Source organism: Diabrotica undecimpunctata, chromosome 4 (assembly GCF_040954645.1).
Source record: "Diabrotica undecimpunctata isolate CICGRU chromosome 4, icDiaUnde3, whole genome shotgun sequence".
In the NCBI taxonomy this organism is placed as follows: domain Eukaryota; kingdom Metazoa; phylum Arthropoda; class Insecta; order Coleoptera; family Chrysomelidae; genus Diabrotica; species Diabrotica undecimpunctata.
In genome coordinates, this window is record NC_092806.1 from 142,349,219 (window position 1) to 142,421,307 (window position 72,089).

Consider the following 72,089-nt stretch of genomic DNA (forward strand, 5'->3'; position numbering starts at 1 on the left):
ATATCGATGATACGTGATTTATGTTTTTAAATATCATACATATAAAATCAGAGTTTGGTGTTTATTGAGGGTGAACTAAATGTAAGACCAAATAGTTACCATGTCGGCATATTATTATCAGGTTTTTTCCTGCTTTTTTCCTTACTAGGAAATTACTTACAGGAGAATTTTACTGTCATCATTGCATGTAGTTGTCTATTTAAAGACGAATCGCATGCTATTCTCAAGTTAAGTTGATTTCATGTAATCGAATGGACTATCTTGCAATAAATTCGTTCCAGGAACGCAACTCAACAATATTGGCAATATCCTTTTAAAGTCGTCTTTATAAATGTATATTATTTTTCTGAATTTTCAATATGAATGAGTCAGATAAAATTATAGTATTATAAAAATTTTTTACCAAGTAACAAAAAAAAAATTTGTTTAATTTATTATTGTTTGATATTTTCAGAACGATTTCCGAAGAGGAAATCTCAACGTCAAAAATACACTTCTTTTAAAACTTTAATTGTGGCTTATTCTCAATAAAAATTGTAGTTTCTTTAATATGAGTATTTTTATTAAACTTTCACAATACTCCTTCCAGTTTTTTGACGTTGTGTAGTTTTTGGATGTAGAAAAAGTATTGAATGTGCGACAGATTTTTGTGACCGTCACCGCTACTCAAATTGGTCGTAGAATAGCACAGCTCGAAAGCGGCTCGACAAATCGTAAAGTGTAAGTTCTAGTTAGAAAGGGGAGAGGGTAACTAGGAAAATGACAGCAAAAAAACATCGTCAGATTGGAGCGTGTAATACGTTAAACGAAAGGGGAGGGGATAACGATGATATTAAGATAGAAAAAACTAACTAGGCGGCTATCAAAAGGGCACTACACGGCATCGTCGTTATTAATGCATGTATAGTTACATGCGAGATATCAAATGTCACTATGAAGAAAAATAGATTTACTATAAGACAAATTTTGATTTATTAACTTTGGCTGAATACAAAAAAAAACAACTGATCGAATTCTAACATGCGACATAAAAAATAAAAGGACAGGATGTAGTGAATTTATTAAGATAGAAAAAACAGAAAAGGTGACTACTAAAAAGGCACTACATAGTATTTTTGTTATTAATGAACAGTTATATACGAGATATCATAGTGCACTATGGATGAAAATAGATTTACTATAAGACAAATTTCGATTTATTGGTTAAAAAGAGGCCTCTGACTGAGTACAAAATAAACAACTGATTAAACCCTCGCATGAGACATAGCAAATGAAAGTAGAAGATATAACGAATATTCTAAGACAGAAAAAAAACAAGGCGTCCACCAAAAGGGTACTACACAGCATCTTCGTTATTAATGAATGTGGAGTTACAGATTAGGTATCATAGGGCACTATAGATGAAAATACATTAACTTTAAGACAAATTTTGATTTATTGACCTGAAAAGGCCCCTAGCTCAGTAAAAAATAAATAACTAATCAAATCCTCACATGTGACATAGCAAACGAAAGGGGAGGATATAACGATTATATTAAGAACGAAAAAATAATTTTATACAATTTAATTAAGTAGAATAAATATTTATATTAATTAATATTTACAAAAAATTATTAATTTTATTTCTTCTAAATTAATTTTTATTAGTTTATTAAGTATTAGTTTCATTAATTAGTTTTCACTTCACCCGAGTGCAATGGCTTCTTTTTTTCTGTATAGGGCTATTTTCTGTCAGATTTTATACGTTTTGGAATGTGGCGTTGGTTACTAGTATTCATGTATTGTGGTATTGCTCCATTGGCTGAGAAATAAAGGTTTTCAATTAGATCGCCATAATTCCTGGGTAATTCCGGAGATATAACGAGCGAGTACAAATTCCAATATACTTTGTTAAAGTTTCAGATTTTATGTTTTTTCTTGATTTATTGATTATACCGGAGGAGATCTTGTAAAACATTTTATTTTTTTTATTTACATTTACGTGCTCGACAACTATAGCACGGGGACAGTTACAAACAAGATTACAATATATGTATAAATATATTTTAGAGTTTATGTAGCTTAGCTGCGGTTTGAGATTTAGCTGTCGTCTTACTTTACTCTATTGATGACATTCAGTAAGAATGTGTTCCACTGTTAGTTGGCACTGGCGTGTTTGACAGATAGGCCGGACATCTGATGTCATCAGGAAGCTGTGTGTTAGTTTGGTGTGTCCTATACGGATTTTTAGTATATTTGTGAGGTTTTGTTTAGATAGTCCCTTTATTGCACGTAGGGATATATTTAAGAAACTCAAGTTGGTTTGCTATAATCTCCTGGTGAATCTGTATGCTTCTGTTTTTAAATCTTTACAAATTTGAAAGTGGGTTCTTGATGTGGTATTTGTTCAAGCCATTTAGCATGCTCATCTAGGACTTCGTTGCCAGGTATACCAATGTGAGACGAAATCCATATAAAGGTAATTTTGGCGTTCAATGTGTCGTCTCCGGTGTAATTAATAAACGTATGAAAAGTTGATAGCATCTTGGTGCAAGTTCCCATGTTTATTAATTTTTCTAACTATTGCGCAATATGTTGCAATATTGCGTAGTTAGCCGGTACGCTCTTATTGTGGCATTGTCTTAAAAAAGACAATACCTTTATGGTTTATTTACTTGGTGGAAATAAAACACAGGTTTTCTAAGAAGAAAAAAACTCAGCTTCAGAGTCTTAGAAAATTTGCAGAGCCCTTCGAGCAAAGTGCTCTAGGGAGCTACCCTAGACGGGTAAAACCACACTATACACTATACTGACTTGAGATCCGAAAATGTTCCATATTTAAAGATAAATTAACTTTTATATGAAACTTTTTCATTTCTCAACCAATTAAATTTAATTATAAGTTCCAGAAGGAAGGGCGATGCACATCGAGGCGCGTGATTGATGGCACCTGATGACATCCCCCCTGCTTTGGAGACTCTGAGGCTGATAAAAAAAGCTGATTTTATTAAAAAACTTAAGAAAACAATTTTTTTACAATTCACATATAGGAAAGAAAAACTGCATAAAATATATTAAAAATGGATATGTCCATATTGTCAAATTTACTTACAGTTCTCTAACACACACTACACTCGCGTAGCACGCACTTGCACTGCACAAAACACTCACAGGCGGTGGTCGGTGTTGTTGACAGCATCTGCAGGTCCGTCCTCGGTGATGTGCTCGTTCTACGGCGGCTTCGTCCTCTAGCTATATGTTTCCCATCTGCATGTCGCCGGTGTGTCGTAGGCGAGTTTGCCTGAGCCTCCGTGGTGACTCTGGACCACATAATGGTAGGGCAGGCAGTGACTGGCTACTCCGGGGACATCCATCGCATCCGGTACTTAGCATCAAGTAGGCTGGCTCGTCGGAGATATGGCACATCGACGGTTTCAGGGCTGCAGAAGGTGGATATCGGCATGTTAGTTTGTGTACCAACATCCGATGCTTCTCCCCGCTGTTTTCTTGAGTGGTTTTGATGCAGGCGTCGTGTTGGAACTTTTGCGATTTTCGATCGCTGGAGCAAGAGAACTCTGACATCTCGGAGTCGTGGTAGAGTTCGTTAAATGGTTGGGCGCCATGTCGTCTCCGGTGTAATTAATAAACGTATGAAAAGTTGATAGCATCTTGGTGCAAGTTCCCGTGTTTATTAATTTTTCTAACTATTGCGCAATATGTTGCAATGTTGCGTAGTTAGCCGGTACGCTCTTATTGTGGCATTGTCTTGAAAAAGACAATGCCTTTATGGTTTATTTACTTGGTGGAAATAAAACACAGGTTTTCTAAGAAGAAAAAAACTCAGCTTCAGAGTCTTAGAAAATTTGCAGAGCCCTTCGAGCAAAGTGCTTTAGGGAGCTACCCTAGACGGGTAAAACCACACTATACACTATATTGACTTGAGATCCGAAAATGTCCCATATTTAAAGATAAATTAACTTTTATATGAAACTTTTTCATTTCTCAACCAATTAAATTTAATTATAAGTTCCAGAAGGAAGGGCGATGCACATCGAGGTGCGTGATTGGTGGCACCTGATGACAAATGTAGGAAGGTGGTGGTAAGAGTGATGGATATTTTGGACAAGGGAATGATCGGTAAATAATTACTGAATGAATAAAATGGAAGCTAGAGAGTCTATACAAATAGTAACATTTCTGTTTGGGAGGTTAACACGCTTAACAGCCTGTAGGATACTATACAGTTCTCCAGTATTTGCGCTGCACAAAAGAGAAATAAAGTAAGTACAGATAAGATTGTTTTTAGAGATAACTGAACAAAAAACCCTTAAATCACTTTTGCATTCTAATTTAATTTATGTTCATTGACTGTATCGAAATTAACAATGTAAATAATAAAAAATGTTTCAATTGTTATTTTTTGTTAATCAAAATATTTTAGTAAATATATACTAAAGCTCATTTCATCTACTTTTGCTAACTGAACATTATTTTCAAACATACTTTACCCAAATTAAAATGCAGAATTAAACTGAATAATTATTATAAAATAAGATACAAGTGACGAAAACAGCACAGACAAAATGGTTCTATTTATCTGAAAGAATCCAGCCGCTGAAAATTTAGGTGATAGTTTCTCAATTTCTTCGGCAAAAAATATGAGTTCATTATTTACAGGTCCCTTTTCTAACAAATTTTCGACTAGGTAACAAGACGTAACAATTTTTTTGCCCAGCTTCTCTATTTTGTCGCAAGACATTACAACAGCTATCGTGGAAATCTGAAAAAAAAACATATTTTATATTAGCTTTATAATCTAATATAATAGTTTTTATTTTTCAAATATATGAAAAAACTATATTAAAATAATGAATTCACCTATTAACGTCCATAATATTATTTTTTTAATCTTAAAATTTTAGTTATACATAATTATCAGTAATATTCTAAATAAATTTCAGTTCAATATTTTAGTCTTAAATAGTTACCGATACCGACTAATTACCGATAGATCTATCACACACTACCTAATATTCTTGGCTATCCTGTAGTAGACCTATTTAAGTAGGTAACCGATTATAATCCCGTAATAAAAGGGCCATGTTAGGATTCGATTAGTTGTTTATTTTGTATACAGAGAAAGACCTTTTTTAAGTCACTACAGCAAACTCTTATAGTAAATCTATTTTTATCTATAGTGCCCTATGATATCTCGTATGTTGCTATACACTCATTAATAAGGAAGATACTGTGTAGTGCCCTTTTGATAGTCACCTCGTTTGTTTTTAGTATCTGAATATATTCGTTATATCCTTCCCTTTCATTTGATGTGTTGCATGTTACGATTCGATTAGTTGTTTATTTTGTATAAAGCCAGAGACCTTTTTTAAGTCAAAATCCCTTCAAATTAAAATTTGTCTTATAGTAAATCTATTTTTATTTATAGTGCCCTATGATATCTCGTATGTTGCTATACACTCACTAATAATGAAGATACTGTGTAGTGCCCTTTTGATAGTCGCCTTGTTTGGTTTTTGTATTTGAATATACTGGTTATATCCTTCCCTTTCATTTGCTGTATCGCATGTTACGATTCGATTGGTTGTTGATTTTGTATTCAGCCAAAGGCCTTCTTTAAATCAATAAATAAAAATTTGTCTTATAGTAAATCTATTTTTATCTATAGTGCTCTATGATACCTCGTATGTCGCTATACGTTCAATAATAATAAAGATACTGTGTAGTGCCCTTTTGGTAGTCGCCGTGTTTATTTTTGTTATCTGAATGTATGCGTTATAGCCTACCCTTTCATTTGTTATGATGCATGTTAGGATTCGTTTAGTTGTTTATTTTGTACTCAGCCAGAGAAGTTAATAAATCAAAATTTGTCTTGTGGTTAAACTATTTTTATGCATAGTGCCCTATGATATCTCGTATGTAGCTATACGTTCATTATTAATGAAGACAATGTGTAATGCTCTTTTGGTAGTCGCTTTGTTTGTTTTTTACATCTTAATATATTCGTGATATCCTAAACTTTCATTTAACGTATCACACGCCTTAATCGGACCAAACACAACATATCATACGTCAAGATCTGATGAACTATATTATCCCCACCACAAAACCCTTAAAAAAATATTTAATTCTACATAATTCTGTTTAACTTGATTTAATTTTATTTAATTCTATTTACCTTTATAAAATTTTATTTAATCTTATTTATTGGGTTTTTATTTTATTTTGGTAAAGCGTTGATGCTTGTTAAACGTCATTTTATTTTTGTAGTAAGTATATGTTTATCTTACCCAGTGACATATAATAAATATATATTATACGTCATTGATCATACCTTACAATTACAGTAACCTATATTTTTAGCAATTTTCGAAAAAATTAATTAATTCAGATTTAAATCCGGAAACTAATTGTCGAAACCAAATTCAGATTTCTGCTTTAATCTGTGCCTTCTAAGAATTGCAAGGCAAAACAGACGTTGATAAAGATGTAATTAGAGACATTGGGAACCTAAAATTGCACTTCACAACATATCTCCTCAACTAAGCAAAAATCCTTAGCGAATTGGTTTCTAGTACTCATAAAGAGTATACCGAAATAAAAGAAAAGACAGTTAAGATTTGATTTCTTGTATAGTGCGTCTGTATATCCGCTTATACGTATTTCATCCTAAAAGGAATCTTCGTTTTCAGAACAAGACAAGAAAATTACGTAGCTATGTTTGCCTACACGTGACTTGAAGGCTCCCAGTAATATTTGGAAATATTTTGTGAATCACGCTATGTTAGAAATGATTGTGGAAAGAACGAACAAATAGATAGACTCAATAAGAAATACCCGTTCGTGATCAGGATGCTAGACACACTGATGTAATAACAATATTTTTTTTTTGTTATTTTTTTATTAGAAAAAGATGTCGCATCCACCAAAAGGTTATTAGCGACGGAACAAAATATAAATAACAAAGTTAAACACCTACAGATTATACAAAATGTTTATGGATCTAAGATAATTCACTATATTGTCACAGGAACAGTTTTGACCTAAAGCCTGTGGTAGAGCGAGTGGATCTTGTAGCGCTGTCTTTCTTGGTCATATTTACTACAAATTGTTAAAAAGTGTTCGACTGTTAATCGGACGTTACACTGATCACATACACTATTGCGCGACGATGGAAACCACTGAGACACATTATTTTTGATTTTATTTAAATTGGAATTAGTTTGAGACCACTCATTTCGCCACAAACACAACACTTTTTAAAATAAGCTTTTAAGTCACTGGAAACACACTTGTCTATCGGCTCCGACAAATCACTTAAAATTGCCTCTCGTGCAATCCTGTCAGCTTCTTCATTTCCTGTTATTCCGACGTGTGAGGAAACCTCACACCTGAGAGTTAGATGATACTGAACGATTGTCTACAGAAGAGTCACTATCTAAGTCAGAAATCTCTTTCCCTAAGTGGTTGTGTAGTTTCTTTTGAAGTTTTGTAAACTTGCTTTTTGTAGATCTATCATTTGCATATTGATAGCTGCTTTGTAAAAGATGGAGTAAACCAGCCATATCAGTTGTAAATTCTTTTACGACGCTAATAGTGTCGGAGGAGTCTTGGACATTATTAATCAGTAAGGACAATTGGTGGAAATTTAAAACGAATGGTGGGGTATGATTATCAATGAAATTTTCAAGAGTTTCCCGTGTAGATTGGACTTTAGATGAGCGTGGTTTTTTTTTGGTTTAGAGAGTTTGGGTTTTGCAAACAGATTTTCTGATGAAATTGCTGAATCTGGAGGAGGCGTGTCGATCTCACCAATACTGCGTTTTATGGAAGAACTTGCGTTTTCGCAATTGCTATTAGAGTTTTCACTTAGATGATGTGGCTTTATGACATTTGGAAGTACTGGAGCAAACTCATTGGTAGTGACAGAAGTCGAGCTTGTAGTTTTATTTGTAAGATTGGTTGAAATGGTTGTTTCAAAAAATTGTGGTGATGTATCAGTTTTATTAGAATTTTCTGCAGTTGTATCTAATGGAAAAGGAGCTGATAGATTGGAAAATATTGCTTCCGAAGTTTGTGAAAACGGTATTGCCGCTGAAGGAGGTTGATTAAAAGTGTTGCTATGAGTAGGAGTATTAGTAGTTTCTTTGTCGTGGAGATTTGTAGGTATAGGTGATATGCTCGGATTTGATAATGTATAACTTGATGACTGCTGGGTGTTTGGTACCTTGTGTAGTATACTTGTTGAAGCTGTTTGATTAGGTACTTCATTGTTTGACTTAATATGAGTTGATTCCGTTACTGAACTGGTTTTGCATTGGGATGATATGTGTCCTGCATTTTTGCAAATAAAGCAGGTGAGTGTACCTTGTGACAAAAATATGCGGTAAGGTGTTTGGTCGAAATTTATTAGAATAGAATCTGGAATTGGTGATGTTATAGGGCTTATATAAACTTGCCTCCGAAAGCTCAATATGTGACTATATTCGGGAAGAGTCGAGCTAATTTTCAGAAATGTTATTGGGGAAATAAGCTTTAAACCGATATTCTGTAATTCTTCAACTAATACTTGATGAGGAATTGACGGGCAGACTCCAGACAAGACTAGTCTTTCTGCTGGAGAGACAAGTCTTCGTGCTGTTACAACTTTGCCGAGTACTTCTATAGAGCCATGTTGTGTCATGAAGTTATCTACTACGGTTTTGTTTGCCAAATACATGCAGATTCTATTATGAGATAATCTAGATGAAAAAATAATATTTTTTGGGTTGATGATTGTACCCAAAGGAATGAGATAATCCTGCAGTTTAGCATTAACGATAGAACTAAATACAATTGCTTGGTTCTCACTCGGAAAAGAATGTGAAGCGGCTAAAGCATAACTGTTTGTGATATTCGAACGTTGATTTACTGGACTGGTTAGATCGGAAGGTGTGTTTACATTGTGTGAAGTCATTTTAAGCTGCGGTGGCGAAGGCCTTACTCCGACTCTGGTAAATGAAAAACCAATCGCATGCTACTATAAGCTACTTATAGCAGCTAACCTCACAAAATGATTGTACGGTAGTGTATATTTATTATTTGACGTTTTCTTTTCACAATAATAAAATAATAATTACGTGGTAGTATCTAGTAGATAAACACTTTAATTTTAAAAAACTATTTAATAAAACCACTTGTTTTTATTAAAAACTAAGAGTACGATATCAGTACAACTTAACTGTACCTTGCCAGGGCCGGTCTCCAATAACAGTATATTGTTATACTAGTGTTTTCCATTTTGTATCTGTTGTTTTTCAATAAAATATTTTCAAAAATATTTTTCAGTCGTTTCTATATACAATATAAAATATTTGTATGAATATTACAGCAATAACTAATTGCGACAATTTTTTTAATTGTCGGTCTCAGACACCGTAGCGACTCTTGATGCTTAGTTTTTCCTAACGACTAACGGGGGGTTAACTGTCTTTCCTTTTAATTCAGATTTCTATAAATTATATTGTAGCAAATTCTACCTTAAAAATATTATTAAAATTAATAATTAATTATATTATTATGTAATTAATACAGTATTATTAATTAAACGTATCGTTTCAAGTACAAAATGTGAATGAAATGTCAAATGTCGGTAGTTTAGATTTTTTTTCCTAGATGGCGCTAGGTGTTAAATATTAAATAACGTTAAGTTAAATTATTCTATAATAAATTTTATTTTAAAAATATTATTAAAATTAATTATTAATTATATTATTATATAATTAATACAGTATTATTAATTCCACGTATTATTTCAAGAACAAAATATAATTGAAATATGGTAGTTCACATTTCTTTCCTATATGGCACAGTTAGTTGACGGGAATTACAGTGTGACCTGTCACTGTCATTATAGCCTTTTATATCATGGGTAATTAGACAGGGACAGGGTAGATTTACTTTTCTTTTTTTTGAATAAAATCCTTTATAAAAAGGTATATAAAAAACCCAGTTGGGCTATGTTAAATTGGCAAAACGTTTTCGGAATAAGTATTCCATCATCAGTACCAAGTTAATACATGGATGTAGCCACTAAATATGGGGTTAAAAACCCTTTAAAAATTGCTAATTGAAATTTAGTTTACATTATGTCTGTTTTACAATTTAGATGGTAAAGTTACCGTTGGATTGGTAACATGGTGACATATGACTCTGCAATAAGTTGCAAGTCCTGAGACGGTATGTCTACGAGGACTTCAATAAAGCAACTGAGTTGCTTTATTGAAGTCCTCGTAGACATACCGTCTCAGGACTTGCAACTTATTGCAGAGTCATATGTCACCATGTTACCAATCCAACGGTAACTTTACCATCTAAATTGTAAAACAGACATAATGTAAACTAAATTTCAATTAGCAATTTTTAAAGGGTTTTTAACCCCATATTTAGTGGCTACATCCATGTATTAACTTGGTACTGATGATGGAATACTTATTCCGAAAACGTTTTGCCAATTTAACATAGCCCAACTGGGTTTTTTATATACCTTTTTATAAAGGATTTTATTCAAAATTTTTAATATATGGTATACAGCCAAACACAGGAACTTAGTTTCCTTGTGGATTTTCTTTTTTTAGTTTTACAGAATTTTTGTACATAAGTTAGGAGTTGAATCCCACAAAAATTACTTGTTAAGAGTACACAATTATTGCCCGTCCATTTAGCAAGAATAATTTCCTCTTAGGTATCAGGCTTATACATATATGATCCTCTGCCACGTTTCGACATTACCTTGTTGCTTTTCACTATACATTCCTTGATTCTGTTTTGCCCAATTGTTCCCAAACTTAGTATCCCATATTTTTCCTTCAGGTAAATAGAAAGCTCCAGACCTTGTTGTCGCCAAAAATTAGAGTATTTGAGGGATCAGAAACGGTCTTGCTCAAACTTATAACTACGATAGCACCTACACCAAAAGAAGTTTCTTTTTCAGTAAGCGCCTTCAGAGTATACAACTCAGAAAATGTGAAAGCTCCTTGGTATGAAATAAAATCGGCAGAGACGCTAGCTCGAACAAACATTTTGTGTTCCCATTTATGAGGCTTATTTTAAATATATTGCGCGTATCTTTATAAGGTAACGCGGACCAACATTGATACAACATTGACATTTGTTTGAATTTAGTTTTCTGTTCGTCTGCTAATAAAGATAACGCCAATGTAAAGATATCCGAGTGTGCCGAGACTCCTGCAACACTCTTGGCTTTTCAAAATGGCTGCCCATGAGTCAACGGATGGTGGTACGTGAATTTTGTGCTAAAGGAACTTTCAACAAACGGCCGTTTCAAAAACGTAATTTAGCTGAACAAGCTAAGTGGATGGTATTTAATCAATTACCACTTATGGTTTTTAATCTTAGAACACACTGTTGTTGTAAACAGCTTTTTTCTACACTTTTCGTTTATAGGTTAAAATTGACAGTGTCAAAGTTAGCCTTGATGTAAACATTGACAGTGTCAATGTTGCCAGCTCGTTTAAGAATGACAGTGTCAATCTTACCCCTGGACCAAAAGTGTCACCTACAGAATGATCTTGATAGATGATAGTGAAGAAATGAAGAAAGCAGTCGAAGAAGTGAAAAATGGCGAAAGTTGTAAAAGATCGACAGAACGTCATGGTATTAATAGAACAACGTTATTAAATCATGTGAAGGGGATAAAATGCAAGAATGTTGGTAGACCAACAGTTCTTACACATCAAGAGGAAGAGCTTTTGGTTCATTCATTGGTAAAACTCGGAGAGTGGGGTTATGGTTTCGACCGATTTCAACTACAACGTTGCGTACAAGATTACGTTAGGCGAATGGATCAGCCCAATCCATTTGCAAATGGTATGCCAGGTGCAGACTGGTGCCTGATGTTTGAAAGAAGATGGTCTCATGAAATCAGTAAAAGGCTAGCGCAAAACCTACCGAAAAACAGGGCAATGGCAGAATCACAGGAAGTGATAGAGGACTTTTATCAAAAACTAGAGTTGGTTACCGATGTGGCTTACAGACCAAACCACAAAATATATTTAACTGCGATGAGACCAGATTCCAAATCGATGCTGGTGTCCAAAAGGTTCTTTGTAGGAGAGGAAGTCGTAATCCAAATAAATTAGTTGCCAGTTCTACAAAAGCTACGTACACAGTTCTAATGTGATACAATGCCATTGGAGATTTTTTGCCGATGTTCATTAATTACAAAGGGTTGCACCTGTACCATACTTGGTGTGTTAATGGTTCCGCCAATGCTCGTAACAACTGCTCCCCATCTGGCTGGATGGAATCGGCTCAATTTTTGGTTGGTTCTTAAGCTGTTTTGTACCGGAAACTCCAAAATACGAAGGAACGAAATTACTAATTCTCGATGGTCATAACTCGCACATATCTTTAGAACTTGTAGAAGCAGCTGTTGAGAATAACGTAGAAATATTCTGCTTGCCAGCTCACACGTCACACCTTGTGCAGCCTTTGGATGTTGGTGTGTACAAAGCAGTTAAACAGTCCTGGACGGGAGTTCTACGAGAATACTATTAAGAGACTGGTTACAAGAATGTTGACAAATTGGTTTTTCCTTCGCTTATGAAAAAGCTAGAAAATTCTGGATGTCTGTCAAGAGCTAATGGGATCGGTGGGTTTAGTGGGTCTGGGATTTAACCGCTTTGCAAAGACAATATGATAAAGAAAATTGTTACGGCAGAGGCAGGCGCTAATTCCGCCCAGTAGCGTTAGAAAACCTTTCAGTTGATGATAATTACGATACTCCGTCAACATCTTCCGACCTGACTAGCACACCGTCATGTGAGAGTGTAAAACAAGGACTTGAACTAGCCATTATGTCGGTATTGAAAAAGGACAATGACCAGAAAATGACTTTTAATCAACGCAGTCGAGTAACACGAAAGTTTGCTGTAAGCTTGACAGATTTAGAAGTGAGAGAAAGACTAGCAAAAAAGAAACATGAAAAACAAAACAAAGCAGAAAAAAAGAAAGCGACTACAAAGAAGACAAGAACACAAACAAAAAGAACGAAGAGAGATGTTTCTAGCTCGTCAGAGAGTGCTATTAGCGTTCGTTTAGAAAGCGATGATGATGTTGTGGTTGGTGAGGAAGAAGAAGAAGCAGATATGGAAGAGGAAGCTGATTTGGAAAGGGGGCCAGATTTGGAAGCAGAAGTAGATTTACTCGATTGTGATCCTTCTACAGAAACAGAAGCTGTTTCAGACAATAATACTGGAAGTACAGTTCCCAGTACAAATATGGATCAGCCATTGATTTTGGCAGGAGCTTGGATTCTTGTCAAATATTATAACAAAAAGGACATTATCTGTTACGTTGGTAAACTTTTAAATGCAGAGGAAAATACATTTGAGGTGGAATTCCTAAGAAAGAAACAATTATATTTTGTGTACCCCGACGTTCAAGACAAGGCTGATGTAAAACTAAGCGACATTGAGCAAGTTCTGGAAAGCCCTGTAATCCAAAGAGGAAAGCATTATTTCCAAATATATTTTAAGCCTGAAATCATTATTTATTAGCAAGTTAGTTATCTACCTGTTTCAGTTTTCAGTTTTGCCAGCTTGTTTAAGAATAACATTGCTAATCTTATTCCCCTTTTGTGATTTCAGATGCCCTTCGCAAAGAAGCCCAGCCGCCCTGATGCACGATCTTGAGCAATGGCTAAGGCAACTTATAAGAAGTTTCGTTTGTGTATTTGTTTCTGAATACAATGTAGTTTTAATTTAAGCTATCTCAGTGCAATAACAATTATTTAAGTCAACAAATAAAAGATTATCTTCTGTTTTTTTTTGTAAACGTTTATATTCTAACTTTTTTCGTGCATTAAAATATTTTTAGGGGGTTGGCAATTTTTTTTGAATAAACTACAGTCACTTTCAATATCAATTTTACCCTGCGTGCGGGCAACATTGCTCCAGAAATGGATTTTAAAGTGAGTGTCAATGTTGTACCGAATACGGTGTAACATTGACACCTGTAACACCCTGCAAACTTATTTTTTGTACAAAAATGTGTGAAGATTTCTAGTCAATACTAACAGCAATTAGTGTCGCAGATGTAGCAGTCCTCAGCGCTCTTGTGGCTATCATTTTTCAACAAGTCATTGACTGTGTAAAACAAAAATTATGAAGATGTGTCAATGTTTGTCCCCTTTACCTTATGCAATTATAGTTTCGTCTATGGTATACTAATTTTAAAATTGATGTTTCTGGTGACTAAATCTGCCTGCATCTGAAAGTGGTCTGATTTTAAAATACCGATCTTTGGTTTCGTCTGAAACTTGGCTGTTGTCATTACAGTATATAAATTCTGAAACTTCTGAAAAGTTGAAATTATTTTAGTGGCATAATATCCACAATTTATGATATTCTAGGGAATGTCGCCCAATAGTCTTTTACTGCTGGTAAATTTATTACTCCTATCAATGATAAAATGGATAATAAATCTGTTATTTCACGGGGCGAAGTGTTGATGGATTTTCCTCTTATATGTGTACTGTACAAATTAGAATGGTACACGATATTTTCAATAACGTCAAGTGAAAACGACTTAGTAAAGTACTCCAAAGGCGTAGCGGAGAGGTACTCCACTGAAAAATCGACCTGGGTCAGAAATGGGAGGAGTTATAATATCATCTTCTGTCCAATTGAAATGGCTATGATCTCTTTTAGCTCTTTTTATTTGTACAACTTCCTCTTGTTCATTTACTCCTTTCTCATCAGCTTCTCTATCTTCATATATTTCGTGTATAACCATATTGTTTGGACCTGCTTCATCATCAGTCATTTTCGAAAATATTTTCGTGTTGTAAATGATTTTCTTCTGAATTAGATAAAACGGAAATATCTGAAATATTTGGATCTACAGGAGTTATTCCAAGCGTTTTTTCCCATAAAAACATGCATCCTTGATTGGCTTAAAAACCATAATTAAAAAATAGTTTTCCTTGTAAAATCTGCAACAAAAATCTTGCTCTAAACTGGCTATGTTGCTTTTTACCTACATAGTTTTTTAAATGCAGATTTTACCGTAGCGATTTTAAAGCCAAAATATTATACAAAAAAGTTTTTTACTTACTCTTATAATAGATCTTGCTGCCAGCCTTAACACTAATAAAAGACGTAGGCAATCTTTCTAGATAGAATATGTAAAGCACTATGCTATTGAAATTATCGTTCAAAGTTAATGTAGCCAAAAAGCTACATGACCAGACACAGGTTTAAAATCGAACTATCTTTTTGATGGTTGAAGTATTCTTTTGCATTTGAATTTGGTCTTACTATCCTTAATCTCTTTCATGATAATAAAGTTGTGCTTTAAGGTGTGTTATATATTATTATTATATAAAATAAATTTAGAATCCTTTGATTCAACAGATATATCACAAGTGTCGATACATTTTAGTAGAAATTTTAATTTAATTTAATAGTATTTTTAATATTTAAAAATAAAATAAATAAAAATATACTTACTGCTTCTGCAAATAAATTGCTGAAACTTGTAAGCAAAAGTAAGAAATTCCATTTACCATTCTGTATAAACAGCAAAAGTATGTTCAAATAATCTAAGAAATTCAGTAAGCTAGCCAGGACCTTGGAACAAATAATATATCCAAATATCGTATTAAAATGATTTATGTAACAGTTTAAGCATATGTATAGTTTCTTAATATTGTGTATTTTTCGACGAATAATTTCAATTTCTTGATGATTTATAACCACACGTAACAACCGTTGCATTAGGGTGGATATAAAATTGTATCTAGTTTTTAAAACTCCACAAACATACATGATTAAAATAGTAGCAAATAACTTGTGAAAACTGATAATTCTAAACAGTATAAAACCCAGCTCGTCGTCAATTGAGGAATCAAAAGGTATCCAAGAAATAATTTCTAAAATATGAAGTAGTAGGAGTAATAAATGGCTAACTAATATTATAATTGCATATCGATAAATAAAAAATTTGATTACGCAATTGTGCTTATTTAACTCTCTGTCTATATATTCAACAATTCTAAACATTTCTCCCCATGCTTCCGATCTGGTTATTGCTCCAACAAATACAAAAAGTAGAAAGGCAAGTTCTTCTACAGACTTGAAGCCTTCTATAATGATCTGACTGGTAGAAATTTCCTTCCAGTATTGGTTATAACGCGTACAAAGGGAAAACAAGGTCATAAGTATAGATACTATTATTAAGAACTGGACATAAGCTTTGGATAACGTTTTCGAATTAAGGAAGAAACCGTAAACACAACCTATATTTAGAAAAAGCTTCTTGTTTTTAATGTCAGACTGTATCATTTTATTGCCTGTTTTAAGAACAAGTAGTTAAACGGCATTAAAAATAAAAATCCAGTAAAAATCTTTTATTTATACAAAAATTTTTGGTAATTATAAGCAAATATCTAATTATCTCGTAAATATAAGCACAACTACACGGGTGTTATCTATCAACAAAAAATTATTTAAGAAATCATTATTTTATTGTGTACACAAGGCATTATATTCAGAAAAAATATTTAATGATGCTGTATATATATATATATATATATATATATATATATATATATATATATATATATATATACTCTTCCGAGTCTACCGCGTCGATTATTATTGCGCCGAGCTCTTGACATCCTCTTCGAGGTCTTCTTTAGCTTCCGAGCTCTCAGTTTCTTGAGCCTCCAGACACTAATACACTGATCACTAACCAATGCATTACTGGGACTGGTAATAGAGGACGGTTCATTTATACCATCCATGGTGACGTGGTTTGAATGAAAGTTAGCGTGGGAGATATCGTGGGGATTGGGGCAGAAATTGTCGCGGGGTTGGCACGATTATTTCTAAAAGTAGGATTTTGATTGACGGGTGGATCGGACAATATTTTCTTTATGAGAGGTCTCCAACTCAAAAGTAACCGTATGCCATTACCTCTTTTATTAAGGCACTTGGCCTTTTTTCAATTTTTGTGGCATCCTGGATAATTTTTGGTTTGTAGAAGCGGATGGGGTCTATGGTTGTGAAGTTTTTAAAATCAATTTTGTGTCCTGTATGAAAATACAGTTACTAAAAAGAGATAAAAGTTTTTGTTGGGGGATAAATATTGTCGTTATTTCTCTTGATTTAGCAATTTTGTCGATTTTGTCAGTAACACCTTTGATGTAAGAAAGAAAAGCTTTTGTATAATGAAGGTCTGAGTCTTTGGGTTGAGATTAGGTTTGAGATTGATGTCTGTGGATGCTTCTATTGATGATAATGTTTTATGGTTGTTGATGTATTATGATAACCGTTTTGAATGAGGGCTTGTGTTAAACTAGAGAGCGCAGCGGTGATTTTCATCACAGAGTGATGAAAACCTTGGGATTGATTTTTCTTTATGATAGCGTCTATCGTATGAAACGATAGAGATGAATCAGTTTCCACCTCCATCGTGAACTGGATACTAGTATATACACCATTCAGATGGGTTTGAAAAGACACCAAAGTATCACTGCCATGGGGTTAAATGACGAATGTATCGTCAACATATCGTAGCCAACATGTGGGTTTAAAAATTGATGTGGATAGTACTCGGGTCTCGAAGTCAACCATTAAGATATTGGCAATTACTGGATATAGTATGGAGCCTATTGGGGCACTATTTATTTGCATGTACAATTGATTTTAGAAGATGAAATAAGTGTTGGACATACAATATTTAATGAGAGATAAGTGATCTTGCTGAATACTGTATTTAGTTTTCAGAATATTTAGAGTTTCGTATATAGGAATGATTGTAAAGAGTGAAACGATATTGAAACTTACTAGAATGTCTGATGGTGAAATAAGGTATTGTTTAAGAAGTTCGATGAAACAAAAAAAGTTTTTGACGAGGGATGAAGCATTTTCGGCGAGAGGTTGTAGAGTTTTGGCCAAATACTTGGTCAACAAAGACAAAGTTACTTGTGGTTAGTAAACAAGATCTCGGCGCTATACAACTAATTATCAATATTGAACCGATAACAAAAGTTAACCATTTTAAATACCTAGGATGTTGGATAAACGAGACACTAAATCCGGATGAAGAAATTAAAACTCGTATAGAAATTGCAAGAGGAGCATTTATAAAACTTAGATCTATTCTGGGCAATTCTCAGCTGAACTTATAGCTAAGAATTAAGTTCCTAAAATATTTTGTGTATCCTGTATTACTGTACGGATGTGAAAACTGGATTATGAAGGCTAACATGATGAACAAATTAGAAGCCTGCGAGATGATGGTTATATCGTAGAATGCCCAAAATTTCATATGTTTAACACATTTCAAACAGAGAGGTCTTGAACAGGGTAGGTCAAGGTGAAAGCGACCTAATAAAGATGATAAAAAAGAGAAAACTCGAATATCTGGGGCATATAATGAGAGGAAGCCGATACAGGATAATGCAGTTGATATTCCACGGAAAGATTGACGGAAAAAGAGGAATTGGTAGGAAGAAATACTCATGGCTCAGAAACCTTCGTCAATAGACTGGCTTATTAGCAGATGAATTATTACATGCCGCTCAAGATCGAGAACGATATAGGCAAATCGTAATGGAAACTACTCACGAATAAAACTTGCCAACGGTACTCAAAGAAGAAGAAGACTTGGCCAATGGTTGTGTAGGGCAGTTGTATGCACTAACAATGAGAAGTAGAGGAATAGCAGGTTTGTGAATTTTAAGTAGGCCAAATATTAGAGATATTCTAGAAGACTTTTCACGAGGAATTAGAGATTGTTTTGTGTCATCAGGAAGAGAGGTTTTATTGATAATGGTTTTTGTTGTTTTCTCCAGATAGGTTGTTGGATTATTAGGAATTGGTCTGTAGTCTGGAGTATTATTAAGATTTGAGAGTCTATAAATATAAGAAGAAGTGTTTAGAATTACGGTGGCATTACCTTTATTGGCGAGAAGAATGGGTAGATTTTGGATTTGGCTGAAGTTCTTTCATGGCTTTTTCTTGGATTGGCTAATGTTCGGAGTAGGAGGATGAGTTTGTAAAAAGCTTAAGTGGCAATGATTGAAATAGAAGTATAATAAAAGTTATGAAATCTGTTGAAACCCATTGTAGTGGGTTTCACCGTTGTAGTTTTTGGAATTTGTTCGGCAAATAGATGCACTAATTTGCGCTTCTGAGTTTCAGTCTTAGATTCGAAAGTGTTAACGGCTGTCTGTGTATTGATACGGTCGAAACTGTCCCATAATATAGGATCTACATTGAAGGAATGATTAGATGACCAGCTATTAAAATACTGGTATTTGTGACATCTAGTTTTCGTCTAGTGGAATGAATCGCTTAACGGAGAAGCATAAATTTGGTCTTTCTAAGAAATTGGGGGATAGAAGAAGAATAAGTATGGTGTTACCAATAGTATTATGTCCATTTTATGACATTCCTTTTCAATGTTTCCGAATAATATATTTGCTAAAAGATAGGAGTGGCCTGTTACTAAAAAAGCCAGTTCTACTGTATTGCTAGAAGGATGTTCCAACAACCATTTGCAACACATTGGGATTATGACAGAATTTTTATTCTGATATTCGCAGCCATCTGAGATTAGTCTAATGGTAGTAACATTGATAAGATGCATCTTGTTTAGGTGATTATACACTGCAGATGCTATTGTATTAGAATTTATTGAGAAAGTGGCTTCTTTTAAGTTCCTTCCAGAATGGTAAAATTAAAAAACAACATAATTGCCTGCTATAATAATACGATTGGTTCTATATTTTAGGAAGGTTGATGTTTTTTTGGAAATCATAAGAAATTATTTTACACCATGTTTTTCTGTCTCGAGCAGCGAATACAAAGCTTTTTTTACTGTGAACTGTTTCTTTTTTCTTTTCATTTCCTTTCCAAAAGTTTCATTTTTGTTTAGTTTGTACAGTTTTTGGATATTTAGACTACTTGGCAAATTTTTACTAGTTGAACTTTGGCTTTGATAATTATATGGTTTTGAACACTGAATTTTGAGAATAAATGCATGTACTGACGCCTTTTTATTCTTGAATAGGTTGGCTTTATGGTCTCCTTCTTCCATTCTCCACTACTTCACTTCTAAATTCTCCACTTACGAAAGACTTTTGAACTAAATTTGAGAGACGTCCATTTTTAAAGCAAGAAAACATCTTACGGCAAACACACTGCTTACACTGCTTAGTTGCTTTTAAGGGGGTCTGATATCCAGTCGTAGGATCCAATCTCAAGGTTCTTGGTCGTTTTCTCTTAATCGGTAAGCTTGAGAGCATTTCAGTATGATTACATTCTCACTTAATTTGATTACCGGTCACTTTATTGTATTCAAAGACTTGGTTTTATGATCACAACGTGGCACTCTGTTAATCTTTAGTCCGACCTACAAGTAAGCGTGATATAATTTTTAAAACATTCTTATTGCATCATCCATACGATCCGCTATAATGACTATGTCATTTGTGAATCTTAAATGACTGAGCCTCTCCCCATTTATCTTGATACCATACTCATTCATAAATGCCTTCTTATAAGTATGTTTTAAAAACGTCGTGAGTAGCAGACGGTGTCTACTTACCATACACCTCGCTGTATATATACAATTTATTTGGTTCTTGTTCAGACATACTTTCATTAGCTGTGGCATTTCGGTAGATACATTTTACTATGTTAGTGTAGCGTAGGTCTATTTGGCATTCTGTTGATGCTTTTAACATATTCGGCTGAAAGGGTATCAAAAGATTTCTTAAAGTCCACAAATATCAATGCCAATAGTTTATTGTATTCTGTAGACCTATCGGTTACTTTATCACTAGTAAGTGACCGTTACTGCTGTATATATATAGATCGGTTTAAAACGTTCTCCTACGTCTTCCGATACACAGTTTTCACTCCTCTCGATTCATCCATAAGTCTTCTTTTATGTCTCTGTCTTTCATTTCTCTATTGATACCTTCTCTTCGACTAAGACGGGGTCTTTTTCTTTTTTTTTTCTACTGCGAGGGATCCACATTAAGACTTGTTTTGGGAGACGTTCTTTAGACATTCTCCATACATGACCGTATCATCTGAATTGTTGGGTACCAATATCGTCTACTATTGTATGTTTTACTTTCATAATTTCTCTTATTCTATTGTTCGTTACTCTTTCTACTCTAGATTTTCCAGCTAAACATCTCCAGAAATCCATTTCCTTTGCCTCAAGTTTTCTTATCGTTAGTGCTGTATTCTGATCTATATCCCGCATGTTTTTTAGGCTAATTAAAATCTAACTAAGACTCCAGTCTTTTTTGGTAATTTTTGTGAAAAGTTGTAGAGTAAGAGCAAAGTGATAGATAGTGGACGATAGTTTTTAAGATGTGTTATGTCTCCTTGGTTGCTTGCTTGGGTAATTAAACAATGACTGCATTGTTCCATTGAGAAGAGGTTTTTCCTTGGTAGATGAATTCGGTAAAAAGTTTGACTAAAGACTAAATAATTTTATTTCCACCAAGTTTGATCGCCTCGGTCACTATACCGTCATCGTCAGGGGATATTTTATTTTTAATTTATAACAATGCCGTTTTGAATTCGATTGGTTTTATTTCTGGCATTAATTCTGATCACTGATTTGTGATTTTGGCAGAGCTAATCTTGTATTTCGTCGGTGCTCTGATACATTTCGCCATAAAAGGATTCGACAACCTTAAGGATTTCGGTTCTATCCATAATAATGTTAATGTTATAGGTATTTCAATTATATTGCTTTCTCTTACATCTTTTCGAAATGGTTGGTGGATATCTTTATTTCATTTCTTTATTGTTATGTAGTTGGGAGTCGTATTTTACCATCAGCTGTATTTTTTCATCTGTTAGCTCTTTGGTATTTTGTCTTAGTCTTCTTTATCGGTAACGACGGTCAAACAACACTTGTTTGCCGTTTTTTAGTACCTTCGTTATACCATCATTTGCCTGTTGTACATATTCTATTTAATCTTGTATATATCTGGTAAGTGTATCTTTATATAGTTCGTTGTTTATTGTGGGAATCCAAAGATAAGCTTAATTTAATTTGTAAAATTAAAACTTCACTTCATCGAGTTTTCGACTTTCACTTACACTCGCACTTAGTCAACGCTGCCTAAATAAATTATAAGACTTTGAAATGTGCACATACCGAAAAATATTAAAAATATCTTGGACAGGAGGCGTTGCCTATAGTAAGGGCGAACTCAACATTGGGTCAAATTTTTTTGTTTGCATAATACCATTTTAAAATACATTTCCTACCACTCATAACGGTTAAAATGTTAAGTTTAACCTTGTTTCACCTTCAAAATAAACACACTAGGAATAAATCAATTTCAATCAGACGATAGCCGAGCAGGTAGTAAGGGCGAACTCAACATTTTCGAGCGGAGCAAGCCACAGAGGCCAGCATCCTGGTAGTGTTAGTGGACTATTCTTTATTATTTATTGTAGTTGAAGCTTCCTGCGTGTTAAGTTCGTTTATTTTACTGTGCTTCCGTTTATAATTCGTGCATTTTCATTTTTTATAGATAATTATGACAGAATCTGGATCTTCTAGTAGTAGTGAATTAAGAGCAGAACTTTCCGATAATCGCATTGTGTCGGGTTATTCGCGAAAGAGACCTGTTAGAATGAATGATTGACAGAAAAATGTGTGTAAAGTGAAGCGAAATTCGGGGAAATCTTACATTTCAAGAAATACCAAGAGAGAAGTTGTTGCCCGTAAGATTGGACCTCCTTGTAAATGTGGATGTTTTGAGAAAATAGGCGCAGACCAGGTAACCAATATTTTCGAGTCCTTTTGGCGAATTGGAAACTATGATTTACAGAACAGTTACTTGTCAAAGTTGTTAATATATAATGACGTTAAAAGGTCCTACGTAAAGGGGCGACCAAGCCGTACATTGAGACGCATTCAGTATAATCTGACTGTTGATCACGTTACTCGTGCAGTTTGTCGTACTGCTTTTTATAACATTCATGGAATCTCTGAAAAACGGGTTCGAATTGTACTTGAGAAAACTAACCAGACTGGCACTGTTACCATGGATCAAAGGGGCAAAAGTGAACCAGCGAAGAAAATACAAAATGAAGATCTTTGGAAAGTAAAGGAACACATCATGGCACTACCTACTGTCACCAGTCACTATAGTCGCGCTAAAAGTCCCCATCGAAAATATCTACCAGTTGGACTTAACATTAAAAAACTCTATTTTCTCTACAACGAATGGCTTACAGAAAATTACCCTGGTTACAGCCCGGTAACTGAGCACTATTATCGCGATTTTAATATTGGTTTTGAGCCTCCAAAAAGCGACACTTGTAATTATTGCGATAAAATAGACATAAAACTAAAAAATAACCAAGTCAACGATTCGCAAAGTGTAACTCAAATAGAGAACCTTAAACAAGAGAAGGAGATACACCTGACTCGTGCAAAAACTGTTCAGTCCCTTCTTAAGAATCTTAGAAGTAATGCAGACGACTCACTTCTGGTTATAGCGTTTGATCTACAGCAAGCCTTGCCGACCCCAAAACTAACTACTGGGATTCAGTACTACAAAAGGAAACTGTGGACCTATAACTTTTGCATCCACAATGTCAAAACTGGTTCTTCAACGATGTATCTTTGGGATGAAAGTACAGGAAGACGTGGATCATGTGAGATCTCCAGCTGCTTGTACGATTATTTGTCTAAAACTGATATTAACTTAAAGAAAGTTTTTATGTTTAGCGATAACTGTTCTGGACAAAACAAAAATTTAAATCTTGTTTTGACAAATCTACACTTTATACACAAAGACCGGTTCACAGAAATTAAACACTATTTTATGATACCTGGGCACTCGTACCTTGCTTGTGATAGGGATTTTGGGAATATTGAGCATGAAATAAGAAATAGCACTGTATATACCTTAGATCACTATAAGTTAATGATTGAAAGATGTCGCCGAAGGAACCGGTTTACCGTTGTCCAACTTACGCAGGGTATGATTTTAAATTTTTCCGATCTTCAAAAGAAAATAATTAAAGTTCAGATGGTTGGTGCTAAGTTTAAAGATGGAAGGATCTTTGAATTTACGGAGAACTTCAAGCAAGGCTTCTTCGTTCATTCTGCTTATAATTTTGAAGTGAAAACGCCAATCAAACTACAAAAAGGCAAGGGGCAAAATTATGATCCTAATTATTTTAATTTGGCCAATGAAGCATTGACGAGACTTTACAGCATCGCCATTAAAATACCAGCCTCAAAAATAAAGGATATTCTTGACTTATTGCCGTATATACCTCTACCTTGGAGTCGATACTTTACTAAAATCATAGACACACAAGAAGCGGTCACAGATAAAAATACAGAAAACCAAGACGTTGAGGATGATGATCAAATAGAATACAACCCTTGAGCTTTACTAATTATTTGTTTTTGTCTTCTAGTTTTTTATGTTAGTTTAACTCTAGGTTTCCACCGTTTTGTGATTTGTTTCAAATACCTTAGTCACTTGAATTTTTGTAAGAATAAAATGTTTAATTTCTAAAGGTGTTTCAATTCAATAAATTTTAATACAAGTTAAATTTTGAACAGTTTAAATTAATTAAAAATAAAAAAAGTTACAGAGTTCACTATCATACGTAAGTAAATAGTGTATAAGTACAAAACCATAATTTTGTCCACCTTTTGTTGAGTTCGCCCTTTGTAATTTTTTTAAACCCAAATTTCTCGAAACTTGCTTTCGGTGAGTTCGCCCTTACTATCGGCAACGCCTCAGATAGAGTGACCAATCAAGAAGTTATGTGGAAATTAAGCAAAGTCAAAGTGAGAAAACTTCAATATTTTGGACATACATCCGTGATGAAAAATACATCATATTATAGTTAATAAAAAAGGTAAGATTCAAGACAAACGCAGCGTAGAACGCAGAGAAGTGCCCTAGTTGAGTCCTGATTGGTGTAGCAACTTCAAAAATAAGGATAGAAATGATGAATGAAAAAATTTCGTTGCCTGCCTTCTTATAAATTTTTTAGTGACCATGACCAAAATATTACCATATTTCTAAAGAAGCAATATTCGCCGTTAGCGAGGCACCAGCGAGCAATTTTATTTAAAATTTAAAGCTAGCTATTTAAAGAATACTTACCGTGTAAACGCCTACAAAGGAAATATATGACAAAATAACACTCAGTGAAAACTTAGAAATATTTTTATAAGAATTTGAATAATCAAGAGTCATATTTAAATACTCTAACAAAAGAGAAAATTCAGCTATTATAGTCGTATATATAAGAATCCCAAAATAGGTATTATAACCATATATAAACATATTTAAACCAGAATAAGCACATCTCATATTTTCCAACAGTTTTAAATCTCTTTTCTCCAATCGGTTCTTCTTTAAAAATTTATGAAAAAAATCAAACAAGTAATTGATTCTTTTATATAAAAGGTCGACAAAGCCATAGCTAATAATTGATAGCAACAGTTTGTAACCAGCGGTAATTCTAAAAAATATATAGCCACTTTCACGCCAAATGTAGCTTCTAGAACACCACATTGTGACCTCGTATATATTAAGTACTAAAAACGGTACAACCACAATTATGATTTTCATATAATATAGAACTACGTTCTTTTTAGAAACAAAATTAAAATAAAGATCAAAACGTTCGATTTCTTTTACTAAGAGACTCCAATAATTGCCATGTTTAAGGGCTTTGAGGAATAATGTTATCATAAACGCTGCGTCGGAGGCAATTTCAGCTGTTTCTAATATCTTTTGTGTCATGGTGAATTCCTTCCAAGCTATAGAATATCTATTTATTAGAGAATAACTTGGTAAAGTAATGGAAAGGAAGAATAGCCATCTTACGTATATTCTGGAGAGGTTTAAACATTTGTTTTCTTCCTTTTTCGAAAAACAAATAAAACCAAATAGATGTCCAATGGTTATATAGTGATGTAATATTGAAATATCGGTATGTATCATTGTTTAGAATGGATCTTAATACAATCAACCTTAGGCACCAAGTATATTGTTATTTTGTCGATAAAAATGAAACAAACTGATTATCGAGTATATTTCAATAAAGAACTAAGCAAACGCATTAACGTCAAAAGTAGTAATATTTTCTTGTTATTTATTATATTTTACTCCAGCTTGTTGGAATGACGTTGATATTTATTGGTTGTTAGCAATAGATTCTTAAAATCAGATTAACGTTTTTGTGTCAGAACAAATGAAATATTAAATTATTGTCAATGCAGCTGCAATAAATAAACTATTGTGGTAAAGATAATTTATTTTAAGTCATAGCATACAATTATTCCGTAGTTTGTTTCTATTAGATCAATTTTTATTTGGCTATTACATATTTTATTTATTTTTAGTTAAATAAGTATTTCTCTTCTTGTTTTTTTGCTTTAATACACCTCTTTGGATACTAATAATTAAAGATTACAGGCAAAATGTCTTTTTTGACTATTTTAGGTGTACATATTAATATAGGGGTGAGTGGTCCACAGTGAGACGGTTTTTAGTCGTGCGACAGTTTTTCACAATTTTTCTATATATATTGAAAACAAACAAATAATCCTGTAAATTAGCCTTTATTTTACAAAAATACAAAACAGAAATCTTTTTAAGTCTAGTTCTTTAGTCTTTACTCCAGTCTTTTTTAAAACTTCTGCGATGATCTGATCTGCGCCAGGAGATTTTCTATTTTTTAACTCTTTAATTACTTTTTCTACCTCTGACTTTAGAATGTTTGGTTCTCTCTCTGCAGTGAACTCGTAGTGATTTGCATTCTGGGGATCATCTACATATTGACAATATTTTTTCCATACTTCCGCAATCCATTTCTCGTCATTATAATATGCTGATTTTGATCCATTATTGTTTGTGTGATTGGTTTAAATTACCTGGATAGATATCGGATTTTGTTTTATAGCTCATGGGATTCATACCGGATTGCATGTTACTCTAGTTTTTCACATTCTTCATTTATATGTTTATTTTTATCATCCCTACATGCTCTTATAATTTCTCTATTTAACCTTGCTAATTCGTTTTTGTTGCTGTTGTTTTGATATGAGAGATTTAGTTCTCCTTCGCTTTTCGAGAAGTTGCAGCGATTTGTCTGTCATTCAGTGTGTTCTATTAATGATCTTTTTTTTCGGTTCTGGTTCTTTCTACAGAGGTTTCTATGGCATTTCTAAAACCTTTTCACATTTCTTCTGGGTTTTCTTGTGTGTTCAACATACTAGTTTCTTTTAATGCATCTTTTCGGATTTGAAATCTCCCACCTGTTTTGAATTTGGTGCGGCATTGTTCTTTTAGCTTCATCTTGAAGCAAGCCCATAACAATTTATGATCGGATCCACATTCAGCTCTTGGTCTAGTTTTTACGTTTGTAAAACATGTCTTTCATCTATTTCTTATCAGTATGTAGTCGATTTGGTTCTTGTTTTCTCGATTTGGGCTGGTCCACGTCAATAAATGACGGGCACGATGTTTGAACATTGTGTTTACAATGGCCAAACTGTTTTCGGTTAAAATTTTATTTTTATTTTATTTTATTTTATTTTATTTTGTTTTACCTTAGCGTTAAAATCTCCCATGATTATGAGTGGTTCTTTAGATGAAATATTGCATATCTTATCTTTTATCTTCCCATAGATAAGCTTAGTAACATTGTCTACAACATTCCATGTCTCTCTTGCAACAATTCATACATCGGTCAAACATCTCAATTATTGAAATCACGTATTACACTACACAAAAGTGATTCTCGACTTCACGCTGACCGTTGTGCATTAGCAAAACATGTCCATTCCACTGGTCATCTCATGAACTATACGAACACTACAATTCTCCACCGTGATAACAATAAATCTAAAAGAGAGTTCATCGAAATGCTTTATATTTTCCTTAACGATTTCTCTATTAATGTTAAGGGTGACATTAAGAATCTAAGCGATATATACCACTTCTTACTTAAATCAGATACCAAGAACAATACAACATTACAGATAACTAACTTGACTGATATATCCATTAACAACTAACCTACCTTTACAATTAATTTTCATTAACTAAAAAAGATAACATTCGCTTGCTTTTCTTAGATACATCTCAATAAGATATAATAATACATGAACAATAGAATATAATTAAATAAAGAAAATCAAAATAATATTTCCCCATACTAGGATTTAATTTCATTCGTTTTTACCAATGAATCTTAACGACATAAAGATTCATAAGAACTACTTGAATTTGTCAGCCCATGCGTTCTGGCTAAAACAGAACCTCACTTTTAAACGTCTAAAAATCAAAAATTTAGTTATTGCCGACAATTCGAAGAATTACCTCCTTTTAAATGTAGTTACATTGGGTTTTTCGATTAACCTTGGGTAAACCTTTGCGAGTTAAGTTCAAAGCTACCATACATTTCAAACCTTAAAAAAACTTTTTTTGCACATAGTAACAAAAAACACCACTATGTTACTAGCAAAGTTTTTTAATATTCTAACTTTACAATTCTAAGTTACGGTAAGATCAATAATGTTTTAATTTAATAGATAATATATGGTAGCTAATTATAATTTATTCTCTTTCAGCCCTGAAGAAGCCAAATTAATTCTCTTTGGCGAAAACGTTCGGCGAAACAATTGATACTCATTAGAGTCTTTCTTGCAGATTTCCCCAATATTTAAGAGTTTACTATTTAACTTATCTGCAAAGATTAAATTTCTTTTCTCTATATATATATATTGTTTCTTATTATAATACTACGGTCGACAAAATCGGCAGGGTCATGTCACCAGCGTCAAGCAAAATTTTTTACCTTGACGGAAACTATACTAAACTTATTCTCTACTTACGGAAAATATAAATGTATATCCTCCATTTGATAAAATAATTCCAACGCTAAATTTTGCATTCGCTGTACGAGAAAAATCCATAATGGAATTCATAGACTCAAGACACATTAAAAAGCTATCTGTAATAAGAAAAAAGCACCACCAGCTACAAATATTATCAGAATGATTAAATATTTTGTAAAACATAAGATATTTCTTCTCAATTTTTTTAATATCTGCAAGGATAATGATGGGAGGTTGTTTCGTTCTTTGACTGATGAGATCTTCCACCATTTTTCCTAAAAACTGTAGTCTATTGAATACAACTCTGGCCATAAAAATAATAAAAAATGTGACGGCGATGCTGTAAAAGGTAGCAAGTCTAAAAAGAAAATATCCATATTCATAATCTGCAACACCTCCCCAAGCACTAATTTCCAAACCGTGCATCAGAGCCAAAATTATTAAAGATATTAACAATATTGCTAAGTACCATCTGTTTCGCACTTTTATGACATAGCTTATTCGGATTATATCTTTATCATATTGATTTAACAATTTAAAATACTTTTTCCAATGTTTTGAACTTTTCAAAGCCTTCCAAAACGTACAGGCAACGAATATGGCCTGATGAATACCTTCTGCGCCATCCAAAACCATTTCTGGTACAGTGCATCTTTTCCAAAAACCATTGGCTCGGTTATAAATTGTGTATATTCCATTTAAAATAACTAATATAAATAAGATTCTAATATATGTTCTGAAGATGCCTCGTTTTTTGGTATACGGTAGAACTAATGCTGTCGGTATGCCTACTCTGTAAAAATATTTTACTGTTAACAGGTCTGCCTGCATAGCTGGTATTGAATAAACTGATTTAAGTTTGGAAATATAATGATAAGCAAAGACTCTGCATATTTTATGTGAGAAACTCATTCCTTTATACAGGTTCCTTACTATTATTTACTTTGTTTTGAGAATAAAGTTATGGTGTTATAATTTTTTTAATATATAATTAATTTTATATTTATTTTACCATTTAAACAGATACTCAATCTGATAAATCATTCATTATGGTAAAAGCATTTATGTTACGAGCTATACAGCGTGTAACAAAAAGGTAGTTCATAAATTAAATCATGATTATATGCTGGGATGAAAAATAGTTGGATTAAACCTAACTTACCTTTGTACAAATGTTCACAAAAATACAGCCCTTTAAAATTACAAAATCAAAATCGATTTTTCCAATACATCGAAAACTGCTGAAGTTTTAAATAAAAAAAAAATGTTGTTCTGATTGCGATGCCTCCTACATTGGCAGGACTTATAGGTCACTTTCAACTAGATCCGCAGAACACTCTAAAAGAGATAATACATCAGCTTTTTCTCATCACCTTAAAGTCAAGAATTATCATTTTAACATCCCTTATGGTGTCAAATTAATTCGCAACATTCAAGATAGGAACACTTTAAGGTTGGACTTTGTATGAGTTGTATGAGGACCTTGAGATTTCCAGAGACATGAGGACTGGCCCCAATTGTGTCAACCGCCAAACTACCCTAAATCGACCTTTTACTCCCAAACACCGACAACTATTCCCTTAATTCAAATCATTATTTTAATAATTGTCTATAAATTTCATTCCTTTTCTTTTTTGCTTTTGTTTTCCTTCTTTTTCAACCACCCCCCTTATTTTCTTCATTTGTTATTCATCATATCCCTCCCACTTTCACCATCTTATCCCATTGCAGTTTCTAATTTCTCATCCTTCTTTCAGTCCATCTACGACTCACTTTGTCACATATTCTTTCCTCATGTCTCTTACTTCTTGGGTCACCTTACTTGTCTTGCTTGAATTGTTCTTTATCATCAATCTTCACCCATCCATTCGACACTTTCAGTCTGTTGACTCCATTACCACCTATACTACACATTTCACTTAACCAACTCAGATAAGCAGTCAATCTAATCTCCTCACAGATAACTCAACACATAGTCTCTATTATTTCATTCTTTTTCTAATACACATTCACACACATATCATTCTGTCTGGTGGTCCATTCATATATTTTAATTATCTAACTTTGTTCATGCCGTTCAAAACAACATACCTAGTATTCAATTCCTTTTGTCTGTCTCATGTTATTTAACCAACATTTTACATTTCCTCTTTTCTAATATTGATATTATAATTCATTTATCTCAGCTTCATTTATTTTCATTTAAAAATACCTTACTACAGGGTAATACTACATGTGCATACAGGGCATATTCAATTTACAATTAATTTTCTAAACTTACAGATGTTTACACACCAGGTTCTCTTACGGTTATTAGGCAACCACCATTACAAAATCAAGTTTTCCCTTCAGTTTGTTTGGATTTCAGCTTAATTTTTTAGTATATACTACTTTCTATATCATTTCTTACACTATTATGTGTACAGTACAATATCACCTCCTTTCATTTTCTAACTTAATCAATTTTCATACTACCTATGACGTCATAGATTCAACCTCAAATATTATTTCCACTAATTTAATAACTTACTTGTTTCTTCATTAATAGAGATTTGCAGATTTAAGACAATAAATACTATCATTTAAATAAATTTAATTTCAAAAAGAGAAATCAAACGATTTCTACCTAGCGAAACCGAATTTAAATTTTTACCACTGTGTCTCCTAAAATTTGCGAAACAAACATCTGGATAAATTACTCGGCAAGGGAATCTAAAATTGCATTCCACATGCCGTTCATCCTGGTCAAAATTCGTAGTGAATTCAGTTTCTGGTACTTCAAACGAAGTATGTAATAAAACATAATGACGGTATTAGATTTTTGTTTTGATACAGGGCAGCGACAACCGCTGATACGTATTTCGACCTCCTTAGGTCTCGTCAGAACGGTATAGCCACTGCTCTGGTTCAAATGTGCTTGTGAAGATGTGTTGGCAGTTAGAATATCAGAACATTACTTGGATTTCTTCTTCTTTATATGCCGTCTCCCGATCGAAGGTTGGATATCATCATCACTATCTTTACTCTATCTACTGCTGCTCTGAAGAGTTCTATAGAAGTGCATTTAAACCAGTACCTTAAATTCTTCAACCATAACACTCTTCTTCTTCCTATACTCCTTCCTCCTCTTATCTTTCCCTGTATTATCAACCTTAGCAGTTCATATCGCTGTCCCCTCATTACAGATCCCAGATATTGTAACTTTCTTATTTTTATTGGGTTTATTATTTTGCATTATTTGTCCATTTCCCGCAATACTTCCGTGTTAATTTTCTTCTGTGTCCATTCTATTCTAAGCATCTTCCTGTAACACCGCATTTCAAATTACTGTAACTTATTTATGTGTTCTTGCTTTAATGTCCAGCTTTTAAGTCCATATTGCAGTATCGAAAACACGTAGCATCTCAGTGCTCTTACTCTTAGTTCTAATCTAAGGTCTTTGTTGCAGAGCATTTTTACAAACGCATTTCTTGCTATTTCTATCCTGGCTCTTATTTCGGTTGTTTGATCAATATTGTCTGAAATCCAGGTTAATAGATATTTTTGTATTTTTTAGTCCATATTTTTCACAGAAACTGTTTGTTTTGTTTAGCAATAATTGGAGTTGTTCAGCAGAGCTTGCCATAATCACGGTGTCATCTGCATATCTTATGTTGTTATAGATCTTCCGGTAATTATTATTCCTTCACATTGAGATAGTAATGCTTCTTTAAAAATGGCTTCGCTATATACATTAAATAGTATTGGGGACATAATACATCCCTGCTTAACTCCTCTCCTGATTTCAATTTCTGGACGGGGTTCGTTATCTATTACGATTTGTGCTCGTTGATTCCAGAGGTAGAGGTTTGTTATTATTCGTAAGTCCCTATGGTCTATGTTTTTGTCTTTAGAATTTGGACTAATTTGGACTACTTGGTTTTAGTCATTAATAATTATTTTTGTGGATATATTTCGTGCTTTGGCTGAACATCTGACTGAAACTGACTATTGCTTGAATAAAGGCGTTAAAACAAGATGAACTTGTTTTACCTGTATACGACGTACTCACCAGATTTTTTCGTTTGCGTAGTGGTGGCTCTCCTAGTTTCTAGTGGAGCCTTGTTCTATAAGCCGCAGATAATGTGCAGAGATCGTTGTTGTTGATAATGTTATATACTTTTACATTTGCATTTAATGTAGAAAAGTATACAGTATATCACTAATCTATTTTGGAATTTACTTGTGTGAATATTGTGAATAATATTTTGATTGTTATAAGTAAAACTACACGCAATTAAGACTTTGCTGTATTATTGGTTGCCTAATTAATGGAAATCCTAAATACAGATATGTTTTAAATTATTTCTGAAAGTGTATCTAGTTTATAATAGAAAATTATACTGTTTTAAATTACTATTTTTTCCTCTTATAGTTTAAAAATGTAAAAAAGCTGTTTTATTATTTTAGGTCAATAATAATTATTTAAAAACCAAAGATATATGGCACCTACCTATTTACAATGGTGTTAAATAATATTTTGTTACATACTTTATGATTGAAATTATTGAGAAATCTAACTATGATTTTCTCCATTATAGTTTTTATGAAATTAATCAATAATTTTTCGTGGCTTCAATAAATGTTTACAAGATAGAAGCATCTCTATATTTTATTTTATTTAGAAAATAACCGCATTAACCACCAAGGTTATTAGCATGGTAAAGAAAATAATTAGAATAGGTGTACAAAGTATGAATTTGGGTACATTATATCTTACTTGCCAAGTTATATTTGTTAAGGATTTGAAAAAAAGTTTTACAGTCGGTTTGAAGTTTAAGAATGAAATTGAGTGTCATCGATTTTAATAGTTGCTTTTTATCTGAGGCTGGCATTGATTGTTATGCCAATGAAAGTAATTGCGCAGTTTTGTAATCCCAACGATTAGCTTTTTCATTTCCCTAGATTCTAGAACAAGAGATAACCCATATTTATTCTTCTGGTTCACTTCATTACTAGAGGTTTGTTATTTTCTTCTTATTATAGTGCCGTGCACCTATAGTGCGTTGGCGAATTATCTTAAGGCCAGACGTCTGTCTTTTGCGGCATGCAAAAGATCGCCAGTATTATTTAAGCCTGTCCAGTTATTTAGGTTCCGTAGCCACGACATTTCTTTCCGACCTACTCCTCTCTTACCTTCAATCTTTCACTGGATGATTTGTTGAGGGATTGCGTATTTTTTTCCTCTCAGAATATAGCCAAGGCTTTCTTAAGACTTCCCCGTTTCTTACCCTATCTATCCATGGTATTACAAGTCCAGCTCCTGAAAAAAATCCAGTCTGCTCTTAAAACCAAATTGTGTCTCACCGCTTAGATCTTTCAGCTTTTTGAAGATTTTTGTGTGAAGGATGCAAAGAAACACCTTAAGCAAATAGCTCATGAAACTTATCAGTCTGTGGTCTTTGCATTTTATCGCTCTTTGTGATTTGTGTGTGTGTGATTGTGCATTATTGGCTTCGGAGTCTCTGTCCATTCGCCATCTTACCTTTATGGGATTATTTTGTATTTTTTATTCGGAAGCTCTAAAGGAGTGACCCTCCTTTAGAGTGAGGAGTAAAAGAGTGTTTGGTTTGTGATCTAAAAATATATTTTAGCGTTTGTAATATGGCATAAAGTTCTCCATTTAAGATATTGTATGAACTAGGTATCGTTGGTTATGAATACTGTTACCACTACACCTTCGGAAGACTTACATAATTCAGTGAAAGCGTGGGTATAATTTTTGTTATTTAAGACTATTTGTTTATAATTTTGATATAGAAGATATGGATTGGTATCATATTTACTATAGGTATTGCGTTAATTGGATATTTACATTTCAGATTTTAATAATCCACGGAGGAGTGTTTTGTCCATTTATTAACCAATAAAAAGGTAGTGGGGAAATTCTGAATTTCCCTGTTTTAAAAAGTTGAGTTAAAACGATTACAAAAAGCCTTTTCGTGAGCAGGCATTGATCGAAGCGATGCTGCTCTTGAGGCATATGATAAACTGAGAATTTGTCGTCTGAAATATAGAGACGGGTCGCCCCGTTTTTAGTATAGGCTTTCTACAGTCGTTGTTCTGTAAGCTCCTAGATTTATTTTTAATGCGGTATTATGTATGGTATCTAAAAATTTTATTATTGAATGACCTACTCTATTCTATTCATAAGTTCCTCTCTCTTTTACATCCTTATGGACTCCTTCTCTCCAGCTTAATGTCGTTCATCCCTTCTTTCGTCTTCCCTGCAGTGTCCAGATTATTACTTTTTTTTAGGGGTCTGCTGTCAATAATTCTTTGTACGTGCGTATACCTTCTTAGTTGGTTGATTCTGATGTTTTCTGTCATTTTATGTTTAACGCCCGTGATTTCTTGAATTCTCTCGTTTCCTACTCTGTCCAATCTTGATTTACCGGCCGCTTTCGTTCAATAATCCATATATATATATATATATATATATATATATATATATATATATATATATATATATATATATATATATATATATATATGGCTTCCAAAGTCTTTATGGCATTCTCCTTTAGTGGCCAATGCTATTATAGATCCTTTGTTTTTTTTCTCGAATATGTTTTATCCCACAGTTTGCTATTCAATTGCCAAATGACTTTTCTTCCCTGTTTATTTCAGTGTTTAATCTCGTTATCCAAATTGCCGTCACGCTGTTAAAACGGCTTTACAAATTCAGATAATAAATACCTATTATAACTTCATAAGAATTCCTTCTCCTCGGACAATAAGTATTCTATAATTTGACACATCCTTAGATATTTTCAGATTAATGATACTCCCTACTCCTTAATAAAAATACCTCTACCAACAAAAGCATTTAAAAGAACTACTGAAGCAGGGATAGCTGTTGTTACTTTAAACATTAACCTTGAATATAAACTATGACGTCCTTCATTAGCTTCATTAGCTTCTAATAAATGGCTGGAAAGACATTTTGTAGGTAAAATTAGCTCTTATATCTCATCTTGTTTAACTCTTGTGTCAGTCTTGGTGCTTTTTAGAGCTAAGTTTACAAGATTAGAACAAGTTTACACAGTATTAAACTTTGAAGCACTTATGTTCTAAATCAAGAATTAACTAAAAGTAATTTATATACTTTCTTAACCACTGTAACAAAACAAATTTTGAATTATTCTAACCTAAACTGAACACAGCAAATTATTAGTTACAGTTAACATGAATAAAATGCAGTACGTACATCAACTGTACTGCTGGCTGCTTAAACAACCACTAAGCAAGACTGCAGCATGTCCAGTGTAATTAAAAAAAAAGCAGTATGAGTTACTGCATTCTTGGTTAGTCTATTATACTTACGACAGTCTTGCTTATTATTTTGAAACTTTTGATGCACATGCTGCAAAAAATTATTTTATATCTCAATCACTGTTGAAGATACGGCATTTTTGAGTAGCCCATTGAATTTAGCTTGGTTAAAAATGTAGGATTTCACACACACACACACACACACACACACATATGTATATATATATATATATATATATATATATTTGTATATAAATATATATATATATATATATATATATATATATATATATATATATATATATATATATATATATATATATATTTATATATATATATATATTTATATAATATATATATATATATATATATATATATATATATATATATATATATATATATATATATATATCTATTCTCGATAATAACTCAATATTCAATATTTCTGGAATTACGGCACTTTTTCTTAGCTGGGCAGTATAATTGGTCACATTCACTCACCTTTATGTGTCAACTTCAACTGTAATGTTTCACTCAGTGTTAAACATATTACTGTAAAATGTAAAAAATACAAGTTGAAAAGACAGACCAACCACATCATCAGATCGACAACTGAAATGAGCTAATAACCTCTTTCGAGGTGACTATACTGTGCTGTTTAACTGCCTGTGGTCTGCGAGACAGCATAGGGATCTATGCTGTGTCTGCGGTATCTAGTAGTGATTTATGGGAGCGGAAGCTATACCTTTGTTTAACTAAAATAAATGCCTTAAGAAATTAAAATTGCTTTAATTTATATGTGTAGCGTATTTCTCAAAAAAAAACTGTGTTACCTATTAAAATCAGTTCAGCTAATTTTGTGCATCACTGTAACATAATACTTATTTCGATCCTGATAGACTTAATATTGCAAAATTTAAATTCCAACTAAACATTTTCACAACGTAAACTTTTTTGTTTTAGCGAAATCCATTAAGTGAGAGTTACCATCTCAAGGTCAATCACATGATCGAATTAAAATATAGATCAGATTGGAGACGGCTCGTCCTTCGGCTAGCAAGAAGAACTTCTAACAAGAAGAAGTAATTACGGTCACTTTCACGTCCATTGAACCACAACAGAACCATTACTTGCAAATAGCCTCGTGTTCTTAAAAACAGGTAAAAAACGGTTGGTGCGCTAGGATAAGTAAATAGCAAAGGAAGTGAATTAAGTACTTTAAAAATGTTTGATAATTTAGAAATGACTTTACATTAATTACGTTCGCTAGTCTACTCTTTATGTGCTATTGCTAGACGTTGTGTTATGTGTAATTAAAATCATTCAAAGACAACAAAAAAGTCCAAAGTATGTCCTGGTTCTAAAATATTGAGGCCATAAGAGGCAGTAAAACGACTAAAAGAAAACAGTAAAAAAATTAACACTACCAAAACTAGCTAAAAGAAAAAAAAAAGTCAATGAAGATGATGTAAAGCTAGACAACAATGACAAAATACTTTTGAGTGACTATGATGATGAGGAAGATATCTATGGTATAATTTCACTATAAACTTTCTCCCTAAAAATACAGAATGCCACAAACAAAAAGCTATAGAAAAATAAATATATCTGTCATTTGATTGTTTGAAAACGGTCTCTTTATAGAGATCGAAACGTCCGTGAATTAAACATTTGAATAAATATATTGTGGCTTATTAGCAACATTATTTCTAAAAATACAGAACTACAAGCAAAAAGCCATAGAAAATAAATATTACTATCATTTGTATAATTGAAAACGGTCTCTGGATATAGAGATCGAAACGTCAGTAAATAAACATATAATAAATATTTTGTGGCTCATTCCCTACATTCCCATAAAAATACAAAACAAAAAGCTATAAAAAACAAGTCATTTTGCAGAAAGCTTACTGATACCACCCGGCTGTCTCCAAGAGCCATATTGTCTTATTAAATAAAATGAACAAAACACTTAAACGGTATAAAACAAAACAGAATAAAATCCTATAAAACAAAATAAAATTCTATAAAAACAACATAAAAATAATGTTTGATGTAACAAAGCATTGTACTATTCTATTCAAACACAAACACTATACACACTTACTATGTTCTTCTCCTTTTTTTTTGTTTTTGGTTTTTTTATGCTGATGTTCTTATTAAACTATTAGAAAATATTATTCGCTGTCTAAATCTGAAGATGCAGTGCTGCTATCGCTGTTATTATCTTCACCACCTGGTGTAATTATAATTGGCTCTGGTAAAACTTCGATATGAGTGTCAAGTTCCCACATACGATGTTCTTCTTTAATTATGTGGCCTATACATTTAGCACATTTCTCTGGAGTTATATGGAGGATTGCTTGAATCAAAAAGTGTTGAATTTGAACGTTTTGTTATTGCGTGCTACTTCTTCTTTTACTTGCGCCCATATAAGTACAATAAGCACAAATAAGGTGGTAGACGCAGAACTTTGACACCATAATCTTTTGCAGTTTCATCTACAGCATATTTAAGATATTTACTTTTCCTTAACCGTGCAATGCCAAGTAGCTAAATTTTCAGCATTGATTCTTCGTATGCAATCCCCTTTTCTGTAAGCCATTCTTGAATCCTTCCATTCAATTTCTTTCATAATCACCTGTTTTTTTCGATTCAAATTGAAGAAAACCATCATCAAGGAACCCTGTATCACTTCCTATATGGGTGATGATTAAGCGCCGTCCCTTTCCTGATGGTGCTTTTAATCCTATAGACCAGCCTTCTATAAATGCTTCGTGTTTACTTTTGACACTTAAATCTTGCCAAACTTTTCCAAATGTATAACCTTCGTTAATGCAGGTTTCATCCAAATAACATATTTTGCGTCCAGTGCTGCGAATTTTGCGTATTTCTTCTAAATATTTTCTTCTCCACACAATAATTTTATTTTTTTCTAATAGCATACTTTTTCTGTTGAGTTTCACATATCGAAAGTTCATTTTGCGCATGGTCCTGATTAAGACTCTACGAGATATCTTGGGTAAGGAGTCATCGTTTTCGAGCTCTTGAGAAATATTTTTCAGTGTTGGAATTTCACTCCGAAAATAAAATAGATGAATTTTTCGACGTATAATATTCCTCGTCATCAAAAACAATCCTTTACCTACCTCTAGTTTTACCTTTTTCTTGCTTTTTATTTTCCGATGTATTTTTAAGTACACGATAAATACAGCTAACGGATACTTTTGTTAAACTGCTACAAATGTTGACGTTTGACTAACATTTAATGCCATTTTTCTGCCGACAATTCCTTCATAAACGTTTCGTATCATTACCTTCTCTTCGGACGTTAACATTTTCCGTCTCTTTTGCGGCTTTTAATTTTTGGAATCAACATCAGAATTTTGCTGTCTTCTCTTGGAACAACTCGGTTTTTCGTCCAACTCCAATAAAACTCAAACCAAATAATCACAGACTATAACTAAAAATTTACTATAAAACGACAAACTATAACACCCGTATTATCAATAACACGTTTTATCAATAACACAAACTTATCGCATAAAATATATTTACAAAATGCAACACATGCACTACCATTAGAAACGCCAATGTAAATGAACTATTTTTGATGGGCACTTGCTCGACAAAAACTAGTTTTACTGCTTTCTGTGGGTCGGAATTGAAACGGAGTTCCGTCACTAATTCCAAAGTTGCCAAACGATTGAAAATTAAATTACAATTTTGTGCTTAATTTTTACTATTAAAAAAATCATGTTTTTTGGTATTTTTATGACGGTAATAATCACTGCGTGGAAGAATACAGGTTTTGTATGACCATAATTACTACTTTGCAACAAGAATTAGCTACACTGTACGACAACTCCTGGTTAATTTTTCTATACAGAAGCACAAATAAATATACTACTTATATATTGTGTAATTTCTTATGAGAAAACGCAAATTGCAATTGAAAAAATGGGTAGTATTGGAGGGCCGCTGTGTACATTTAAATTTGAGGATATTCAGCGTTTAAACGATGAATCACTCTCCCACATAGTAAAATTATAGCAAAGCTCAGTTGCTAGCAAGTTTATATAATATCATTTCGTTGTTATTTTTTATGCATTTAAAATAAATGTTCAAAAATTACATGTATTTCTTTTATAAAAGATATTATTTACTTATTTACTGGTAGTAATATTTACGTGTACTATTTTTACTCTAAACAACTAAAATGGTACATGTACATTTTGTAAAAAAACTTTTGTTTGGTCTTTTTGTGCCATTACTTACACTTTAACTCTCATTTTCTCAAAACTATTTAAATTGTACCATATGTACCATTTTGTGTATCATATACACTTGTACCATTTTTCCTCTCAGCCCCTCTATTGTTTAAAAAGTAAATATGTAAATAAAGTTAATTTAGTTTTTTGCTCTTATTTAGCTATAATTTCCAACTGTATAATTTAAGCAAACAGAATATGATTTCTGAGAAAAAATAAATATATTACAGAACTAATTAAACTTTAACAATATTATAGAACACGTATCATATTTTCTGATTAAAAGTTTGCTTAATAAAATTATTAAACTTACATTATCAAACTAGTTTCTTGGTAAAATACATTCTAATTTAGTTACAAAACAACAGCATCCGGGAAATTCAAACGAAACCTTTATTAAAATCATAATTAAAATCAACATTGCTAAAAAGTTATCCACTATATTACTTCCCACTAAACAGTTTTCTGATAAGTCTGAAGGCAATTTTTAAAGCATTCTTTGCAGTTTATTATCTAAGAAAAATGAGCAAACGAAAAATATTGTAGTAGATTTAGATCAAGTAAACTTGGGATTTTATTTTTAAAACATAATAGATTCATTGCTAAACAAAGTAAAACAGTTACTTTAAAAAATAATTGAGGGCCCTAGGTGTAAAGGGGTATAAACGAAATTTTTGTAAATATTAAGAAAAACTGTATCGCTAAACTGGAAATCTTTTATTCTATTTGGAGGTAAAGAGATCTAAGTCTAACGGGTGCTGCTTTCTAGCAGCACCCGTTACTTAGCCTACATGCCAACTATAAGTTGGGCTTGGAAGAGAAGAGATACAAGTGCACTTGTACCCTTTTCCACTGTGTCAGACTGTTAGTTGAGTTATTTTATCATTTTGGATGGGTAGTGGTATAGCTCCTAAGTAATACTTTAATGTAAACTGCTGCACATTACGTTCTTATAAACTACAGTGTTTTTAAGAAGAGTTCGTTTTGTTTCTTTACGGAATACTAAGCCAGTGATAGACGATTTACCTGCCAATGCGTTTCCGCCACCAAAGCAGACTGGCGAGAAAAGAATTCGGAGGCCAGATCAGTGAAAAACTTGGGGCTAAAATAGCAAGAAATTTAAGTGAAGCTTACATGGAAAAAAAACGCAATGCTTATGAAGCTAAAAAGTTACGAGAACTTGAAAATCATTATTGTTGTAATAAATGTACCAATATTACTTTACAAGAACAAAGACTTTTAATATTTAAAGACTATTGAACTTTCGGCATTGGAATCTCCAAACAGCTTTTCTAAATCGATCCGTACAGACTAGCCTATACAAAGAAAAAAAACCAAATGCAGTTAGCAACAAAGTGGTGTCATGTGTTTATAATTTGGAAAGTTTTAGAGTATGAAAAGAGTTTATACTCAAAACTCTTGATGTCTCCAACAAACTTTTACAAAATGTAGTTAGAAACCAAAAAAATATTTACAGGCGTGCCATGAATAGACAAAAGAGAAAAGAAATCATCCCCAAACAAAATTCCTGAAAGAGTAATTGAAATCAAAAAAGAGCATATTATTAATTTCCTAGATACACAAACCATCCATCCATCCATCCAATGGCACTACAGCCCAAATCGGGCCTTGGCCTCCTTCAACAGGCTTCTCCAATCATCTTCTTTTTAGGTCTTCCAACAGGTCTTTTTCACTACATTCTTGCATTTATTAATTTTCTGGGGATTCTATTCTCATGCATGCGAACCACGTGCCCTGCCTACCGTAATTTCTGCAGTTTAGTGTATTGTGCTAGAGTTGGTTCGCTATATTGCTCGTATATTTCTCTATTATACCTAATTCGCCAGTTGTTGTTATCACTTATTGGGCTCGTATCCTACGTAATATTTTTCTTTCAAACACATCTAATGCATTGGCAGATTTCTGTGTCACTACACAAACCACTAGACTAGAAATAAAACTCTGAATAGTAGGTATCTTCCTTAGGAGTGTAATTTGAAAATATTGTACAAACTTTATTGTGATTTTTGTAAGAAGAAAAAACAGGAAGAACCTGTAAGTCAAAGCTTTTACAGGAATATTTTTAATCCTTAATTCAACCTTAGTTTTCAAAGGCCAAGTAAAGACATCTGTGATAGATGTGATAAATTTCAGATAAAAATAAATCATGGTTTGGCAAAAGAAAACGCTTTAGCTTAGACAGAAAAAGACTTTTACTTGCGATATGACCTAAAAGATGCCAACAATAATGGTTTCTACTAATTAGAAATATACTGATATACTTTATTTTATAGCGAAATGAGGTGTAACGCTCGAGCAGCAAAACGTAGATACTCTGAAAACTTTACCAATCGTGATCCCACTCTCAACATTTACAGCTCTTCATCAATGATTAAGAAAAACAGGTTCAGTAGTTCCAAAAAATAATGAAAAAGGGCGATATTACCTATTAATTTAATAATTTTAGAAAACGGTGTATCCTACCGTCATAACGTAACAGTACTGTTTAGTACTAGAATATCTGATAATTTAATAGTCTAGGATAACTTCAAAGGTAAATATAAAAAAGTTATGCGTTAAAATAACCGTTGACCTATCCAAAACGGATGCCTAAGACCGGTAATTAAAATTCACATTTATTGAATTGGATTTAACTCTAGATGATAAATAGTCGTACCAATTTTCGTTTTCCTAACTAGAAGCGAGCTGGAGGTATTAGAAAAATACTAATTTCAAGCCGCCACCTTTGAAGAGCTCTAGCTTCCTTAGAAAGCATTTTCGGATGAATTGAGTTAAATTGTCTCAAAATTATCTGAGGAATCTTCGGCCTTAGTTTGTCAGGAAAATTTCTGGATACCCTGTACCTGCAACAGTCTTCATATTAAAGAAGAAGTAACACAAGAACAAAAAGAAAAAGACGAATAAGAAGAAGTAGAAGAAGAAGAAGAAAAGAAAGAATATACTGACAACAACAGCACTAAAATGAGTATTTCTATCAACGACGCATATTTTTAAATACCAATTTTATAAATAAAATTGCCATACTACTGCCAATTATAAGAAACAAATAGATATACAGTCCGGCCCCGATATCTAGCAGATCATACAGCTTTATATCGGTTCTGACAAATTTGTTAATTACTGGTAGTTAAAATTAAAAATATAATTTAATTTTTATACTGCTTGCAACTTAAAGTTAAATGTGACACTGTACTGAAAATCGTAGAATTCTGTGAGTACAAAACTGCATTATTAATAACCTTAAAATCAGAAGTTTAAAAGGCAAAATATTTTATCGATTTCAATTTAACTTATCGATTATCGACAACAACTTTTTGCTGGTTCTTGCTTCTAACAAGTAATTACGCTAGGCTGCTGTTCAATTTTATTAAGTGGCCAGGTCCGGCTTCAGATCCTCTGTGCCAATGTACGTAAATTCTAAGCGGGAAGATGGATGAACCGGAATCAGCTGCTACCTCACGAAATATACCCACTACGTCACATATATCTTACTCCAATGCAATAAACAGTTTCAAATATCCTTCAAAAGACCAATGTATTATACTTTTAACCATACAAGGAATAAAAGCCCAAAAATGTTGTTTGGACATCCAAAATATCAAACAACCGCATCTGCATCTACCTCTCCTCTAAATATGTATTTGATCAATTTCTTAGCTCCCGCAAATATATAAATATTGATGGTAACCAGATTGAAGTAAGAAGACTTATAGTCCCTGCCCAGAGACTCATAATATCTAATGTATGTCCTACTATACCTAATAGCATAATTGAAGAGCACACAAAAACTATGGGTATAAAATCCGCCTCCAACATGACGTTTCTACGAGTAGGCATGCAAGACTCAGAATACAGCCACGTACTCAGCGTTAGGAGGCAAATATTCATAAGTCCTTTAGAAAATGCATCAATTCCTGACTCATTTCTAATCTCATTCGACAATACATCATATCTACTATACATTTCCATAGATGGTTTAAACTGCTCCAGATGCAAAATTGTCGGACATCACGATTCTGACTGTCCTTTTTTATCATCATCAAGCAAACTCAATTAATCAAATGGAAACTGACCACCACGTGAATATACATAACTCTACCAATGAAAAATATAATCTGCTACAAGATCAACCACGAAACCAATACCAAGAAGATACCAAAACATTAATGGAACCAGAACCCAATACCATGCAATATTACGCATCAGCTACAAAGGACCAAACCACTTCCTTACAAACAAACAATGAATTACAAATTTTGAATCAACCAAAAATATTCCAAGATAATTCCTTAGTAATTGAAAGCGAAAAAAAAAACCACTGAAATTACTCCTGCAACTAAAAGACAAATATCCTCTCCTGAAATTCTTGAAAATGACCTACCTCCTCCCGATATCCAAAAACCTAAGAAAAAGCCTAAAACCCAAGAAGATATTCCAATTATTCTAAATCAAATTAAAGAAAAAATTGAAAATAGAAACCCCTCCTTTACACTTACTTTTTATGAAATATGTGATTTTCTGGCAAATTCCTTTCACTCAAAACATCCTAAACTCATTGTTAAGAATTATTCAAATGAAAGCCAAGAAACAAAAGAAATTTTAAACTTTATATATTCTCAAATACAAAATAAAACTTTAAAAAACAATATTACCAGATTAAAGAAGAAACTGCTTCTCAACAGTCCAAGAATCAAGTTCTCAACAATAAATAGTTATCCTTTATCTGGGTACCTTCCCATATGGGAATAAGTGGTAATGAGGAAGTGGACTCTCTGGCAAGCAATGCAATCACCGACCAAAGTATTGCTATCATAAATCAAATGCCTTGGACTGATCACAAAGTAAATATCAAAGCACACGTGGCAAACTACTTGGGATCACACTGCTAACAAACTCAACAAATGTCTAAGTCAAGTAGGAACCAAACTCATCTTACCAAATAATAGAAAAGACCAAGTCATCATCAACCGACTCCGAATAGGACATACTTTCCTTACACACAAGCATATCTTCAACCAGAAGGCTGCTCCGATGTGTACCAAGTGCAACACTCAGTTGTCAGTGAAACATATAATTGTTGAGTGTCCAGTGTACCAGAACGAAAGAATCGCGTGTGCCCTTAGTGGTAATTTAAAAAGTATACTAACGTCAAATTTACAGTCTTTATTAAGTTATCTTAAAATGACTAAACTATATACCAGATTGTTAAAAATATTTTTTTTATGTAATAATATGTATCTTACTGTTTGTGTATGTGCCCCCGCTATTATCCCTTAGTGGTTGATGCGGGTATATTTGTTTAAATGAAAAAAAAAAAAATAAAAAAAAAAATAGATATACTTTTAAAAGAAGGTCATTGAAATCAATATGCTCTAGTTTTAATCAGTCCATATACTATAGACTTTTTGGAATTCTAAGTTATCTAATTTAAAGTTATTTTGTGGACTCCCTGTAAAAAATTTATCCGTTTAATATTCTGCTTGATATATTTTATTACTCTTTTTGTATGAAAGTAGCTACATAGTAGACGTTTTTTTTTAAACTTTGTTAATTTTGATTGTGGGTATTAAAACTTTCCCATAACTGTGTCAGCTCTTTGTGTGTACATGTACAAATAATTATGAATAAATAATACGCGCATACACTTCGCCATACCTCGCCCATATTTTTTCTCCACGAATTAATGAGACACTCTTTGTGAAATTTCCCAGTGATAGAATGAATTCGTATTATGAAATAAATTTCTAACAGATCGGTCTCTTCCATTGATGATCGAAACTATTAAGTTACGTAAAAAATCGATGACTTTTTATGCAAATTAGATAAAAATATCAAATGTAACTGTAACGATGTGAATTAATTTACGACGTTCTAATTTTTTACCTTATCTATTCCACCAAGAAGTAAAAAACAATAAATTAGTGAGTCTTATTTGAGAAAATCCAGATAGTCTACGTTTTGATACACTTTTCTAAATAGTTTTTTATTCAATTTTATATGTGAAGGTTAAAAAGTTATAGAAAAAGCTGTGCTTTGTGCTTGGTCCTTACTAGAGTTGGGCGAAGGTAGATGAAGAAGAAAAACTAGTTTTTGTTGTTTAAACAGTTACTTCAGGATAAATGTTTCCAGGTAGGTCCTGTGAAGACAATATATTTTTTCTAAAGCACGTTATTAAAAAACATATCCCAAAACTACAGCCATAGTCTTTATAGATCTGACAAAGGCATATGATAGTGTACCACTTATAATATTCTGAGTAGCAATGGAAAAACAAGGAATAGACAAAAAAAAATACAAAAACAGTACAATAGCTTAACAAAAACGTTAAATTAGAATTAGAAATTAGAAATTAGAATTAGAAAGTGTCTAAAGCAAGGCTGCTGCATAGCACCTACACCCTTCAAAATACATTTTAATGAGGTACTCTCAGTGTGGAGAAGAAAGTGTTTCAATATGAGCACCCCATTTGAGGAAGAGAGGTTATACGTGATACATTTTGCTAACAACCAAGCCAAGAGAGTGATATAGATAGACTACACGCTTAAAAAACTAAAAGAGAAGTTTGCCTATGGGGAACAAGCCGTTATTATATTCCTACACCCAATGGCGATTAATTGACATGGAAAAGATTGCCATACTACATATTATCCTCAAATCACCATCTTCTCACCACACACATTTAATTAACCCTGCAGCAGTGGCGCCAAGTCTCTCAGACCCAAGCTACGTAGTAGACGGTATAAAAAGAGTGGGGTTTAAACTATGAACTTCGTGCTCTTGGTACTTTACTAATATTTATAATTGCATCGACCGTCGAGCCGGGAACTTTTGCCAGACTTTTATTTTTATTGTTATAGCCTATTTGGGTTCATTAGACTTGGCGACACCACTTAAGTAACTCAAAAGAATGTTGTTTTATTTTCGCTTCTTGAAATTTATTTTACAAGTGCTGAGTAATTTTGCTGATATTATGTATTCTATTATGTAAACATGTATTATTTTATATTTTGCTTAATCAAATTTATTATTTTTAACACAATGAGTTATAAAAAGGAGCAAAGTTGTCTACTTCAATTACTTGAGGAGATAGAAACTGACACAGAACAACATTTTGATGACATTGAATCAGAGGATGAAGTAGATAACATAGAGGAACATCTTTCAGATTCAGATACTGAATAAGAGGGTGATGGCGATGATTGCGAAGTGGATGTAATACTAGCAAAAGTTTCACGGATTTCTACTTGTATCGGCAAAGATAGAGCAGCCTGGAAAAAACACTGGTCGGTGCAAACGGTAAGAACTCGCCAATTTAATAAAGTTTTTCACTTACTGAGTGTAGACGTATATGGCAAGAATGCCAAATTCATAATTGATTGTTGAAATTTATTTTTTTCAGAAGATATTTTAAACATTATTGTTGAAAGTACGAACAAATATATAGATCAAATGAAAGAGATGTATAACAGAGCCCGTTCTGCTAAAAATTGCTCTATTTAGCTGGGTATTTGAAAAGTAATCGGTTAAGCACAGAAGAGTTGTGTTGGGAGCGAAATGACAGCGGGGTTGAAATGTTTTGGTTATCCATGTCGCAGCAACGTTTTTTATTTTTTGTAAACAATTGCAAAAATGCCTACACAATTAGCGAGTATGGCACTATAGATGAAAAACTTGAGGCATATTGGGGAAGATGCGGCTTTAAACTATATATTCCCTCCAAACCGAACAAATATGGATTTAAAATCTTTGCCTTAGTTGATGCAAAAACTAGATATACATTAAATCTAGAACCATTTGTTGGTTTACAACCAGAGGGACCCTTTCATTTAAAAAATAATCCAGTTAGTATTGTCGAGATATTAATTAGTCCAATATCGGGTACTGGAAGAAACCTTACGTGTGATAATTGGTTTACTAGGTTTGATCTTATTACAAAACTTCGTCGCGATCACAATCTAATCATGCCCAGTTTCAGCTGATATTTCACCAATAACTAATTTCAGCTGACTCGACAAAAACCTTGCGAAGAAATAGTTTTTGTTTCGCTATCACGCAATCAGCTATAGATGTATCAAATAAATTTTAATATATTTAATATTTAATTTTAAGGGAAAATATTATGCTACAATAGACACAATTGAAGCGAAAATACTAAACTCTTATAGACACCTGTAAAGAATGCCTGAAAATAGATGGCCAAAAGTGATAGAAAATGGACTCCATTCACTAGAAGAAGACGAGGTAGAACAAGACGGTCCTGAAGAGATGATGTCGAAGATAAAATGAATTCCAGAGATTTAAAACTTGACGATTGCTTCTACATAAAACGCTGGACCTTCGGATGCAAGACATGGCCTTAGCGTAGAGAATACTCCTCTATTATATATTATATTGCATGAATAACTTCTTCCGTAGTTATATCTGGACATTTGAACGTATTGATATGCTTTTCTATGGATCGTACTTTTTCCATGTTGTAAATTTGTCCTCTGTGTCTGTGACTATATAGCTATTATTATTTCATAAGGTAGTTTTATACCTCTTTCTGTATTTGTCTTTCATTTCTTTTACTTTCTTGTCAATCAAAGTATCATATCTTTCCTGAAGTTTTTCCATTTTCTAACATTTTGTTACCATTCACTTTTCTTTATCTGCTTGCAACTACAAAAACTCTTGTATATGGTTATTCTAAAGAGAGCAGTTCGAATAATGTGTAACTATAAATCATTTAGTTTGACACGTACATTTTTTAAAACGATGCTTTAATAAAACAATACAAACAACGCTGTTATCACAAAAGTAGCCGCCAAATTGGTCAATAAAATAATGACTATGATCTAGGAAGTGAAGTACGTACGTAGAATCTGTTTTTCTATTATTTAAAGGCCTTTTGTGTTCTGCTATACATTTGTTAAAGGTTCTACCAGTTTGACCGATGTAAGTTTTTGGACAGTCGTCGCATTTAAGTTTGTATACACCACTCTTTAAGTGCTTTTCCTTTTGGCTTTTGTTGCGCTTAATATATTTGCTTAAGTTGTTATTTGTTTGAAAAGCTGGTAGTCCTTTCTTTTTTATGTGTTTGCTATCTTTGTTGATATTTTGCCTGTATGTGTAATCGAGCAGAAAGTGCTGGGTTTTTTCTCTGGTGGTGGAAAGACTAATCTAATGGCTTTCTTATGAAGTTTTAGTAGATGGATATAACTTATGTACACTTTTTTGGGTACACCCCAACCGTCCGCAAGCGAACCGCAACCCCAGCCGTACACAACCGCAACCATGGCCGCTTATGGGTCGAACGACGCATAAAACGTCGTAAGAAACGTCGAGCGGCGCATAAGCGGCTAGGGTTGCGGTTGGGTTTCGGTTGCGGGCGAGTGGGGTGTACCCAAAAAAATTTACCCAAGTTATATCCATCTACTAGTTTTTGATTAACGTTTTGTTTATTGTTTGTTGTTTGTACCCATCCATTACTGCTATTTGCTTAATGCTATTAAAAAAAATACATCACTTGAAAAATGAATTCAACGGAAATAGCTGCAGTGATAATAGATTATGATAAATTTTGTAGAAGTCTTAAAAACAAAAGTTTTTAGTGTTTAACTATAAAGAACATTTAATGAGGACAAAACTGTGTGGATATCCTCCTTGAGCTGCCGGCGCTATACCCAAAATGGCTCTTTATTGTTAAATTTTGATACATTTTCGGTAATTTGATGATACTCGACAGTAAATTTGTTTTATAATTATTATTTTAAATTTCATAAGGAAATTAAATTGGTGATATTTTTAACAAATTTAAAAAAATATATAGCTTTCGCTATCTTTGTTTGTGTTCTATTTCTTAAGTTTTGTGGGTCATTAAAATTTGTAGCAGAAAGTAATTAGAGAGTATTCACCTTTCCATTTGATTGATCTTATTTTCTACGCTGCGTTCATTGGTATTTGGTTTTAACCTTCAAAGTTCAAATTGATCATTTTTTACGTAATTAGTTTGTATTTCCGTAATAAACCGAATTTAAATCAAAATATGTTTTTATTTACTGTTATTTAAAGGACTTCAAGCTAAATTATATTATTTGAAGCAACATTGGTGTGGTGTACAAATAAAAAAAAAAGTAACTTTTGGTGTAATAATTTTGTAATAGATATTTTTAAACCAATTTTTTTGGGAGTAGGTGTATGTATCACTGGTTTTAAAGATCTCATCGGGTAAACTTTCTACGAAATTCTTAAAATACGTGTTTTATCACCTGTTGTACCTCTAGATGTTGTTTCTAATAAAATTTATTGGTTTCTTCGTTTTACGCTAAATATTTAAGTGTATTTAGTTTATTTAGTGATTGGAACTAATGCATTATTGAAGTTATACTTCTATACGCGCGGTCGACGTTGGAAATTTGCACGGGAGTGAATCGGTGAAATCATTACATATGTAAGATATGAGTAAGAGAGAGAGACAGAAGATATATTTTCTCTCTCTTTCTCTATCGGGAATATAAATGTTCCTTTTGTATATATATTTTATATTATATATTATATATATATATATATATATAAATATATATATATATATATATATATATATATATATATATATATATATATATAGCTATATATATATATATATATATATATATATATATATATATATATATATATAATATTACTGCTCTCTCTTACCTATAGCATTACATATGTAATGATTGTGCAGATTGACTCCCATATAAATTTGTAACGACGAACGCGTGTATAGAAGTATAACTTCTACCAGCAGTCTCACTGGACTGCCATACTCGTTTTTTTTTTAATTTTTAGTTACAGTAAGTAAAATAAAGATGTACACCAAAATACAATAAATCATCCATTTGCTCTTTTGTTTTTTGAAATATATATGTATAAGATGATGTTAGCAATACATCATGTCTTCTTACTTTACATTTCTATGTAAAGTATATTCTCGTATGTGGTTTGAAATAAAAACACATCCAAGATTGGAATATGGTGCCAGGCATCTATGGAAATTAGTCCAACTCTCGATAGATTTTCCGAATAATGGGTCATCAACTATCAATAAAGTTATTCAAGACAATGCTTCTTTTGTAATTTCTATGTTATTATATTCACGTCAACATATAAGAGAGGTTGCTGTCAGAAATTTTAAAATGTAGGAAAGGTGATATAAAAAATCGCATTTTCAAAATCCATTTGAATTCGCAATCCAAATCAATTTTAATGCAGAATATTACATAGACCTCATAGACTAGATGCATAGTACTAAAATAGACCCTCCTCTACGACAGCCTTTGGCCGATGAGGAATTATGGGATATGGTGAAACAATTTCTAAATCTTGAAAATAAAAGTGTGTGATGAAGAATCTAGAGATGGTATATAACTAGATGCTAGAAAGAATTTGCCGATATTTGAAAGTAAATGTCAATACTATACTGCAAGTAGTGACATAGTAGAAATGTTGAGCAAAGAAGGGTGGGTGTATGGAACGCGCTCCTCGTAGTGAGTTCTGAGTTGAATGAATATACGGAATAATATTAAATATCTACACATTATTTCAATTTTGAGTAGGTTTATTGATGTTTCAATTTCCACTTCGGAAATCGTTCTCCAAATACAAACATTACTAAATTAAACAAATTTTATTTTTTTGTTACTTAGTGAAAAATTCTTCTAATTTTAATTATTAGAAGAATTTTTCACTAAGTAACAAAAAAACAAAATTATTTCAATGTAAAGAACGTTTCGTGCGGAATATTCAAGTAAAGTGCTGCACAGCACATAAATGCTAGGAAATATGCATTTTTTACCCCATTTTACATTTTTAGTTCTGGAGGCCGGTTGGTTTCTTTAGACCATGGTGAAAACCACCAAAAATGAGGCACTAGCCTGCCCCAAAAATAAAGCACAAAAATTTTTTTTTAGGCCTCATGAGCCTGGTCAAAAATAATTTATTTTGGCCTATGTTTGGTATACAGTACAACGATCACCAATGACCATATACAATTTTTTTACTAGCTCATTTAAGGTTTTCCAAAGAAAATTTTTTTGTCCTTTTTCAGCCCGGCCTGCCTTTACTGAGACTGGAGAGTCTCGTCTACTTGTTCAGATTTTTTGCAATAATTACCTTTTTATTGGCAAGATTTCTGATGGAAAAGAATTTCATTTAAAACCATATTCGGCTTCAGAGCATTACCTGTGAGACTGTTGCCCGTTACAACGATTTTTATTTCCTTTGCCGTTTCGATCTGCAGTATGTCGCTTCCTCGGACTTCTCACACCTTTACTTAATAGATTTACCAAGTTTTGGTACAAAGACGGTGTTACATCTATAGTCTTTAAACACTCTTCTCCTATAGACCCCTGGGTCTGTAAGAGGACCAGTCATTTCAGTATGATTCATTTTGGGAAAATATTCGAGATTTATCTGAAGGAGTTAAGATTTTTATATTTCTGATTGCTACGTTAATTCGGTATAGTTAGTCTACTCACCCATATACAGTTATAATACGTAACCTCAATAATATAAGCCCCGTATCATTGTAAATACAAACATACGCAAATATCTCGTTTTTACTTATGATATACTGGGAATAAATTTTATTCAATCTAATCCCGCATAAAATTGGTACATATTTTAATTAACAGTGTTTAATTTTCTTTTAATTTTACCCGACCTTGTATCTATTGGTAAAATTTTTTAATAAATTCAGAACATTATTTATAATTAGTTTCGTGACAGCTCAGGTATTCGATGTTTTTGAACGAAAGTGGATAAATAAATTATTTCGAGACTTTCATTAGCATACAACTTTCTTTCAATATTAAAGGAAAATAACAAACTGAATTAATAAACATTTTAAATTTATACATTTTAAAAATAGTGTCGTTTATACTTTTTGTTTAGTAAAGTATAATAAAGTATGTATAAAGAATGGCATACAAGTGAATCATAAAGAATAACCTTTCGCAGATATAGAAAAATGACAAAATGACAAATTTGTAATGTGAAATATATTTTGATTTTACAAATTTAACATCCTGTAACTTGGTAAAATGGTAAAATGCAGTTTTATAGATCCATTATGGTTAGGACAAAAATATTTTTGTATTTTGAGTATACTGTTACCTTTTTGTCCATATTTTATGTCTCACCTTGTATAATAGTCAACAATAATCTTATCAAAATACCTAAAATTGTAGTTTATACCATGAGCCAAAATTTTCAAAATAAACATTTAAACCTTTGTTTTAATTAATGCAGTTTTATTCAATTAAGAAAATGCATATGAAGATTTTTTTATTTGACAGTTACAATTAATATTTCTCTTCAATCCATCCATCCTAAGGCTCCCTAGTCGAGCCTGGCTTTCTTGATCAAACCTCTTTTTGGCAGTTAATCCTCCTAGATCAACTGCCAAAAAGATTTCTTGCGTCCCCAACAGTTCTTTTGAAAGTCTATTTTGTTCCATCCTAAAGACATGGTCTGTCCATTGAAGACGCTGCAAGCGGATATAGTAAGCAAGCAAGAAAGCAATTTAATTTACCTCAACCTGTGACACATGTTAACCCCTAAGAATTACGTTCAAGTGTAACAATTCATTGGAGTAAGATGTATTATCTCGAGTTAAAAGCAGGAGTCACTCCTTCTTCTTCTTTGTGTGCCGTGCTTGTATTCAAGCGTTGGCTATCGTCATATTGACAAGCTGATGAAATGATTCTCGGTTGGCAGCTAGATGAAACAGTTCCTCGACCGTTCGACCTGTCCATTGTCTAATGTTACGCAGCCAGGACAGTTGTTTTCTTCAGATCCAACGTTTTCCTTCGATTTTGCCCTGAATGATTAACCGGAGTAAGCGATATTCAGGTCCTCTCATTATATGACCGAAGTATTGGACCTTTCTCATTTTAATAATGTTGATCAATTCTCGCTCTTTGTGCACGGTCTCTAGCACGCGTTCGTTAGATATGTGTGCTATCCCCGGGACTCTGAAACTCAATGCTCTTTTGTAAGAGTATTCGCATGCAAAAAAGAGCTTCTCGAGTACCCATACCGTTTCGGAAACCAAACTGCTTATCACCAGTTATCCCTCACAAAGTTTATATATGCGACAATGCAATATTTTCATAAAAATTTTGAGCGTGTGACTCATTAAACTGATAAGTCGATAGTCGCTACACTGTCTGGCATTCTTTTTCTTGGAAATAGTTATAAATATCGATTCTAACCAGTTGTCTGGTAATTTGCCGCTGCTGTATATCTTATTAAAGAAGGATGTGATATTTGCAACACTCTCATTATCTAATAGTTTTAACAATTCTGCAGGTATTTCGTCAGGACCAGAAGCCTTCCTTCGTTTCGATTGGTCGATAGCCTTCTGAACTTCTAAGATTAGAATCGGTGGGCCTGTATCTCGGTTAGATGTTATTTCTTGGTAGATTCTTTGGTCATCGTTAAATAATTCTATTATGTAATTTTCCCATTCGGTACAGCGCTCTTTTTTATCACTTAAAATTCTACCACCAGAGTCTTCTAATATATTTTGCCCATAAGTTCTGCTTTTGCCTGTTAATTCTTTTAGTTTTTTATGCAAATGGAAGCTGTCGTGTTGTTGCTCCAGTTTCTCAATTTCTAAACAGGATTCTTGTAGCCATCGGTCTTTTGCTATTTTAATTTTTTTACGGATTTCTTTATCTATTTCATTGTATTTTTCTCTGTTTATGGATTTATACTGCCTCCGAACGTCCATTAGATCTAAGATGTCTTGTGTCATCCATTCATTTTTAACTGTTGGTCGTCTTAGAAGATTTTCTCGAGATGCAGTGGTTATTATCGTTTTCAGTTGTTCCCAGCAATCATTTATGTTGTTGGTATCTTCTAGTCTAATTTCGTGGAACTTGTCGTTAATTTCTTGAGGAACCTTATTTAGAGTGCATGGATCTTGGAGTGCATCTAGTGATATTTTGGAGGTTTTCTGATTTTTACAGACTCTCTTTAGCTTAACTGTAATTGTAGAGCATAGTAGAGTATGGTCTGACCGAATATCGGCACCTGGGTAAGTTTTGACCGATTTTATGCAGTTTTTAAATCGTTCATTGATTGTTATATAATCAATGAACGATTTAAAATCTGCATAAAATCGGTCAAAACTTACCGATCCTCCACCGTCACTCCAGTCACTCCACCGATCTCCAAATCTCCAGACTATCCCTTCTTCCCCCCCCCCCATATAGCACTCTGATGCGCGATAAAGGCACAACTATTAGCCAAATGCTCTGCATGTGTGAGTCCTGGGTAATACAACTCCAACAAGGTTCCCTAACCGATTCAAATTCAGGACAGCGTAACATGCTTTGTTCCTGATATCCTCTAGTGACTTGTCCGCGAATCTAAAAATTGCTTGCTTGGGCCATAAGTCTCCACTCTGGAATACGTCCAGTCCTACTTGTTTGGACACTACTTGCTCGACTTTTTTGTGTTTTTGTATATTTTTTTTTTGGTTCGCTTTCGCAGATTTTTTTAGGTTTTTAAGTTTTTAAGTTTTTTAAGTTTGTTTTTTGTTGCTTGGGCCGTTTTTAATGTTTTTTATTATTTTTTTGGTAGGTTGTTTTTGTGAGGGTCCTATTGATGTTAATTGATCTTCACCCCTTGGGGCCCACACAGCGCAAAAATTTGCAGTGTTTATCGACTTTTAGAGTTACGAACTATCCTCTATTGACTTATTTGTTTTTATCTCTGGGGTTTTTGTTTTTTTCTTTGGTGATTTTGTTTGTTTGATTACTTGTTTTGATTTTCTCTCCCATGTTTATTTTGCTTTTCTCTAACTACTTTTTATTTAGTTTGTCTTCGCTTTTCTTTGGTTCCTTAATTCATTCCACTATTTGTCGTTTAGGCGTCTTGTGTTTCCAATGGTGGAAATCGTCATATAGTGAAGTCGTTTTACCCTGTCGTATTTCAGATTAACGCCCGAAAAATAATTTATGACTCTAGTTACAGCCACTCTGTTATGCTTTACCTTTTCTACCTGCTTTGTGGTACCGAACCTCCTACTGGTCGGCTGTAGTACTTGAGGAAAAAACTTTATATTTTTAAATACGGAAGGTTTTATACTAAATGCTAGTCTTATATTTTCTTCAACAAAAAAAACTAATGATTACCACGGAAATATGGACGCTGATATTTTTGAACATTGGTTTGAGGAAAAATTATTAAAAAATCTGGAAAATCCGTCATTAATAGTCTTAGACAATGCTTCGTATCACGAAAAATATAGAACACGAACATCTAGTTTTAAAAGCTGAATTATTAAATAAGTGCAACGAACACATTACTGAGAAAAAAATTGTCCTTGACCAAATGGCACTAAAATATGGTCATGAGGTCCTAAGACTACCTCCATATCACTGGCAGTACAATCCAATTGAATTGGTGTGGAGCATCACTAAAAACTACTATGACAAACGTGCATGTAAGACCACCGACGAAGCCAGCGTTTTACAACTCTGGCAAGATGCATTAAACCAAGTCAATGAGGAACAATGGCGGAAATGTATTGAGCATAATGAAAAAAATTGTTAGAGTCATATGCAATAGAACAAGTTATTGATGAGGTAAGACCTTTAATTTATTATTCGTAATGATGAAGATTCAGATGAATCAGATAGCGAGTCAGATAGTGATGATACCTGTCCATAGATTAAGACGTAGATAGAAAAATTAACACAAAAGGGTACCAACCACCAAAAAAAAAAACAAAAAAAAAATAAAACAAAAACCGCATCCAGGAGAGAGCCGGAGGCACGCCGCACGACGCTCTTGAATGCAAGCACCAAAAAAATTAGATTAGCAAGTAAGGTAGATTAAGGACATGACGGGACGAATGACTGGGTATTAGACGACGGATGAAAGGATTCGATGCTTGCTCGCTCTCGACTGCACTTGGTGCAGAAAAGGAAAAGCAAGTATCGGCACACACAACCATCATTAGGTCGCCGAACAATTGCTTTGACCGGTAGTGATAAAGCCAAATGGGCTAACCTACCACTTAAATGTAAATACACGGAAAAATACACGGAGGAAAGCCGGGGCTGGTTGTACCGCAGGAGGACAACCTACCTCGGTGGGTTTGGGAAGGTGTGTGTGTGTGTGAAGTAGGAATAAGTCTTTGTTTTATATAGATATATATTTTTATAGATATATTTATAAAATATATAAAAATAAAAATATAATACAAAATTTTGAACACCCAGTATTAACATTGGCAAATTTTTTTATGCTTAAATAAAAATAGAGTTAAGTACACGCTGAAAAAGAATTTTTGTTTTTTCAGCATAAATATTAACCACAATATTAATTTTTGAAGTTGCATGTGTAATTTGAAAAATTTTTCAAAAACTTTAAATATCTTAAAAACGGCTATTTTTTCGAGAATGGTATCCCAATAAAAATCGATCCAGAATTTTACGTAGATTCTAAAAAAAATAACAAAAAGCACAGTTTCAATTTAAAATAAGAACCTTAATGGCGACTCCCGGTACAACCGGAAGTGCTAGAAGAATGCAAAATATTTAAAAAATGAAGAATGCTTTGCATAACCCATTATTCCAAATTTGCAGAAACCTGTGACGACCAGAACTTTGAAAACTTTTAACCAACATGTTGCGTGAATGACCTTGTATATTTCATACTCAATGTTTATCAATTTACATTATGATATTCAATTATTATAAAACATAATACAAAGTTATTTTATTAAAAAAATCCCTAATGTCGTATTATCAAATTAAGAAAACCGTACATTTTTAATTTGAGAACCGCTGACTACCTGAGGCAAATCTGAACAGACACTTTTATTACTTATGCGACAGGCTAAAACGATCCTACTATATCTTATGATCTCTCGCAGTATGGGACTAAACTCTATCCAACGAGAAGAGATAGTGCGCCAAAACAACAAGGCGTTGCCAAATTTGCCAGGTCCGGATTTAACGTTTGCTAATACATACTTTTTTAAACATATTTTTTTGGTAAATCGGAAATCCAAAATTAATAATATGTTGTACTTATCTGGATTAATCTTGTTGGTTTTATGCAAAAGAAATTTTTCCATTTTAAAAATAAATAGCAATTTGTAACACGGTCCTATTTACAATGAAATAAAACACCGCCACTGTTAACACTGCCATAATCAGTTACTGTTTGATTTTGTTTGAACCAACAAATACTGTCGTCAGCAAATTCTTGCGTGTATAAACTCGCTATAAGTTCAGTTGATAAAATAGCTTTCGTGGTAATAATTGTACATTTCGGCGCGTTTAATCGAACTTAGTGGGTGTTTATTTATGCTTTCTATTGTTTGCTTTTATATTTATTTTTTTACACTGTTTACAGTTTGCTGTCTAATTTTCAGTTTTACAAACAATGTCGAGTTCTACAGATTCTGCCGAGGAATTAACTTCAAAAAAGCGTTCAAAATTACGTGCATTTAGTAGTACGGAAAAAAGCGTTATATATATTATTTATAAATCGACAACGGAATCGCGTCCTGAAGCTTTAATATCGGAAATAGTTAAACAAACTGCTTCTACCAGCGGAGTAGGTGAAGCTTCTGTGTACAGAATTATTAGGGAACAGAAAAGTACAGGAGGATTTTCTTCACCGAAAAAGAACAAACCCAGAAAAACCATACTTCACAAAATAGACGATTTTGATAAAACTGCTATTCGTCGAATTGTACATCAATTTTTTTTTCGCAACGAAATACCAACTATAGACAAAGTTCTTGCAGCTGTTAACGACGACGAAAGCTTGCCAAATTTTAAACGCAGTACTTTCCATAAATTTCTAAAATCATTAGATTTTAAATACGTACGTAGGGGTAGAAACAGTGCTTTATTAGAACGAGAAGGGATTATTTTATGAAGGCGAAATTTTTTAAAATCCATTAAAAAATTTCGGGAGGAAAACAGGAAAATTTATTATTTAGATGAAACGTGGGTAAATGCAGGACATACAAAATCTCATGTGTGGGTTGACGAAACGGTAAAATCTTCCAGGCAGGCGTTTTTGTCAGGTCTCTCAGCAGGTCTCAAAAATCCATCTGGCAAAGGAAAAAGACTGATTCTTACACATATTGGGAGTGAAACAGGTTTTGTAGAAGGTGGCCTATGGACGCTTGAATCAAAAAAGAGTGGCGACTATCACGAGGAAATGAACTCAGACGGTTTTGAAAAGTGGTTTGCAAATATTTTGCCCCTTTTAGAAGACAACTGTGTCATAGTTCTCGATAATGCTCCTTACCATTCGCGAAAAAGTGAGAAAGTACCGACTACAGCATGGATAAAGCAGAAAATAAAAGACTGGTTACGATCAAAAACTATCGACTTCGATGAGGACATGATTAAAGTTGAACTCTTACAATTAGTGGCACCGTGTAAGGCTGAATATAACAAATATGTTATCGATGACCTCGCAACAGCTCAAAATAAAACCGTTTTACGTTTGCCACCCTACCATTGTGAGCTCAATCCTATTGAGCTGATTTGGGCTGATGCTAAAAATTTTGTTGCTGTCAACAACAAGACTTTCAAATTTGCAAATGTCAAAATCCTTTTAAATGATGCCCTTAACAACATTACCCAGGAGAAATGGAAAAACTGTGTGAAGCATGTGCAGAATACAGTAGAAAAAAAGTTCTGTTTTTCCTAATTGTTTTTAACGAAACAAGGTAAGCCATCTTAGTAGCCACGTTTTTTTTTCCCAAGTTAGCTATAAAACGGAAGGCGAACGATTTTTTTGGCATGTAAGCCTCGTTTGTTTGTATTTATTTTCATAATTATCCCACTAATCTCAATTATTATTTATAAATCTTTTTTATAAGAATAATGCATAACATACATTTTCCTCAAGTTTGATTTATTATAATTTTACCAGACTGATTAACAGAAATAGAAATAAGTGCACAAAATATAAAGGGTTTGAAAAAAAAAAGTTATTTTAAATGTCATTCCATATGCATTGCAAAATGTATGTGCTCATTTTTCATAATTGTCAACAAATGGATTTAAAATCTATGTAGCACAATAAAATATAACAAATTGGCAACAGCGCAATAACAGAAGTATCGTCTAACTGTGGCTAGGGATTCATCTTTATCGTTCGACTTCTCTTCAAATACTAATTTAATGGAAGTTACAGCAGTACAGCTGTGTACAGTGTTGTCAGTTGATTTAGTATTAGTATTTAATTTAAAAATACAAATAAAAAATTGTATAATGAATATCTATTCCCAAGTTTATGACATATGGGATGAGAAAAACATTTATTGCCGACTTTGTATGTGCATTGAATCAAAAATGTTCTATTATTTGAAAATATATATTCATAAATATCACTTAATTTTCGTAATACAGATCTGAAATAGGCGGAGAGAGATCTAAACGCCAGCCAATTAAAACGTTTATAACCCTACACGCGTATATTTCGTTGTTTACTGGCACTATCGCTTCTCGCTGGATAGAGTTTAGAGCGGTTTTCTAGTTCTGCGAATTTAAGCCTGGCTCTACCTTTCATTACTTCCGTCACACTGCCCTATTGTAGATCCCTGTATATGAAGCGTTCTGCATTTATCCCCGTATAGTGTGCATGTTCTGTTACTAAAGTTTTGATTCGATTGGCTGAAAAAATATTTACAGTACACCAAACTAACATGAAAAAACCATATTTAGACGTTAAAAAAAATGTATAAATTAAGTTTTTTTAGATTTAATCAGTGCTGCCATAATTGATATTTAAGTCTCAAAAGATATAACAAAATACATCGTCTACAAATACAATACAATCGATTAGAATCGTTTTGATCTTTTTTTTTATCAAATTAATCTTAATGACTTTCTTATTTACGGTACTTTTTATCTTGAGCGTGTATCTTGTCGGTATTAATTAATACCCAAAGGAAATTTAACAAAGCGCCCATGAAATATCCGTAACGAATATTGATGTCGCAATTTTAATTTATTAATAGACTGGATTATATTTTATATGTTTACATATAAATTAATATTTTTATAAGCTGTTGTATCACAGAACTTTCAATCGTTTAGATAGTTTAGTAGTTTAGGTAATCGTCCTAAAATAAAATTTTTCACAAACTGAGAACCCAAATATTGAAAAGTGAAAATTGTTATGTCTATTCGTATTAAGACCAGGGTCTTAAGCAACACCACACTGCTGGAAAAAACGAGGGGAGAAATTCTTCGAATATCCCTAAGGATATTCAAGAGAAAAACGCCCACCGTTCCATCCATCAGAATGGTGCTCTGCCCTGGGTTCGTTCCCTGTTCATTCTCTCCCCACACCAATCCCAGAAAGGTACAGGTAATAAAAAAAACTTACGAAGTCATAGTAAAGGTATATATATTTATTAAATAATAATAAACAGAATTCATATTATTATGAATGTGAAACATAAATAAATTTTTTAACTGAGACTCAAAGATTCTGCCGGTTGCTGGTATAAAATAATTTAAGTATAAAGAAAGTACTCAGCTTTAGTTCGTTCTGAAGGAGTCGTTCAGTTCTCCAGGCAGGGTTTCAATCTTTGTGGAAGTTAGCCGCTGTCGGTGGTTGTTGGTTGGGCTAAGGGGGTTGTTGGTCTACATTATAGCAATCATTTTTGTCCTCATGTTGGTAAATGGGTTTCAAAGTATATTCTGATACACCAGTGAATTTAAAGTAGTATGGGTGGTTGCTGATTGTTTCCCCAAGGTAGTGAGGTTGGCTGTTGTTTGCTTCTCAAGGTAGTGTGGTTGGCTATTGCTTGGTCCCCACGGTAGTAGCGTGCATACGGCTAAGACACTAACCAATTTGTGTGACTAAAGTTTCATTGTAGAATGATTGTAGTAATATGATTGAAAAGAGAGCGAATAAAAATATTTAAAAATAAAAATAAATAAATAAAATTAAAAAAAAATTTAAAAAGTATTTATAATTAATAATAAGTACGGGGGACAAATACCAAGCGGAGCTTGGTGTCACGTACAATTGGTTGATTGAAACGTTACAAAACTGGGAGAAAAGTTATTAGGGTATAAAAATTAGACTGGAGTCATTAGAAAGAGAAGCAAAGGCAAAGAATATCATGCTATAAGAACCGTCAATGGAACAAGATTGAAGAACGAGCGAACTAATTCTACTGTTTAAAAAAGGAGCCAGAAAACTAATTAGTAGTAATTTGATAATTAATTCTGTGTTGACGAATACAGAATAACAAACTATGATAATTCTGTATTGAGAAGAGTGTATGCGACGTCTCAAATCATAGTTTATTATTGATCAATACTTTAATTTTAGATAAAAAAATACTCCTACTTAAACTGTTTTTACTTACATTACGTGATACGTATTACTATGACTGAAGTCAACCAGCTCCTAAGCTAACGTCTAAAGGTGGGAAATTTTCGATAATTCTAATGTAATGTAAAGTAAATTATAGGTTTATATCGATAATTTCTCACCTCTACTACTTTCATCTCTTTTTATTTCACAACGTACTATGTTTTCTATCTTTTGCGTTATTTTGCCGGTTCTTAAGGCACTCATTCCTGTATAAGAATAGTAATATACTTACAGTTATTTCATTCGATGGCAGAGGATACGAAAATACAACAATGTTCATGCCACAAACAAACAAATTTAACTGTCGAGTTTTTAGACCGATCTGCTTCATATAACATGTTCTGCCCTTTGTGAGTACATAGGAACGTTATATAACTAGTTAATGCTCCTGAACCGCTAGTATGCTGTAAAAGTCCGAACGTTTCAAAGTACAAGCGGTCTCAAAGTACAAGGATCTCCTCTATTTATTTAAATGACTTAACAAGAACGGAATTATATATACTGTATTCATTAATAGAAGACCCACCCTTAATATTTTAGAAAATACATAAATTTAATTATGTGTTCAAAGTGAGCACCATTAACATTCAGGCAATAATAAGGTCTATTTTCACATTACTGTTGCACTTTTTGAAATTACTCTTTTTTTTTAAATTTTTGCAAACTTAAATAATGTGCTGTCTTAAATTATCAAGAGATATTGGTTGTGTTTTGAGGATCTTAAATTTTAATTATCCTAAAAAAAATTCTACAGCACAACCTCCACCAATTCACTTGCCGAAATAATTTTGGTTTAACCAATCCCTCACAAGAAGACCATAATGTATGTCTGTCAAGTTAGCATATCCATTTTATAAGGCCAAATGCAGACCAACACTATAATTTATTGCTAATTACGGAAAGAAAAAAATTATTGCTGTAACCGTTTCCAAGAAACAGTGAGTATGCAAACTTTACGGTTAAGTTTGCATAGCCATAGCTATATCTTGCCAAGTAAAAGGAGTACAGTCCTCATGTTGGCAGTATATTTTATTGCTAATTAATTGCTGTTGATTGGTCCACTAACCAATCCTAAAAACTACCGCATCATCCCTTAGCTCAAAACATATCCCCAGGAAAACAGATATCGGACAGAAAGCGAATCACAAGGAATTGATTGCCAAAATATTGTCGAAGCTTTACGCCAAGAAACATTTTATTGCTACAACCATTTTCCAAAACCAATGATTACACCAACTTTACGGTAAACCTAGTATAGCCATAGTTATATCTCGGCAAGAAAAAGGGGTACAGAGCTTATCTTGGCAGCATATTTTATTGCTAATTGATTGCTGTTGATTGGTCACATGATCAACCCCTAAAAATTACCCCTAGCCCAAAACTTAAAAAATCGAGATATCGGTTAAAAATTTCATCTTATTCTATCGACCTTTGTTAAAGTTACCGCACAAACTTAATTATTGCACTTTTTATTTATGGAATACAATTCCATAAGACGGTTGATATACACCAAAAACTATACAGCTCATTCTTGACTCGCTACTAATAAGTCTACAAAATTTCATTAAATTCTATAAGGTTTTTTTTTGTTATTGTGTCAAAAAGAAAATACTCGAAATCAGGCTAGATCGGACAAGTCAGTCTTACGCTACGCTCAGCAGAATAAGTAAATCATTGCTTATTCATTAAATTTACTTTACAATGTAACATGTGTCACTTATATATTAAGAAATAATATTAAATATAGATTTTTGAAAAATTTTTAGTTAGTAAATAATTTGAAAATTATAAAAAGATATAAGAAAATTAAACAATTATGACTTTCGTCATTCAGCCAGTTTAGAAAGGTTATAATATATTCCTTAAAAAAGTATATACACATAAGTACAGATTATTTCTCTCAGACAAATGCACAGCGATATCCCTAAAACGAAATAGACGAATAATTAATAGAAGAACACGTCGAAGGAAAATACAAGGACACTCGCTTCTCGCCTAGGGGTCCGTCAAGACATTTATTTTAACAGACAATAATACTGGACCACGGATAAGGTATGGTTACATATAGGATAAACAAAGGGTACAAGTCTAACCCTATACACGCTCATGAAAGTTTCCATGAACGAGTACCAGATTTATAAAGCTATGCATGTGTCTGACAAAAATTCTATAATTAAATTATATATTGTTACAGAACCTATGGCTAACAAGGACTGTATATTATATGGAGCGTATGTATTGCATTTAGTTAATTTTGTATACAGGGAGTTTGAATGCTAAATAAATTTAGGACATTCAAAGAAGATGTAATCGAGGTCACCTAGCTAACTTGCCGCAATGTTTGCAACCATTATCATTGATGACTTTTATTTTAAATAAATGGCATGGGTAGCACATATGTCCAAAGCGTATTCAATTTATAGTAGTAATATATTTACGAGGAGCTTTGAAATTCTGAAACCAGGTTGTTTGGGGTATAATTGGTTGTAAAGAGATATATCTTTTATGTTATGTAGAACAGTAATGTTTCCATTGCTCTTTCCATCTAAGTTGTTGATTTTTTTTGAAAATCGTAGTAACATCTGATGTATTAAGCATATATTTCAACGTAGAGCCAGTTGTTACAGTCATTTTAGCTAAATGATCTACATATTCATTATGTTTGAGACCAATATGTGCTTTGACCCAAATAAATTTTATGTTGACTCCTGTCGATGATAAATGATACAATCGATCTTTTATTTCAAATATGTAGGGGTTGCTAAATGTTGAGGGCAATTCAATGTTTTTTATGCTCTGCAAAACTGAAAAGCAATCTGACAGAATTAAAATATGTCTATTGCAGGTGTTTTTAACATATTTTAGAGCTTCAAGTATAGCTATTGATTCCGCTGAAAAGATTGAACAATCATATGTTAGTTTATACTTGAATTCTACGTTTTTGATGCGTCCGTGTATATTACTGTGGCTTCCCTATAATCCTGCAGTAGAGATTTTAGAAGATTGCTACTCATAATGGTGTTCTCACTATAAGTGGGTATTATAACCTCAGTTCTGTGGAATAAAGAGAAGTAGTCTAAGCTTCTGTCAACCGTGTGCAATTTCTTGAAAAAAATAGGATTATTCTGTAATGCCATGCATAAAGGCGGGGAAGGTTTTTTCTCCCAATATTTGTTTGTAACATCTGACTCGTTAAGTTGACGGACGATTGAAAATAACTGGGAGTTAGTTAATAGAATTTTAAGAAGGCTTTTTTCACTTAAAAAGTTTCTTCTATTTTCCAGGGGTAGCTCAGCGGCTTCAACATTTAAGGGTTGTATAGGGGTTGATCTCATGGCACCCAAACATACCCTCATAATAGAATTTTGAAACGTGTCGATTTGACAAAGTTAATTATTGAAATTTGTATAAAAAAATGATTTAACAAAATCTTCACCAGGTGGCCCGTGGTTTCTTGCGGATTTAATATTAGGGACTAATTTTTGATAAGCTTGTGCAAAGAAACCAAGTACGAATATTTTTTTTAACTTTTAATTGGCTACAACTCGCTAAAACTTGATCATGTTTGAACGTGACAAATAAGACCACACCGTTGGTAGAGAATTTAAGAAATTTAAAGATAAGTCAGCACGCTGCACTTTGTTTCATATGTTTATCCCTTTCTCCCACAAATCATTATATTGCTCACATCAGCATTCAACACAGCTAATCCTTATCTTGTTAAAACTTTAATGTTATATTAGGCTGCAGTCATAGTAGCGCGAAACTTAGCTGTTTGTATAGCTCAACGTTCTCCCGCACTGACATACTGAAATATTATCCATATGCTAGCGCCCCGTTTGTATACGCGTCACCTAGCCAATCTTTAGCATTTCCTTGGCAAAATGAAATAAAATATGCCACAAGATGGGCTCTGTAGCCTTTTTCATTGCCGACATATAGCAATCGCTATGCTAGCTTTACCATAAACTCAGCACAACCATTGTTTTTAGGAAACGTTTGCAGCCATAAATTGCAAAATTCTTGGCGTAAAACTTAAACATTGACTCGATAACAGCATTTTCCTAAATTTCAGCTTTATTCTTTAGGATATTTGGTAATGACCTTTACGGAAAATATGTTCATTTTCATCATTCCAGTAGAGACAATTATTCCGATGGACTAATCCTTTAAAAAAAAGGTAGACTTTTCGCTAAATCAAAATTATGAACTGAAATTTCTTTGAAGTTAAGCTTATTGTTATCATTTTACAAGATTTTACTCTACGATCGAAATCATCTTTATTTATTTCGGTCAATGGATATACCTTATACGAGTGAAATTTGCGCATATCAAGAGCTGTACAGAACCTACGGAAAGTTGTGTTGAGGCTGCTACTTTTCGGATGGATGTTGTTAGATTCATAGCAAAATTCTGTCTATGTGCTTTTATTAATTATCAACACCAGCGATATCTAGTAAAGAAAGACAATTTACAAATAAAGATCTCAACACTGAATTCTGTTATTTGAATTATCACTAATATTATGACTTTTTAATTGTCAACATAATACGGTATATGAAATGTTTAAAGTGAGACAATTGTAAACGACGACTAAACCACAATAGAGTTTGGTATCAAAGGCAAATCTTCTTCATCTTCTAGTGCCGTCTCCACTAATGAAGGCTGGCTATAACCATTTCAAATTCATCCCCATCTTCTGCTTTTCTTAAGAGCGTCTGTGTGTTTAACCCGGTCCAGTCGCGAATGTTTTTCAGCCAGGATATTTGTCGTCTACCAGGACCCCTTTTTCCTTCGATTTTACCCTGCATAATCAGCTGCAACAACTCGTACTTATCATTTCTAAGTATGTGCCCCAAATATGCTGTTTTTCGCCTTTTAATGGTGGTCAAAAGTTCTCTGTCTCTTCCCATTCTGTGCAACACCATTTCGTTCGTAATATGATCGGTCCATGGTATTCTTCAAAATTCTCCTAAAAAGCCACATCTCAAAAGCTTCCAGTTTCCTCAACAAGTCAACATTAACAGTCCAGGCTTCGACACCATAAAAAAGAGTAGAGTGGATATAACATTTTACCATCCGATATCGGATTTGCTGATTAAGTCTTTGGTTACTTAGAAATTTCCTCATTTTCAAAAAGGCTGCTCTTGATTGCTGTATTCTTGAGCGAATTTGTTGAGCATACTTGTTTTATTTCAATTGGGTTATTAATAGGTTTATTGTTTTTGTCACTTAATCGGTTATGTGTATTTGTTCGTGATTTTCCAGATAATTCTTTCACTTTTTTATGTAAATTATAATGATAATGCTTTTTTTGCAATTCTTCCACTTCGATGCATGTTTCTGTCATCCACTTTTCCTTAGCCTCTTTTATTTTGTTCCTTATTAAAGGCAAACCAATGTGATTAAATATAGATTTACCAGAACTTTTAAATGAGGTACAACTTGATACCTAACGCCAATTAAAAAAAATTAAGGAGTATCTCTAGCAGTGAGGAGGTTAATCTATTGTTTATGACATTAGCAATAAAAAGTGTAATCCTCAAGTTAAAAATTCTCAGTGTGCTTAGAATCGCAAAAATGCGCGTAGTACCCGAGTAGGAGGGCATTCATCAGAGACACTCCTTTTTAACATTATGTTATAGACCTCAAATAATATGCCTTTATCACGAAAAGCTCACAATTTCAGGTTTTCTCTCTGTACAGGATGGTCCTTAAGTAAATGTACAAAAAGAAACCATAGATTCTTCACTTTAAAATATTGCGATTTAAGTCAAATTGCTTTAATAAAATGTTGATATTAACAAAGATACACGGTGTTAAAGTGGAAATTAAAAATTTTAATTTTCACTATAACTTTCATGTTTGTGTACATTTATGTATAAAAATTCATAACTGGGTACTTTTGATTATCAGAAATTATAATCTGATGCACAATTTAATGTAGCTGCTAGAGGGCGCCACATATGCCACATATGTGGCATACATTTGCACTTAACTTTTTTGCTTTTCAAGTTACCGGTGTTTGTGATGAAAAAATTTTAAAGATACATTATTTTACCAAAAAAACGTTATACTTGTTAATAACTTCAAAACTCAACAGTTTTCGAGATAATTGCATTTTACAAATCAACTACATAATTCAGATTTAACGCAATTACTCCAGGCAACGAGAGAAAATTAGACAAAAACATCAATACTTCTGAATTTTGGTATAAAATGCCTTCAATAAAGTTAATAGTTAACGAAATATTAAATAAAATTAATGTATTAGTAGGATAGAATAGTAGAATTTGACAAAATAACAGAATAATTGGATTTTACATCAAACACTTTACGTTTTGTATTAAATTAAAGTCATAATCAAAATATTTTATTAACAAACCAAATTAAGAAATAGTGAAACTTAATAACATTAAACTTTTTGTCAAAATAAGTGTTCGATATGTCCACCATTTTCTTTAATTCATTTGTCAATACATTTCATAAAAGATCGTCTCATATCAAATAGCATCAGTGGTTTTAAAGAAACTGCTGCAGTATTTATAATAAGTATTACAAGTATAATATATAATAAACATATATTCATATAATAATAAAGTATTCGTTTGGGAATTTTATGAATTAAATAATTATATTAATATCTCACCACATGACCAAGGAATATGACTACCACGAACAATCGAACGTTCAGGAAAGTTGTATTTAATTATGTTCTCACTGCAATTTTTTCTATAATGTGGTGGTGTATCAATCAATAAAATCATTTTATAAAAAATGTAAATAAATCTCACCATTCAAACTAGAAGGTAATTCGCATGTGCATAAAAAATAATTACAAATGGTACCAAACCATACGATAAACATTTTAAACATGAATTTTAAATAAACGTAGGGTTTGGAACAATTGGTAATTATTTTTTACGGACATGCGAATTACCTTGTAATTTAAATGGTGAAATTTATTTACATTTTTTATAAAATGATTTTATTTGATTTATTGGAAGAATTGTCATCAAATCTAAGGCTAAATGTGTGGTTTATGCAAGATGGTACACCACCACATTATAGAGAGAGAACAGTGAGAACATATTTAAATACAACTTTGATCTTTGTTGATATTAATATAATTACTTAATGCAGAAAAATCCCAAAAGAATACTTATTATTATACTTATAATACTGATTCTAAATACTGCAGCAGTTTCTTTAAAACCACTGATGCTATTTGATATGAGACGATCTTTTATGGAATGTATTGACAAATGAATTAAAGAAATTGGTGGACATATCGAACACTTACTTTGAAAAACAGTTTAATGTTATTTAGTTTAACTATTTCTTAATTTAGTTTATAAATAAAATATTTTGATTATGACTTTAATTTAATACAAAACGTAAAATGTTTGATGTAAAATCCAATTATTCTGTTATTTTGTCAAATCCTACTATTCTATCCTGCTAATATATTTATTTTATTTAATATTTCGTTAACTATTAACTTTATTAAAGGCATTTTATACCAAAATTCAGAAGTATTGATGTTTGTGTCTAATTTTCTTTCGTTGCTTGGAGTAATTGCGTTAAATCTGAATTATGCAGTTGATTTGTAAAATGAGATTATCTCGAATACTGTTGAGTTTTGAAGTTATTAACGAGTATACCTTTTTTTTGTTAAAATAATGTATCTTTAATATTTTACATCACAAACACCGGTAACTTAAAGAACAAAAAAGTTAAGTGCAAATGTATGCCACATATGTGGCATATGTGGCGCCCTCTATCAGCTACAGGAAAGCATGCATCAAATTATAATTTATGATGTTCAATAGTACCCAGTTATGAATTTTGATACATAAATGTTCACAAACATAAAAGTTATAGCGAAAATTAACATTTTAAATTTCCACTTTAACACCCTGTATCTTTCTTAATATCAACATTTTATTAAAGCAATTTGGCTTAAATCGTAATATTTTAAGGTGTAGAATCTACGGTTTCTTTTTGTACAATTACTTAAGGACCACCCTGTATATCTAACTTATAAGCAATTTCAATATAAATTATAAGATTTTAAGTTCATTTGTTTACATGAATTCAAATTTAAAGGAAGAAAGTTTAAAGTAATTGGATTTTATGGCAATTAATGTTAATAATGCATAAGTCAAATGTTTACTAAAATTGTCAATACGTATATAGCAACTGAATATGAAGATAAAGTTATTCGAAATTTAGTCATTATCATAATCAGATATTTCCTAGACTACCTTAAAAAAATATATTACATGTGTACTAAAAGCAGGTATATTAAACAACCGATATGTTATTATTGAAAACAAAGTATAAAATATAATTCTACATTAGGTAATATTCAATTTGCTTAACTTTTACTGACATATTCCAAGCGTAAAAGATGCTTGTTTAATATCTTTAAATACAGAATATTCTCACATTTATTATTCGCTGTCGTATGAGAAAGAGGAGTCAACAAGTAGTAAATACAGACTTTCTTACATAACATCAGCTAATCGTGAAAATATCTCGAGATCTCACATTTTCTCAGGCGTACGTGGAGGATCATGTTGCTATAATTAACATTTTTGGAGTAACTTTCCTTCACGAAATATAGCTTTATAATTTTCGTATAAAGACCTTCAATAAATGATAAAGAAATTTTATTATATATTACTATGAATAAAAAATGTCATAGAGATCTAGTTCCCTAAATACTAAAATTAATAAATTTAGAAATAAGTTCAAAGTTTTAAGATATTTTTCTACTGTTTTATTTTGTAATTTTTAGATATAACCCTAAAATATTTTGTAAGAACCACAAAGTTCACTTTGTAGTACACTTTGTGTAAGAACAAAGCACAAAGTATAATAAAACTATGATATGGATAGAAAATTGAAAGCCGATACCATCATAAAAAGTAAAAATGTATTTTTTGCTAAACAAAAGTATTGAGCGACATAATCCCAATGAAAAGGGCCGGCAGATAATAGACATCATTGTGGTGTTAATTTTGAGACAATATTATAAAGAAAGCTCCTGCGTATACAAGCTTTGAACTCGTCCGTTTTATAATCGGTAACATAGTATCTGTAATAAGCAACCAACTTAACCAAAACATTAATCAAGCAGAT